This window comes from Pipistrellus hanaki (genome assembly GCF_964339955.1).
Source record: "Pipistrellus hanaki genome assembly, chromosome: 15".
Lineage (NCBI taxonomy): Eukaryota > Metazoa > Chordata > Mammalia > Chiroptera > Vespertilionidae > Pipistrellus > Pipistrellus hanaki.
In genome coordinates, this window is record NC_140517.1 from 14,801,339 (window position 1) to 14,870,046 (window position 68,708).

Sequence of the window (68,708 nt, forward strand, 5' to 3'; positions counted from 1 at the left end):
TGGGATGTGGGAGAAAAACAGCCAACTCTTTCGAGGGCTGCAGAGGAAGCAGTGTCCTCAAAGGAGTCCTAGGTTTCTCTTAGAGCAGAAAGGTGAAGGAAAAAATTCAGACTTTGTAAAAAGAGATTTTGTTGATACTGATAATGAATTCTTGGGGGTTTCAGGAGGTGGAGGAGGGAAATGGGGTCAGAAAAAGGATGTACAGGGCCCTTTGGGATGAAATGCAAGAGATAAGGAACTGACCTAGGATCCTGGGCTACTTATGTAACTCACATAAATCAGGATAAATGGAATAATGATAATGATAATGATGATTTCAAAATAGATGTTGGTGGCTAAACTGTGAATACCTGGGGTTGTGAAGGATTTGCCAGGAAAGTCTAAGGTGCTCCGTCTTTACTCATAGCAGTGACGATGTGGAGGCCAGGGGAGGTATGTTGTCTTATCCAGAGCACCTGAAATTCTGGACTTTGAGAAACCATCCTGGGATGAGTAGTATCACCACTTTGGCTAAGGATGTAAAGCCTTTGGAATCAGCTTGGCCAAAGAAACAGGAGTTTTGACTAAAGGAAGAGTGAAATGGTGGAGCCTGAAACTCTGAAGGGCAGGGTGGTTCTGCAGAGGATTTTACAGGACTTCCTGGATGCTGGCCCAGATGACAAGAAGGCTAGAGGTACTCCGTTGGAGTTGTTGCAGTGACTCAAGGATGCTGTTAGATGCCATCTTTCTGTAGAACTTCAATCTACTATCTGTTGCCCCATGGTCAGAAGAAGGCTGCTGCATATCTAGGACTCACACCCAAATTCCAGGTAGGAAATGGGGGAAAAGTTTATAGGTGAAGGGTATGTACATCGTTTGAAGCAAAGATGCATGAATACTTAAAATCTAAGTTATTAGGTTTTGTGGGTTGATTTGAGAAAAGCACCTCCCATCCTTTATGATTTAGCTAACTACCATCCTCTCTTTCAAGGTTCAGCTCAAGTCAATGTGTGTTAGGCTGAGTTAGGTGCTTTAGGTCTGAGTATTAAGAGCCTGTGATAGAGTGCAGTGACCTTCCCCATTCTCCTGTCTTTATATTCATGCCCTGTGCCATGAGTCTGATTCTGGTCTTAGCCATGAAATGCGCTTTGACCAATAGGACATTTTTAAGCAGAGGCATAAAAATCCCTAGTGCTGTTAGGTGTGCTCTCCCTCTTATGTCTGAGCCACTGCCATGAGGGTGAGAGACACATAAAGCAGAGTTGAATCATCATAATGAGACTATCCTAGATCAGCCCAGCCACCTCCCAACCAAAGGCACCCAACCAAAATCAGCGAACTGTCTAGGCAACCACCCCAGATACCTGAGAAATTAACAGTTACTATATAACACTGATGTTATGTGGTTGGTTGTTTCTTAGCATTACTGTAGCATTAGATAATTAACACATAGCTCTGTCACAAGTGTTAGCCGTGTCTCTCCAATTAATGGTGGGGAGTCCCTTTGGGAAGGGCCTTTTTTCAGGAGGATCCTAAGTGAAAGCTTGTGAAAGGAATGAATGAATGAACCTTTGTTCAGTCTTTAAGAAGGAACTTTAATGCTTTGCTCACAGCAGGTGCAGAGTTCCTCATAACCAAACAGTGTAATCAAATGAACCCACCCACAGAAAATCTGGTTCAACAAGATATGTGAAGCTACAGTATAAATAAATTCTCATCACAGATTAAGGTACTTTTCTTCCTCAAGTACAATGGTCATTTCTTAAACACAGGGTACTCTATTTTATATTCTATTAATACTGTATAGATTAGTTCACAGGTAATCTAAATCCTATAAGTACACTTTAAGGAGTAGAGTGTAAATAAGTGGATATGACGCAGTCTAGATATCCTTCCTATTATCTTCAGTACACAATACCAAATCATTACTGATATTTCCTAATAAAGTCAAGAAACTTGAATTGCTTTTTAAAATATTATTTATATTAACATAAAAAATAAAAAGAGAATTTTTACTGGGATTCTTGCAGAGGAAAATATATCTAGTAGCCTAGCCATGTATGGAGTGGGATGGCGAGAACATCATTCTTATAAAAGGTCATCAATTGGTTCTCTGCTCCTCCTGTTCATCAGCCGCATCTTTGCACAATGCCAGCTGCAAACCTCAGACACGATGGTGAAGATCAGAGTGAACGGATTTGGTCATATTGGGTACCTGGTCACCAGGGCTGCTTTTAACTCTGGCGAAGTGGATATTGTCACCACCAGTGACTCCTTAATTAACCTCAAACACATGGCCTACATGTTGCAGTATGATTCTACTCATGGCAAGTTCAAAGGAACAGTCAAGGCTGAGAACGAGAAGCTTGTCGTCAAAGGAAAGTTCATCTCTATCTTCCAGGAGCAAGATCCTGCCAACATCAAATGAGAGATGCTGGTGCTGAGTGTGTTGTGGAGTCCACCAGTGTCTTCACTACCATGGAGAAGGCTGGGGTTCACTTGAAGGGTGGAGCCAAGAGTGTCATCATCTCCGCCCCTTCTGCAGATGCACCCATGTTTGTGATGGGTGTGAACCATGACAAGTCTGACAAACTCCCTCAAGATTGTCAACACTGCCTCCTGCACCACCAACTGCTTGGCGCCCCGGCCAAGATCATCCATGACAACTTTGGCATCATGGAGGGACTCATGGCCACAGTCCATGCTTTCGCTGCCACCTAGAAGTTTGTGGATGGGCCATGTGGTGTGATAGCCGAAGAGCTGCCCAGAGTATCACCCCTGCTTCTCCTGGCACTGCCAATGCTGTGAGCAAGATTATCTCTGAGGTGAATGGGAAGCTCATTGGGATGGCCTTTGTTGTCCCCAACCCCACTGAGGATCTGATCTGCCACCTGGAGAAAGCTGCCAAGTATGATGATATCAAGAAGCAGGCGTCAAATGGTCCCTTTAAGGGCATTCTGGGCTATACTGAGGACCAGGTTGTCCCCTGCAACTTTAACAGTGACACAGTGAATCCGTCTTCAATGCTGGAGCTGGTATTACCCTCAAGGACCACTTGTCAAACTCATTTTCTGGTATGATAGTGAATTTGGCTACAGCAACAGGGTGGTGGACCTTATGGTCCACATGGCATCCAAGAACTAAAAGCCCCATCAAGAGGAAGAGAAACCCTCAGCTGCTGGAGAGTCCATGCCTCAAATCGGACCTTCAACATACTGAGAATCTCCTGACCTCCACAGTTCCCATCCCAGACCCCCAAGGAAGGGGAGGGGCTTGGGGAGCTCCACCTTTTCATGCACCATCAATAAAGTTCACTGTACTCCCTCCCCCAAAAGTCACTGATCACATGTATAGCATGTTTTGGGGATACTGAGCAAATTAATTTTGCTAAAGAGGGTTTCTACAGAGAAAGAGTAAAAAAAAAAAAAAAAAAAAAAAAAAAAAAAAAAAAAGGCTGGGAGTAACTAATATGTTATGTGCCAATTACATCTGAATTTTCTTAAAAGGCAGGATATGGCAGGGAATTATGAAGCCAAATATATGGAAATCTGAATATAAAATCAGGGGCATTTTAAAATTATATTTTACTCAGCAGGAATGTTATAAATTTTGATCAAGGGAATAACAGTATGGTATGAGAAGGTTTTTTGCAGAAAGATGCTTAATAGTCATATTAAATAATTTAATACCAAAATACTGTTTTGTAGATACTATTCCCATTTATTTCTAAATCACATGTCTCATGAAAGTCTGGATTTATGCTGGATACAAATGACCAAGGAATTATTTTGAGATCATAGGTTTGCTCCTCTCTTCCTGACAGTCATTTAGCATATTGTCCATTCATTGGGAGTCCATGAATTATCCCCCCCCACCCTCCACATCCTGCTGGTCCAGTTCTGTGAAACTGGAACTAATTATAGCCAGAGGTGAATGTCAAGAGTAAGAATGAATGAGACTCCATGTAGCAAAAACCAGAATCAACATTGGGATAAACAGTTCTAAGTTCCTTTTCCAAGAGCCCATCTCACCTGAGTTGTGGTAGCATTTACCTTCTGGGTGTATATATTTCATAACCCATTAATTTTATTTGCCACGTGGGTGTCAGTGTTTGTTCTTATTTGAGTTGAACTTAGGTCAGGAAGTATAAACATCCAAAATTTTATGTCCTGTTAGTGATAGGAAAATGTCTTTTCACACTCCATTCCTCTATACCTGTTTTCTCTAGAATTTTCTCCTCTCCACCTTACCTCTATTCCCCTTTACAAACTTCTGTTTAGCCTTTTAAACCTTTTTCAAACATGCCCACATAAACAAAAACTCTTTGAGACCAAATAGCTTGATAATAAATGTATTGATAATATTTAACTTTCTTCCCAGCTCCAAAATGTAAGGGTTCTCTGCTTGGAAAGCAGGTTAGGTAATATATAACTTTTGGAGGTCAGAGGCTCAGTGGTGAGCATCGACCCATGAACCAGTTCCATTCCCAGTCAGAGCACATGCCCGGGTTGTGGGCTCGATCCCAGTACAGTGCCTGCAGAAGGCAGCCAATCAATGATTCTCTCTCATCATTGATGTTCCTATCGCTCTTTCTCCCTCTCCTTTCCTCTCTTTGAAATCAATAAAAAAATATTTTTTAAAAAGAATAATTTTAAAAAATCTGAACATTCTATAAACTTAGATATACTCGATGTTGTATATACTATACACACTGGAGAAACTTTGTATTTTCTATCCATCTGCTGATGTTTAAATTTGCTAGTGATTTCTTCATGCTCTTGCATTGTTTTCCTGGTATTTTCCCAGTCTGATGCATTTGGAGAAAGGAGGTCAGTGTAGGTTCTATTCTGACCCCGGTCACTTATTTGCTGTCAGATCTTTGGCAAGTCTTTCCCTAGGTCTCCATGACCCACAGCTGTCACAGAATAGTAATGCTTGCTTTGTGGGACAGTGAGGAAGGACACAAGACCCAGACAACAAAGCCTTTTAAAAAGTTAAAAGTCCTCCTTGGGGTCCTAGCTAGTGTGGGTCAGTTGGTTAGAGCATCGTCAACTTCTTTTTATTCATATTACATTCAAACTACCCATAAGGCATGGCCACCCTTGAGACCTTAGATTCACACAACAGTCCTTTGTAGTAAAGAAGACTGTTGGTGCCTGGCCAGCATGGTTCAGTGGTTGAGCATCCACCTGTGAACCAGGTCTCAGTTTGATTCCTGGTCAGTGTATATGCCCGGGGTTGAGGGCTCAATCCCCAGTGTGGGATGTGCAGGAGGCAGCCGATCAATGATTGTCTCCCACCATTGATGTTTCTCTCCCTCTCTCTTTCTCTTCCTCTCTGAAATCAATAAAAATATATTTAAAAAATAAGACTTGGATTTTTATTGATAGATCTCTACCCCAGATGTCTGTAGGTTTACGTGGGGTTATTTGTTGCCTCTCAAGAAGGGTCTTCCAGGGGGCAATGTTAAAATATGTACACAGATAATAACTTAATAAAAAATGTAATTAAAAAAAAGGGTCTTCCAGGCTTCCATGCAGGAGTATAAAGCCTGGTTTGAAAGCGTTTGAGTATAGGTGGGAGAATAGAGCTGGGCAGTGGTGAGGCAGTGTGGTGCTTCTCTGTTCAGTATGCAGACTTTCATTCATCTTGTTTTAAATCCACTGCTTTAATCTGGCCCTTTGCTATTTTCTCCAGAGAATAAACCTCCTGTATTACAGGGCTTGGGAGAAGTCTCTGGGCTGTGCTTGTGGGATGGGATCTGCAAGTCTTAATTGCTCCTTATATCTCTCCCTTGGGCTGTCTCCGCCTTGCAAAGTACTGTATCTAACACCTAGTTCCTGAGCCTTTCCTGGAGGTCTCCCCAAAGTGAGTCCACTTACTTCCGGGTATTAGACTTGAGTCCTAACCACCCACCTCCCTACTCTACTCCCATTCAAGGCTTCCAGTTTTCCCTGGTTACCATATCTCTATCCCTTCGCATCTTCCCAAACGATATTGACATCTCTCATCCGTTTTCATCTTTCTCATGCTCTTATCCTTGTAGATTCTCATCCATTTTGTACTTTCAGTGTCATGTTCCAGAAATTCCTGTGTTCACTTCACCCATATTTAATAAGCAGCTGTTTTTTAAGCCAACCCGAGCGATGCAATGTAATACTCTGCAGTTGTTAACTGGAATAACAGCAACATGTATGGACGTGTGAGTGGGCAATATAGAAAATTAAATGAAGAGAGAAAGCTACAGGTTGGTATATATGATACAATTTTCATTAAAATTTTACATATATTAACACACGTATACATATGTTGTATATGTTATATAAAATATATTCTCTTTAGCATTATCTGAGACAATCTACTAGGTGTACTGGTGAGTAATAGCGGATTTTGTAATAAAGCCATTCCCTCCCTATCCCTGGCGGAGTAGCTCTGTTAATTAGAGCATTGTCCAGATACACCAATGAATGCATAAATAATGTTTACAAATTAATGTAAACAAATTAATGTTTCTCTCCCTTCTTCTCTCTTTCAATCAATAAAATTTTTTAAAATTAATTTTAATTTTTAAATTAATTAATTAATTTTCATTGATTAAGGTATTACATATGTGTCCTTATGTCCCCATAAAGAACCGCAGGCTTGAGTAGGAAGGAGGATGGCCTTTGAGATGGGAGTCCATCATTCTCTCAGGTCCATGGCACCTGAATTAACCTTTTTCATTTTGCACCAGCACCTGTCTCATTAGTTTGGCTTTCCTTGCAGGTGGCAGACAAAGTGATTCCTGGTCAGACCATGTGCCCAGGTTGTGGGCTTAATCCCCAGTCTGGGTGTGTGCAGGAGGCAGCCCATTGGTGTTTATCTCTCACATTGATGTTTCTCTCTCACTCTCCTCTCTTCCTCTCTCTCTAAAATCAATAATAATATATTAAAAATAAAAATAAAAATCTGATGCTGAGGCCGAACCTTTAACAGGGTTGTTAAAGTTGAGTCTTTAACAGGGTTTCTCAACCATGGCCCTACTGACCTTTGAGACTAGACAATCCTTTGCCACAGGGGACTTTCCTCTACATTGTGGGATTTTAGCACCATCCCTGGGTCTAACACACTAAATGCCAGTTGAATCCTCTCCCAATTGTAATAACCAAAAGACATTGCCAAGTGTTTCCTGGTGGGAGGAGCAAATCACCCAATTGAGAATCATTGCTATAGGGGCCAGGATCCAGGCATCATATTTTTAAAATCTTCCCAGGTGATTCCAGTGTGCAGTCAAGTTTGAGAATCAGTGCTCTGATGGAGTTTCCTTTGGGAAGTATATCCTGATGGAAAGTCCTGGGAATTTTAGAGTAGGTTTCTATAAACTATGATTTACTATTAACTCAGCAAGAATGGATCTATTCTGGGCCAGACAAGCAGTTCCACTCATCCTATCTAGTAAGACTATTTCTTTCTCTCAAGGGGACTTTGGGGGGGGGGGGGAAAGAGGCTCTGAACATCTCAAGAAGCTAGCAAAGCCAGCTGAGCTTGAAACACAGAGAACCTTTACTGTAAGCCAATGAAAGAGACCCAAACTAATGAATGGTCTAACCAAGCATGTCAAACTCATGGCTGGTGTAGTTTAACATGCTTGCTAAGCAATATTTGAGGACCCACAGGGTGTACCTTATTGATGCCAAGATAATATTGACTGGAGATACCTTGTAGGCCAGGGTCTTGTGCTAGGGGATCTGTTTACATGCCATCAAATACATCTAAGTTATAAATAATATGTTAATAAATTAATCCTATATAATAAAAGGCTAATATGCAAATAGACCAAAGGGCAGAACAACCATTCACTATGAAACACCACTAGGGGGCAGACACTCAATGCAGGAGCTGCCCCCTGGTGGTCAGTGTGCTCCCACAGGGGAAGTGCCGTTCAGCTAGAAGCCAGCCTCACAGCTGGCGGCAGTGGTGGCAGCACTAAGAATGTCCGACTACTGGCTTAGGCCCTCCCCGCCAGTCAGACATCCCCAAGGGCTCCTGGACTTTGAGAGGGCACAGGTTGGGTTGAATGAGCCCCCCTCCCAAGTGCAGGAATTTTGTGCACTGGGCCTCTAGTATTAATAATAAATTGGTCTAGTTTAAGGAGTAGACATGTCGATACTTCTGAAACACTTTTTAACCCTAACTTGTGTACAAAAACATTTATACATTTTGAGTATGCGCCTCAGTATCATTGTGGCAGAAACTACAGTTGTGCTCTTTCTACACCCTTCCATCCTCTTTTCTAATAAGGACACCAGAAAGCTAAATACTTGCCTTCCAGATTTCCCTGCTGGTGGGAGTAGCCATGTGACATAATTTTGGGCACTAAGAATGCAAGCTCTATGAAGACAGATTTTTGCGTGTGTCTATTTTGTTCTTTGCTGGTTAAAACTCACCAAATCTAACACTTTAAAAAATGTCCACCCCAGGTGGGGGAAAAGACAGATGTTGTTTAAGGTTACAAACTTGTAACCAACAGTAAATAAATCCTAGAGATCTATATTCATAGCATAGTGTTTGTAGAGAACAATATTGTATTACAATCCTTAAACTTGCCAAGAGACCAGAACTTAACTATACCAACACTAAAAAAATTATAATTATGTAATGTGGTAGAGGTGTTAATTATTGTCACAGTGGCAGTCATATTACAATATATAAATGCATCAAATTAACATGCTGTGCACCTTAAATTTACAATGTAAACTATGTTTCAATGAAAAAAAAAAGTCCAGGTTATGTACATCAGGTTTATTTCAAAATTTTTAAAAATAAAAGAGCGATTGTTAATAAATTACAAATTGAAAAACGAAAAAAAAAATTTTTTGACCCCTGAGAAGAAGACAGACACCAAGACCCTGTTTCTCTAAAGTTCAGGTTAAATTGCAGCGCTGAGATTTATCTTGCTAACACTAGATGTCACCATTGTGCTGTGCAAAAGTAGCTGACCCTCAGGAGCGCTTTTTAGTATTTTCAGCGCAGGGTCAGGTTGTTCAAGTTTTTGAAGATTGTTCATCCTCATTCCACCCATGCCAGACTATGATTGCCGTGGCCTTATTAAAACTCACTGAACCTTGATTTTTTTTCTTGGTTATAATTCATTCTACACCCCTGTGCCAGGTACTGCACGGGGCCAAGTTAGAAGCAAAGGAGGGTGCCAGTCTCCATGCTCTGTGCTCCAGATAAAGAGTACCCTGTGCCATGGTTCTCGCCTCCAGGTCTCTGTTTGGGACCCGTGCTTGCATCTCTCTGGAGCCGCTGGGGCTACATTTTAATAATGGACTTATGATTCTGCAGACACCAAACTGATTCAGATAAAGTAACAGTGCAAGTTGCTTGAGTCAAGTTTCATTAGTTCCAGTTGTTGCTTTCTCCACAAGAAATTAGTCTATAATTTTCCATAGCTGTCCTTTAATAAATACTAAGAACCAGTGACATTTTGTGGTGCTTACTTAAAAATTCAAACCCAGGCGCCTGGCTTTGGAGCCCATGCTGTAACCACCATACAATGTAGTCCCCCTTTTTCCACTGCTTTTTTTTTTTTTTTTTTTTCCAGCTTCACTGTGTGATTGACATGCAATCAGCTTGTTGGTTTCTACAAAAGGTGTTGCTGGGATTTTTGACTGGATTGCTTTAAATATATAGGTCAATTTGGGGAGAATTGTTGAGTCAATGAACATAGTATCCATGTATTAGATATTTTTTCATTTAGTTTATTATTTTTTAAAACGTGTTGTGTTTTTAAAAATCCTCACGCAAGGATATGTTTACAGTATTGTTTTTTGGAGAGAGAGGAAGGGAGAAAGAATAAAACATCTATCAGTTGCCTCCTATATATGCCCTGACCTGGAATCAAACCTGAAACCTTTTGGTGTGCTTTTTATTCAATCTCAGAGATTTCCCCGCTTTGCTTTCTCCTGTCTCCCTAATCTACCAATGGATTTCATGTACCGCCTCCCCTCCACCCCCCATGTCTTCTCTTTTGATCCTAATGTATAAAATGAGGTGCAAAACCGCCATTTCTCAATCTATTGAGATTTTGCTTCCCAGCAAACTGTTCTTTTGTTGGTTTGGCTCAAATAAACTCATAGAAATTCTTGCAGGTTTGGACATTTCTTATGTCAACAAAATTATTGATAAGAATAACCCTTAATTTTGAGAGACTGCGTCTATATACACTGTAATGTGATGAAGATATCTGTGATTTTTCTAACAAAAATCACAGGTACTGCTGATACTACTGTGGTTTGTTGCAACACGTAATGGAAGGAAATGCTTTGTCGGTTAGAGATGAGCGAAAACGACCATAAACTTTCTCACCTACTCAGGGTCTCTAAGGATCCCAGGTTAGGAAGCCCTGCGCTGGGAGTAGCGCCAGACAACCACCGAGCTGCGCGCGTTAGCATCCTAGAGAGGAAGCACGTGCGGCGTGGGCGACGCGCTCGGTGTGACGCACTTCCGGTCACGCCGGCCTCTGCCCCTTTCCCGAGGTGAGTGTTGGGGTTTGTCACCTGGGAGTCCCTGCTGGGAGCGCTCCTTTCACCCTCAGAGGAGGCAGTTGCCTTTGCCCTTGCTGCCGGGGCGGAAGGTGTCGGAGGCAGCTTGTGAGCCAGGACCGCTCGCCCCCGGGTGCCTTTGCTCGCTCGGCCGCTTTGGGGAATGGAGGCTGTGAATGGAAGAGACGTGCTGCGTGCCCGGCACAGCCACTGAGTCCCTCTGCGCTATTGCGCGACCTAATTAGTGAGCACCTAATTGCCCTGTAGCTGTTCTAGGTTCCCGGAGTGAGACGGGGTGTGGGTCCCGGCCTCAGAGAGCTTTCAGTTTAGTGGAACAGTTACATATTAATCACATCTGATCATCTCACCCCATCTGGTCCTAACATCGTAGCTGCAGCCGGTTGCTTTTAGGTCGAAGACCAAGTCCTCAACGTGCGCAAAGCCTGTGTGGCTTGGTCTCTTGCAGCTCCTTCCCCTCGTGTTGCAGCACCCACCCACCCACGCGCACACACACACACACACACCCCTCTCAGCTGCAGACTTTCACTTGTAGAACGAGCTTTTGCACTTGTTTTCACTTTTGTAAAGATTTTCCTTTTAAACAAGCTAATTCCTGCTCAGGCTTATAATTTAGGATCGATTCTTCCGGGCTCTAGTCACAATTGAAAGTTAAAGTTATTCATGACATTCTTGGATTAATATGTGTGTGTCCTTTAGCCTGTCCTAGACCAAGCCCAGTGACGAAAGGGATCACACCTTTTTTTTCTCTCCACTGTATCTCACACTTGGGCTGGAATGTATACAATAGATGCTTGTTGAATGAAGAAAGCACACATCAGTGTGTAATCTCAAACGTGGGAGACATAGTATACAGGGAAGGGAATACAGTACTAGTGGAGTGTGTAACGTGGAGACCTGACCTGGCCTGTAGAGGATGACCTGAAGGATGAGTGGGCATTACCTAGCTGAAGAGAGGGTCAGGCTGTTGGAGAGTATTGCAGGTGGACAGAATCAGTTACAAAGGCCCTAAGGTTGCAGAAGAAGGTACATCGGTCCTGAATTAGCATAGCAGAAGAAACGAAGAAGGCTAGAATGGCTAAACTAAGAATAAGGGTGGCACAGATGAGCTGAGCAGGAAATTATACCATGCAATGAGTTTCCTTAGGGAAGGTGCTGGCTTTTTGGTAGAATATGACTACCTAACAAGAATAAAAAATGTTCATAGGATATATAATGAAAGTAACAACCATTACATTCTGGCATGTTGAGTTGGCCCTTCAGGGTCCTTTGAATGGGACGTGAACAAAAAAGATGCCTGCCTCAGATCCAAGAAAAGGAAGACCTACTCAGACTCTTACTCTGCATTTCTTGACTACTCATTCTTTCATATTTACCTTAGAATCACTTTTATCAAGTTCTAAGAGAAAAGCCTGTTGGGATTAGATTGGAAGCAACTGAATGTAGTTATTAAAAAACATGACTTTTGGAATTGGCAGATCTGAGTTTTGCCACCAGCTCATCCATCCACTGACTGAGTGACCTCGGAGAGAAAATTATTCACTTAGCCTTGTTTTCTCATTGGGGAAAAGGAAAAGGTTCAGAAGATTATTGTGGGTATTGAATGAGGGTGTCTATACTTCATCCAAAAAGCATGGTATTTGTTTCTATTTTCTTTAACCTTTTGTGTTTCCCAGTAAAATATTTTTTTTTAAATGAAGATTTGAGTTCTCTCTTGTTAGGTGTTGCTGCTGGTGTTTTTGCTCTGAGTGTACTCAAGTTCCCCCTGTATTGATGTCCTACCTAGGACAGAGCATTGCCTGATGTTGGGAGGACAGGCTTTGATGCCCAAGGACATCGAAATATTTATATACCACTTACCCAGTGGGCATTTAGTAAACGGTTGCTGCTGCTGTTGGCAGGTTTGTTGGTATTAAGGGGAGCCTTTGACTGGGTAAGGCTTACTCTGGTTCTCTTTGCTTCTTCCTTCAGCCCCGCCCCTTGACTGAGAAGGAGCCCAGGTGATGGCAGCCATGCCCCTGAAAGCCTGGCACCAGGTGAGCTGTTAATTCCTCAGGTCAACCTTTGAGAAACCCGACTTGAAGGAAATGATGGGAGGGATGATTCTGGCAAAATTCTCGGAGCCAAAGCAATAGGAAGATCCTCTGTTAATGCTCTCCAACTGGACGCTGGGAGCAAAGCCAATGACGGCAGCAGCTAGGAGCCCACCAAGCAATGGCTGGAGAGAGTGTCCTGGGAAGTGGAACTGGAGCCTCTTCCATACTGGAGGGTCTCCAGTTTTAGAGGGATCTGTGAGAATGAGGGACAGGCTAGTGGTGTAGGTGTCTGGTTGCAAGGTTCTTGGGAAGTGGAAACAGAAGGGTGACAGGAAGAAGGCAAGAATGCAGGAGCTTATATCATTTATCCTAAGGAGTATATCTTCCTTGAGGTTGGTGCTGCTGACTGAGGCAAGGCTGTGGGCTCTGACAGGAAAACTGCACTAGCTGAGGGCACCTGAAGTTAGGAATCCCATTAGGTCTCAGTGGCCTTGACCAGTCACTTAACCTCTTTGCATCCTAACTGACTTCATTTGTAAAATCAACATTCAGGACCTTACATTTGTGGGACAAGGAAATTTTTGTTTTGACTTGTATTTCATCCTTTGAGACTGATGAGTTGCTGGTATTGCTTTATTTACTATGTCTTCCTAGGGACTTATTTACCCAATAACTTAGCATGAGCCATATTCCAAGTGCCAATCCTGGATTTCTGACATCTGGCAGGTGCCTCTGCTGACTGTTTCACTGATATACATGTCTTCCTTGTAGCTCATCCCGCTTTTGATCTTCCGTAAGTACTGGAGAGTCACTGGTATCACCATCTCGAAGTCCTGACCACTCAGTTTTAGATTGCTGCCTGCTTATTGACACTTCTTCCTGGGTACCACTTCCAGAGAGTCAGCAAGTCCGATTGCTTCTGCCTACTACCTCTCCCACTTGTTCCATGTTTCATATTGCCTTCCTTCAAGGTTGGTTCTTCTCTGGGATTTTGTTTGCAGACCTTCCCAGCTAGTGTCTCTGTGTACAGTCTTGTGCCTTTCTGCCACTGTCACTGGTCACCTGGTACATCTTACTTCCTGAGCGTGGGCTTTATCTTCTAGTCCGGGTTTCTCAGATTTTAGTGTGCATCACAATCAGCTGGAGGCCCATTGATGGAACATTTGCTCTCGGTTGAGGCCTGCCAGCGTGCCTTTCCAATAAGTAAGTTATCCGGTGCTGCTGCCTTGGGGCCCACGCTTTGAGAACCACTATTGTAGTTAGTGGTGACTTATTAAATCATTCAGTTGAGTGGGTCAGGCTGTCATTTGAAATAGATCATTGTATGTGCCGGCAGAGGATGGATTCAGTGTGGGACAGCTGGAATTGGAGCTGTTTAAGGTCCCCATCTGTTGAGTTGGTGTACGGATTGTACAATAGTGAAGAGTCGGTTCCAGAAATATTTTGGCAATAAAATTGACAGGATTTGATTACCAACTGTTAGAAGTGAGCAGTGATGGGGGCAAGTTAGTCTAGGATGAATCTTAAGTTTCTGGTGTAGGAAACATGCTGAAATTGCTACTGCCAACTGAGATGGGGAAAGAATTGTCACCGTGTGAATTAGTTTATGTGAGTTAGAGAGGGAACCAGTTTAGGGGGGCGGATGATTAGTGTTAGCTGGTGGGTCAGACATGTTGGGTCAGCAGAGATTGTGAGGCATGGGGATTAGTGGAAGGGGCAGATCTGCAGAATCAGTCAAGGTGTTAGAAAGTGGGAGAATATTCACCACATGTTCAGGTAACCACGTCTGATACTAAAGTCCAAGGTGTGAATAGGGGGCCTAACCAGATGCTGGAGCTTTCTGGGAAGGTAGACTTGGGGCCATCTGGAAGGGGCAATGATGGCTGTTGAAAAAACCCCGAGGCTTGGTTGGCAAGAGCTCTTACAGATTGTGCTGGGTGTATAAAGATATAAGGCTAAAAGGGCTACCAGCAGCAGTTCCATTCCAGAAGCCTATTCTCCTAGGAAGACACATCAGGAAGCAGAATGCTAGGCTGCCAGGCAGCACGGCTCCCTCTGCTGGATGATCTTGAGCACAGACAGCACAGCAGTCTTCAAACGACATATGGGGGTTGGATGCAAAGGGGTCATCGTGGCAAACCATGACTGTTCTTGTTGTGTGGGCTTGAGGTTTGGGGCAGAGTGAGCACTAGGGCAGTGAAGGGGGAGCAGGTAGTCCTGAGATGCCACCTGGGAGTGAGTGTCCGGACATTCTGAAGCTAATTGCCCACTTGTAGGTGTAACAGTGAAGGACTGACAGGATCTACAAAGTCAGAGAGATTTTGCTCTGAGAAGGTGAATAATGGGAGACTCTCCAGGCTTTTTGAAATGTTTTATCATGTTTTATAACAGTGTTCCAAAGGAAGCTCTTCTGATAGAGAAGTTCCAGGTTGTTGGTTGTAGAAATAGTCATTTAATGGCCTAACACCCGTTCTTTCACCTTTTCTCATTAGCCATCTCTTATAGGACTCCTCCCTCAAACTGTCCCGTGTCCCACACTCTGGCTCTGAGTCAGAGGATTGGTTCTGAGACAGCGGGAACCTCTTGTTTCAGGAGGTGGTGACCTTTGAGGATGTGGCTGTGCACTTTACCCAAGCAGAATGGGCTGGCCTCTCTTCCGCACAGAGGGCCCTGTACAGAAGTGTGATGCTGGAGAATTACAGGAACTTGGCATCCCTGGGTAAGGCTACTTTCCTCCTGGGACTCAGATCTATGCTTTCCTGCTTCCTTCTTTTTTCCTTATGGGCTGGTGTGGTGAAGGAGGGAGGGGTTGTTGCTGGTATCCTTACTGCATGGTTCAACCACTGAGCAACACCGGCTGGGCAGTTTTCCTTCTTTTGATATAGCATTTTATCCCCCTTTTCAGGATACACAGTTCCCAAATCTGCCCTCATCTCACTTCTGGAGGCACAGGATGACCCACCTGCAGAGAGGAGCACACACGTCTGTAAAGGTAAAGGAGGCAAGTTTAAAATGGGCAACTGGTGGGCTTTACAGAGCAGTATATTTTAAAATTCACCATGCTGGTGAGCATTGAAATAGATGATTTTCTTAACAGGTAAAATATGAAACCATTCCCACCAATTTTAATTCTTATCAAGATAACTATTTCCTCTTCATGCATCTCTCTCTGGTTCCCTTCTGAGTTTCAGGATTGTCTACCTCGATGGCCCTTCTTCTTTGTACAGGATAGATTTACTTAGGAGCAGTTTTTCAGCACTTGAGTGTGCCAAGTTTTGTTTAATACTCTAGAGCAGCAGTCGCCAACCTTTCTGACTTCATGGATGGTGACTGCTGCTCCAAAGGTTTCCTTAAATCAGTGGTTGCCAACCTTTTGGACCTAACGGACCACTGGTTGGCAGCTGCTGCTCTAGAGGACACAAGTTGTGGAGATGGATGTAAAAGCTTTTTAAAAATGTGTAGATAGGCAGTAGGAGCTCAGCAGGAAACTTAGCGGAATTACCATTTAGAAGTTCAAGTAATGCGTCTTCAGAGGTAGTGCCATTTGTTCTGAATTTGACTGTTTACAGTGGATATCATGTGAAGAAAAAGAAGGTAGACTATCTGGCCCGAGGAAGGGAGAAAAGGATCCAGTAAATCATTGTGAAGAACTTTGCAACATAATGTGCAGGAGAATCACCTGGGAGCATAATTTAAAAGGGTATTTTTTTTCTGGAGCCCACCTACAAGTATGCCTCTGTCTTTTCTAGTAAGTAGTACAAAAGGACTCAGAACCTAAGCAAGACTTCCTAGAATCTGGGGCTGGCACAGAGTCTGCAGTGCATCCTGGCCCCCCCTTTCCTCCGCCGATGGGTTAGGTGAATGTATTTGGTCTGTCTTACCTACCCAGCATTGTGTGGAATATCTAGAATGTAGACTTTGTGGTGGGCCTGAGGGCTCTGTCCTGAATTTACAGCACAGGAATAGGAAATGAGAGAGTAGGCAAAACAGAACATGGAGCAGTAGCAGTGACACTGAGTTTGGCCAGCCTCAATATCACTATTAATCTTTGAACCTGTAGCTTCTTTGGCATTTTGTAGACCCATAAGTACCTAAGGTTAAAAGATACTAGAACATTCTAGGGACAAGCCATTCAAATACAGAGTCTGGAAAAGCTTAGGAAGCAGTCTGTCGTGTCGTGTGTATGTTGACACCCTGTTCTGCCTCGATAGTTCTCTGCCCGTGATATTAGGCACTTTTATTGCTAAAAGACCGAGGTGGAAGTTGAAATAGTAATCTCTAACAGCTCTATGTTATTTAATGTTCTTTTGTTTCTGGTATAATTCTCAGGTGGCACTTGTGCTTTCTGTTTATGTCAGATACTGAAACCAACATTGGCAGTGAGTCCACGTCAGTACAGGGAATTTCTGGAAACAGAGCCGTGGTGGTGTCTTACGGTCTGCAGAAGAGTGCTCCTCAAAGAAGCAACTTCCTAGAAACATGCAAACTGGAGACGCACCAGGAAATCTCCACAAGGAAAAGTGGCAGAAGAACGGTTCCCAGGATCCGCTGTGACGGGAAAGCCCTCCGGTGTGAGGAATGTGGGAAGTGTTTCAGCTATTTTTCTCACTATGTTAGACACCGGAGAATCCACACGGGGGAGAAGCCCTTTCAGTGTAACGAGTGTGGGAAAGCCTTCAATGGCAATTCCTCATTGATTCGGCATCAGAGGATCCACACTGGAGAGAAACCCTACCAGTGTGAGGCGTGTGGGAGAGCCTTCAATGATAACGCCAACCTGATGAGGCATCAGAGAATCCACAGTGGGGACCGACCCTATCACTGCCAGGAGTGTGGGAAAGGCTTCACCAATAGTTCTGAGTTTGTTATACATCGGAGAATCCACACTGGAGAGAGACCTTACGCGTGTAGTGAGTGTGGAAAAGCTTTCGTTGGCAATTCGCCACTACTTCGACATCAGAAAACTCACAGCGGAGAGAAACCCTACGAATGTAATGTATGTGGCAAAAGCTTCGGAAGGACTTACTATCTTATGCAACATCAGCGTATTCACACAGGGGAGAAGCCTTACTCTTGTAAAATATGTGGGCAAGCCTTCAATTTGCATAAAAAACTAAGTCGACACCAGAGAATCCACAGCGATAAGAAACCCTTTGACTGTGTAGCTTGTGGAAAAGCCTTCAGTGCTCAGGAACAACTAAAAAGGCATCTGAAGACCCATATTCAGGAGTCTTCCTATGTATGTGCTGAGTGCGGAAAAGTCTTCACTAGGAAAAGAAGTCTTCTTCAGCATCAAAGAATCCATACCGGAAAGACACCCTACGGGTGTGTCAAGTATGAAAAAGCCTTTAGGACTTCTTCCCAGCTAGGTGATCTTGAGCATGTCCATCCTGGAGAGAAACCTGAACTGGACATTTGTCATTTTGGCCTCCCAGAGTTTTTTACCCCCTTTGACTGGTAGTATATTCACTTTTCTTTGGAACTCCATCTTCTACTCAAGAGTAGAATGTGTGACCCCGATCTGGCTTGGCCATGGTGGTTCTGTCAGTAGGTGACCCAAGATGGTCCAGTTAGAGTTCCATGATGTGGCCAGACTTAACAGGAAGAAATACTGTTCTTTTTCCTTAGTCTTAAAGCTGAGAGGAATTCCTGGATTATTGTGGAAGCTGAGAATAGAGTCAACACAGCAGAAAAGAAATCAGAGTTGGAGATTAATCAGCCTTGACAGTTCCATTTGAACAACTACATTAAACTATGTCTAAAGCTAGAAATACATCTGGGCTTTTAAATTCCAGTAACCAATACAGTTTTGTTTTTCTCAAGTAAGTTTGAGTTAGGTTTTCTTTCCTTGGAATGGTGCCTTATCATTCTAACAAATACATATAAATGAGATGGGCAATATGCAAGTTTTCTGGGACAACGTCACAAATGCTCAGGAGGAGGCTGTGCACACAGGTGGGTGGGAGGGGACTGTATGGAAGATGAAGCAAGCCATGGATGCCGTGGCAGCCTGAGCAGGCCCAGAGTGAAGATGGGGGCCTGCTCACCAGGACACGCCAGCAGTCCCGCCTCTGTGCGTGAGCTACAGAGGAAACACATTTTCTGACCGCTCATTGGCTAAGCTCCCAGTATGCTACTCTCAGTATTCTTGGTAACTTGGGCAATAAGAATGCAAAAAAGTGATCTAGGGTTTTTCCACCTCACTCCTGGAGGGAAAAATGCAGGTCCGCTGCTAGAGGGGCTAAAAAATGTCATATCCTGCCCTAACTGGTTTGGATTAGTGGATAGAGCCTCAGCCTGCGGACTGCAGAGTCTGGGTTTGATTCTGATCAAGGGCATGCACCTAAGTTGCAGACTCCTCCCTGATTGGGGCCCAGGTCAGGACTCATTCAGGAGGCAACCAATCAAAGTGTTTCTCTCACTTTGATGTTTCTCTATGTCTTTCCTTTTTCTCTTCCTCATTCTCTGAAAATCAATGGAAACATATCCTCAGGTGAGGATAAAAAAAAAAAAGAAGAAGAAATGTCATATCTTACGAAAGACACATCTTGAAAATGCCAAAAGAAAGTTGTAATTTTTTCATAGTGAAGGGACTGAAGTCTGTGTTGAAAACACCTTGGCGGCTGTAGTGGCCAGCAGTGGCAGCAGCAGCGGGGAGATGGAGGTAGTGTCTTCCCCTGATCAGCCCAGTTGACACCTGCAGAGGGGGGCTAGACTGTGGCTTAGCGGGACTAAGCCGTCAGTAGGATATCCCCCAAGGGTTCCCAGACTGTGAGAGGGGGCAGGCTGGACTGAGGGACCATCCCCCAACACCACCAGTGCACAAATTCTGTGCACAGGGTCTCTAGTCCTATATAATCAAAGGCTAACATGAAAATCGACCAAATGGTGGAACAACCAACTGCTGTGATGCACACTGACTACCAGGGGACAGGTGCTTAGTGAAGGAGCTGCCCCTGGTGGTCATTGTGCTCCCCCAGGGGGAATGCCATTCCCCACAAGCGGGGCTCACGGCCGGCAAGTGCAGTGGCATTGCTGGGAGCCTCTCCCGCCTCCACGGCAGTTGGACATCCCCTGGAGGCTCCCAGACTTGGGAGAGGGTGCAGGCAGGGCTGAGGGACCCTCTGGAGTGCACAAATCTCGTGCATCAGGCTACTAGATTTTAATAATTGTTATAATCTAATCTTCAGGAGAAATGTTTTGTGAGTATGATGTATGGGAAAGTCTTCAGCTATGGTCCCAGCAGCCCTGGTCATTGTAACAAGAATAGGAAACCCATTGGAACACATGAGGGCCTAGGTTGCATCAGGACACCACCAGTAGATTGAAGTTCTAACAGCTTAAGCTCTGTGACAAACATTTTAGTGAACTCATTCTCAAGAAACGCCTTACCTATGTAACCAAAAGCTATCACTAATACTTCCATTTTGTTTTCTTGGTTTTTATTTGGAATGAATACTGTTCAAGGCACCAGACTGGTTAATGCCAGGCTGTTGTAGCTTTTCCAGCTGTGTGTGGGTCTAGAATTGCATGCCCACCCTTCCCTTTGATCTAGAGAGTTTGTTACTGGATAAGAAGGGAAGAACAGAGGTTGACAAGTGGTCTCTGCTTCTGCATGCCTTCTGTAGATCTTTTGTAACCTGGTGTGTACCTGTTTTAAGAATCGGGGCTATATGATTATTTAGGAGGTCTTATTTTCTTACCTATAAAATTAGGTGACTTTTTTGTGATCCACCATTTGAAATCAGCATTTCTGTGACACTGATATGCTAATTTCTTCCTTAGACCAGCCTTTATTCCTAACTAAAGGTCTATTTTTCTGAGCCTAGGAAGAAGTGGAAACCTTTATTGTCAAGAGCAATATCGTCCCCAGCAATCACTGCCCAATTGTGGGGCCATTTTCCTCTCTGAAAGAGAAGCCATGTAAATTGCTCTGGATCAGGAAAAGGCAGAGAGGAACTCCTAGCAGTGGTCAGAAATCCCAGGTAGAGGACATATCCTCACTCCAGTGCCACAGATATAAAGAAGGGTTCTGCCCTGGAGTTGGAATGGAGTTGGAGCCTTTGGATTATGTCAACGACAAACGTTTATTACATCCCTCCTTCGTGCCAGGCCTTGTACTTGAGCTGAGGATGATGGTGTTGAACAAGGTAACTATAGTCCCTGCTCTCGGGAGTGATCAGAGAAAACATGTTTAAATAAACCGTCACCATTAAATGAGCACAAATGTAGTAAGCACTGAAGTACAGAACGCTGCAATGCCTTATAACTGACCGGCCTCCCTTATACTTGGTGGTCAGGGAAGACTTGCTTTCCAAGGGAAATGGGATTTAGCTGAGACCAAGTAACAGTCAAGACAGAGATGGGAATGGGAAGGGAAGGGCATGGTAGGTACAGACAACAAGATGTTCAGCAAGTGGGGCTGAAGTGGAGAGGGGGAGAACGGGAGTGTGAGGCTGGAGAGTTGAGTGCAGGCCTCCAACCACCTTCCAGTGCAGGAAAGGGAGGGGTCAGAGCTGGAATGAGAGATGCCAACGCGCTCAGACTTGGGAGGGACCCTTATCCAAGGGCTCATTTTTGAGTTTTACGGGGGTGTTTGTGCTAGTGTTTGGTGGTAGCCGGGAGTGCCACAGATCCTGCAATGCACAGGATGGTTCTCCCTACTGAAATTCATAGCCCTAATGAGTTTGGCTCAATAGGTAAGTCTCAGTCTGCAGACCGGAGGATCCTGGGTTCAATTCCAGTCAAGGGCATGTACCTGGGCTGCAGGCTCCATCCTGGGCCCTGGCCCTGGTCAGGTGAGTGTGGAAGATAATGAGTCCACATCTGTCTGTCCCTCCCCTTCCCTTCCACGCAAAAAGAAAAAAAAAATCAATAGAAAAATAACCTCCGGTGAGGATTAACAAAACAAAAAGTTTTTTGTTTTGGCCTTGACATTCATGGAGGTAAAAACTGCTTATTAAATACCTGAATCTAGAACTTGTTTTTAAGGTAAACACAGTGTGGTTTTGCAGTTTTAACATTTGCTGATCCTCCAGGAATATGACCAAGACAAGATTGTACAGTGTTTCGTTTAAACTTCACCAAAAGGGTTCACCAGCTTGGATCCCACCTTGTGAGTTTTGGGACACCAATGTAAGACACAGCAGTGTGGCTGTGGTGTTCAGGCACATCCTAAGTGCAAAGGCAAATATCTGACCACTCCCTTAGGTCTCCTACAGCAGCAGTCATGACCAAACCTTTACATATTGAAATGTGTTTTCAATTACAAAGTATTTTCTTTTATTTCTCCTTCAGTCAAGGCATAACCGTTTTTAAAATGTAAATTGTTTATATTATCTCTGCTTTTCTGAGTATTATCTATGGTTTTCATGACAAGAGAATAAACTGGTCACTAGGAAATAGTCGTTACAAAAAAGAGTGGGCTTGGTTTTGAAACCGTGTAACCCACCGAATCCAGTCCGTAGACTCCCAAATCTGGTTGCACCGCAGCTTTACTAAGATGCAGATCCCCAGCACCACTCCTGGGTTGACTGAGACGGGCTTTGCCCAGCGCACCCCGAAGAGCAAACGCTGCGTGAATGAGCCCCTGGGAAAGGGACAAAGAGCGCCAGACGCCGGGGCGCTGAGGTTTCCAGCGCCGGGGGCGGGGCCAGAGCACCACCGAGAGGGAGCGGCTGTATTCCTAGAGGGGCTCGGCCACAGCCTAGTGACGCACTTCCGGCCTCCCCGGAGCCGCGGGCAGCGGAGGCGAGTCCCAGAGCAGCGTAGGTGAGGATGGCACTTTGGCTGGCGGGGTGGCACCCCGGCTCTGCGCGTTAGGGCTGCCCTTCCGCCAGGGTAGGCGCTGGGTTGCCCACCCCTGGAGGAGGGAGGAGGGAGTAGGGAGCAGGCCGGCGGCCCCTCTCTGACTCCCGCTTTGGACTTGGTGGCCGAATACGTTCCGTCCCCGTGGGAAGCGAAGCCCGAGTTGCTGTCGTAGCCACGAAGCCCCAGGCAGTTGGGGAGAGATGCTGCTGACCTTTGGGAGGGCGTGTCGGAGCAGCCGGTGGGTGGGATATCTGCAGGGGTGAAGCGGCCTGGAGGGATAATCACGAGTGCTCTGACAGGTGGAGGCCATGCAGGGGCTTTCACCGAGGGTGGGTGGTGTGCTCGCTGGCTCCTGACACAGGGCCGTGAAGCCAGGCCCAGGGGAAGAGCAGGAAAGGCAGGGCCCCTCCGCCCACCCGAGAGCAGAAGAAACCGGCTTTTGGAAGGAAGGCGTCGCCTGCTTACTGGAGCGGTGTCAGTTCCAAAAAGGTAACTGCTCCTCCTTACTCCCCACCTGTGGGATGACAGTGACCTGGGGGTGATTGCTGCAATGTACTTAGTGATTTGTTCAGTCCTAGAATACGCTTAAAATAATTCCAGAATTGCTCATTCATACCCTTATGGAAAGCAAGTTTACTAATGTCAACAAGATCTGAGGCCATGAAACATGTTTATTGGGGGGGTCTTAAAGGATTCGAATCCAAGGGGAGCGGATTCTGGTAACAACCCAAACTAAGCTGTGGAGAGAACGAAGAAAGGCGGCAGGGTTTATAAAGGCACAAATCAATTTGGTAATTTTTTCCTGCACGTGAGGTATTGCCGGCCATGTTAATAAGGTTTGGTTCCAATATGGAAAGGAGGGAGGTGCGAACGAAGGAAGGATAAATTCCATCTATTGATATGTCCATGTAGCAGCTGTTCTCAGATGTTTATGGTTTCCACATGTTTATGTCTCTGCCTTGAGCTGAGTTTAGCAACAGGTTTTGTGTTCTGTTTGTTGTAGTGTAACAATAGGGCTGGCAACAGTAAAAAGAGCTCCAAAAACAGGCACAACCTGTGCATAGACCCCACTTCCTTCATAGTCTCCTGACATTTTAGTTTTTCCCATTGTCACAAGAGGGCAGCATTTAAGTACTGGTCTTTATAGCCTTTAGTATCTAGTTAAAATACTGTTTTCCAAAGTTACTTACTTCTTGTCTTTCCCACCATCTCAGTGTGGTGATGCTACTCAATTGCAGGAGAGTTAGGCTCATTTGATGATGTTTGTGTTCCTTTTTTGGGTCATCACCACCATCCCATCCTGGTTGATTTTTATACATATATTTTGGATATGTGAAACATTACTCTGGTTATAAAAGAACCAAAGGCACACTCAGAGACACGACACTCCCTCCTCGTCCCTTCTACCCAGTTTCCTCCCATCCTCCCATTCCAGGGTTCCTTTCACCCACTTCCCACCCACACCTGGTGTAACCACTCTCCTTGGTTTCTGGTTTATCCTTCCGTTTCTTTTTGCATAAATGACCAGACACATATTTTCTTATACTCCTGTTTTTGCACTTTTTAAAAAAAAATTTTATTTAACAATGTACTTTGAAAACCACCCATATCATAGAGATAATTATATATTTTTTAAAATGCCATTCATGTATACACAAGACTGCATCTACTATGATAGCTAAGCATAGTGAAATGAGCAGCCATGGACACACCACCCCATCAAGGAGGAGAACGTGACCAGTACTGCGGCATCTGTCTGTGTGCTCTGCCCCAACCCAACTCCCAGCTTCCCACCCCGAGAAGTAACAGCTGTCTTGAGTTTGGTGTTAATGTAGCCTTACCTGTTTTTAAAAATCATTTTGTCACATATGTGTGTGTATATGTAAATAATGTGTTTGCTTTTGAGCTTTGTGAAAATGACAGCATAAGGTCTGTAGTCATATGTTCATAAATTCATCCATGTTGTGAGTCATTCATTTTTGCTGCTGGGCAATGTTCCATTGTAAAAAACTGTATGATAACTTATTTATGCATTCTCAATGGACATGTGTGTTACTTCCAGTTTTTTACTATTAACATACTGCTGATAATCAGTAATTCTGGACATATCTCCTACATATGAGTTTCTCTAGGGTATACATTTTTTAATTTAAGCATGAATGTAAAATTTTATCAAATGCTATTGAGATGAAGAGTATATTTACCTTTATTTGATTTGTTAATGTGGAAAAGTACACTAACCTGTATCCTAATATTGAAGTTTACTTGTGTTCATGGGATGATGATATGTCACTTTAATGGACTACTGGTGTCTTCTTTCTTTTCTTTTTAAAAAAAATATATTTTATTAGTTTTTTACAGAGAGGAAAGGAGAGAGACAGAGAGCTAGAAACATCGATGAGAGAGTAACATCGACCAGCTGCCTCCTGCACACCCCCCACAGGGGATGTGCCCGCAACCAAGGTACATGCCCTTGACCAGAATCGAACCTGGGACCTTTCAGTCCGCAGACCGACGCTCTACCACTGAGCCAAACCGGCTTCAGCTGGCGTCTTATTTCTTATTATTTACAACCTTTGCATCAATATTCATAAATGAGGCTTGTCTATGGTTTTGTGTCAGTATTGTGTTGACATTACCCAACTCAAGGGCTTCACTGCTTGGGGGGTCTAGTCAAGGAGACATGGTTGTTGTTAGGTAGTTTTATTTACTCGCAACAAGTAAAGGAGACCAGGGTTTCCCTTCCAGATCTGCTTCCTGGAAGAGAGGTTAGCCTTGCTTTATACACTGTTTGGTCAATTACATGTTGATTCCTTCTTTGCAGTTGGCTAAACTTATCTGGATTTGGTTAATTGTGTGTGGAGTTCTTTCTTTATTGGGGGTTGGGGACAGTTGGCAAAACTCTTGGGTTGAGAGGTCAAGCTCATCCTGAGGGGATAAGCTGCATCTGCAAAATACTGTGCTACATTTTCAACTTAACAAGATCTGCCCAGACCTCGAGACTCTTGTCCTAGCTAACATTGGCATGATCAAAAGATTGGGAAACTTATATTGCTTTTCTCTGGTACAGTTTAAATAGTGTTAGAATTACTCATTTCTTCAAGATTTGAAAAGATTTGCCTGTGATATACATGGGCTCAGTGTTTTATGAGTTCACTTTTTACTGGCTATCTCTGTTTAATTAGTAATGGATTACAGAGAAAATCTACATAATAAAATTGGTAGAGTTGATTTATTAAATTCACATAGAATTATATGTTCTTCCACTATATAATGTTTTTAAGCATCTATAGACTATTTTTTAAATGGGCACTTCAGCTATTAACTCTCAAAAATTTGTAAAGCAGAAGTAAGTGTATCGGGCTATTCAAACATCATACTGTAAAGCCAGAAATTATGAACAGAAAGGAAATTAATAATATACTATCCTAAAAATTCTTTGGTCAGAGACTAAACAACCAGCTATCAAATAGTAATTAAAACTGACATAAAACCTCTGGTATGTGGCTAATTGTGTATTCAAAGGAAAATTTATGGCCTTACAGGTTTTAATTGCCAAATAGGAAAGTATGAAAATAGATGAATAAGCTGTGTGCCCCTAAGAAGTTTGGGAAAAAAAACCCTTTATAGTCTAGTTTTCCCCAAAAGTAGGACAAAGGGCAGAGATTTGTGTCAGGTGATTTATTTGGGAACCGAGTCCCGGGGTGGAGTGAAAGACAAGGGCCTGACAGAGAAGGAAGGAGAGCCAGCACAGGGGTGCTTTGTCACCTGGCCCGTCTCCATCTGACTGCTGCTCCGTCTTACAGGGTCTTGGAGGAGCTTTGGAAGCTCATTTGGGGGTCTAACGGGGAAAACATTTATCCATTGACCTCTGCCCCCTGTTGGTCAAGGGTGGCACCACAGGCATTAACTCTCCTGCACTTTAGGGACCAGCAAGTGCCCACAGGTTTCCGCAGGGGCCCCACACAGGGCAGCAGAGAAGCCCGGGGCAGGAGCCAGGCATCGGTGGTGCAGATCCTTGCAGAGGCATTGGTAGGCTGCACAAAGCTGAATTAAGCGTCTGGAACAGGACTAAGTGAGACAAGAGGAATGGAGTGGTGCAGAAGGTGTTTCTTACAGAGCCAAAGAAACAACCTAAGAAAAAGAAATTAATGAGTTAAAATCAATTAGGGGGGACGTAGAGGAAGTAAAAAAAAAAAAGTCATAAACCAGTTTTTTCCACAGCTGTGCTAACGTTGAAATCCTGGAAGACATAAGTGAAATTTTAGGAAAGTGCATTTTCAAGACTGATGTTAGGATCCGGGGGAATCAGAAAATAGCCACTCCATGTGTGTTTGAACATTGTGAGCAAGGGGCTTTGGGTCATGGGGCCCTACATTCACAGCGATCCCCTCTCCCAGGGAGCCGAGGTCTCGGCTTCTTTGAAGGCTGGAAAGGATGAGGTGGCAGCCCGGCCCCTCTCTTCTGGCCCAGCTTCCTTGAGGTAAGCCTGGGCCACGGGGGAGGCTGGCCTCCCAAGCTCTCTATGGAGATGTTAGAGGCTGGAGGACACTCATGTGTGAGGAGACGGGCAGATGTGGGGGAGCAGCTGCCTCCCGCCTGTCCTCTCTTGCAGGGTGACAAGGGTGATACTTGCTTAGAGAGAGAAATAAATAAAAGATCTTGGTATTCTTCTGTCTCTTGAGCTGAAGCACTGCTACTCGAATCTTTGTTTTATTCTCTAGGCTCTGCAAACATTTTTATGTACACTCGTGTGTGTGTGTGTGTGTGTGTGTGTGTGTGTAAAACCCTAGGGTTCCTGGCAGTGAGCATCAGTGTCATGCTGGGAGGAGTCCGGGGTACCGAGTAATTGAACAGATCACCCCCTTCTTCCTATGGCAGCTCCTGCCCACACTCCTATCTGGACACAGGCTGCCTGCATCTTAGATCGATCTTCTCTTCTCGGCAGGGGTGGCTTACCTCACACTGGTCTCCCTCTGTGCTTCTCCTCAGCTCCAGCCCTTCTCTGAGAGGGAGACAAGCAATGGCAGCCGTGCTCCCGCCAGCCTGGCCCCAGGTGAGCGGGAGGTTCTTCGCGTCTTGGTCTGAGCAGTTCCTAATGACCCCTCAGCAGAGGGCTCTGGGGAAGAGGAGGTGTGGGGACTGCCCAGGTAGGATGCTTCGTGTGTGGGTGTGAATGGAGGAGGCAGCAGAGGGCTGGGATCCCCAGGGACCAGGCACAGGCGAAGGGGAATCAAATCAACGTAAAGGAGGGCTGTGCTTCTCGTTCAGGGGAAGAGGAGGGTGGCGGGGGCCAAGGAGGAAGAACACTGGGAGCCTGTGGGCCAGGCTGTCTCCCTGTGTCCTGAGGGGCTGTCAGGGCTTGGGGTGCAGTGGCTCACACTGCAGGTCTCTTGACAAGAGCTCTGGACCCTCTCCCCCAGAAAAAAAATGTATGTGCAAACCAAGTTTTCCATACAATTTCAGGGACTTCATGGATCCCCTGAAGCTCATCCATGGACCCCCATGGACTGCAGGTTGGGAAAGCCATAGTCACAGTAACCGCAGGCACATCGTGTGAGGCTTCCTATGCCGCAGGCACCACACTAAGCACTTTGCGTGGATCGCTCATTCCTGACAACTGACCTCTGAGATAGGTGCTGTGCTGGACTCGTTACACCACAAAAGACCCGAAGGCAAAGGGGAGAGAGGGACTCGCCCAGGGTCTCACAGCCATCGTGCGATTCTTAACTGCCCGGCCTTCTGTGGGGCCAGAGGAGTTAACGTGGTCAGATTTGTGACGGCTGTCTAGGGGACAACTTTCAGGGAGATTCAAAAGCAGGGTGAGCACTTCAGAAAGAAGGCCGCTGGTCCAGGCGACGTGGGCTCCATCGGGAAAGCAGCTGCTGAAGAGGGGGGTCTAATTCTGGTCATGCTTCGCATAAAAACCTTTAGGACCTAGAATCAGAGTAAGGAGATGGGGGTAAGGGAGAGGAAGGAGTCAAGAAAGGATCCCCAGGGTTCTAGCTGAGGTTTCCTGCACAGATAGTGGTGGGTGACGCCAACCGAGGTTTGCATTCAGGAGGCAGCACCCGCTCACCTGGGTGAAGGACAGCGGTGAGAAGTTAAATGTGCAGAGAAGTTATTTGACTTGTCACACAGCGAGTGAGTCCCAGTAACTCCCAGAAGCTGACTAGAGTATTTGCTGGGTGGAGGTTGGCAGAGTCAACCAAGTCAGATCCTGGCAAACAGGAGTTGAGGGCAAATCCCTGCCAGTGTGTCCCCAAGGTGGTTAGAGAAGGCTGGAGGGGGGGGGGGGGAGAGGTTGCAGAGAGCAGCCGGAGCGTGCAGCTGCTCAGGAGGTGGGGGCCGGGCCTGCAGGTATGCAGCGTCAGCCCCGAGTGGTTGCATAGGCTGTTGATGCAAAGAGGAGCAGCCCGCGGGGTGTTTGAGGGGCTGGCCTTGGATGGCGTTGGAAAGGATGAGGCTTGAATGGGAGAGGGTAACAGAATGTCAGGTGTTCAGCAAGACCCATCTGGAAGCAGAACGGCTGCTGCTGCTACCCCCTCGCCCCAAGCCGATCTGGGCAGCACTGCGCGGCCTCTGCTGGAGCCTCTGAAGCAGAGGCTGCACAGCCCCTTGCTGGGAAGCTGGTGACGCGGATCAGGCTGCAGATGGGGCTGGATGAGAGGAAGCGTGGCCATTCTTGGGGAGCAGGATGGAGAAGCCAGAACCTCAAGGAGATGAAGTGGGAATGCTGGTGGGTGGGTCCCGAGCTGTGTCCACCAGTGAGGGAGTGGCTGCCTTCTCTTTTAGAAGTTTAAAAACAGCATGAGGTTTCTCTGCCGGGAGAGAAGTCACATGTACCCGGGGCTTGCTTTCCAGGTATTTTTCTCACATTTTTGCCGTGTTATTACTTTCATGCTCTTCGGAAGCTCCCTCCCCGAGCCCTCATACTGCCCTCTGCCCCCCACTTAGGGCCTGAGCCACGGGATTGGCCCTGGGGCAGCAGGAACCTGTTGTTTCAGAAGTCGGTGACCTTTGAGGATGTGGCTGTGTACTTCACCCCAGCGGAGTGGGACGGCCTGTCCCCTGCCCAGAGGGCCCTGTACAGGGATGTGATGCTGGAGAATTACGGGAATGTGGCCTCCCTGGGTAAGGCCTCTCCCCCTGGACCCAGGCTTGTTGGCTGGGGGTTTCCTGACTTCCCATACATGTTGCAGGGGGGACTCCAGAGCCTGAGATTCCCTAGACCCAGGGATTTCTGGGAAGGGCAAACCCCAAGCCCTTTTTGGGTCAATATAGGACTTTGCTGGGACTAGTGTGCGCTCTCTATGCACCCTATAGAAGCTGTGTTCTAGACAGTGTGGAAAAAGTAACATACAGCGTTATCTTTAGTTCCCCCTCACCTGCATCTTGGGTCTTTCCAAGGATGTCTGTGTACTCTGAATATCTCAGGCCAAGGTCACAAAATGGTGTCCCCTTGGGCAGATTCTGTTTGCTCTGCATGATGTCTCCTGTGCCCACGATCCGGGCCCTTGTCGACTTCTCCCTCACCTCTCCAGCCCTCCCCTCCCCCTCACATGGACAACCTGGGGCTCTTACCTTCCCCCGCCCCCACCCCATTGCCAACACAATCAGAGAAGAGGCTTGGGAATCACCCATGGCAGGCTATTCACCCTTCTCTCCTATTTCCTTTCCCCCAAAACAGGATTTCCACTTGTCAAACCGGCTGTGATCTTACAACTGGAGGGAGCAGGTGAGCTGGGGGGCCCATCTCCACTGGCTGCTGAAACAGGCACAGACCCTCCAGGCCTCTGGACTGGTAAGGGAGGCACATATTATGCTGAAAAGTTTAACTCTTTAGGAAGAAAGAGTTAGCATGTAAGCATGAATTAGCATGTTAGCAACATATAACTGTGCCACGTTTATTGGTCAGCTGTATAAAGTAAAATTTAAATAAGTTTTGATGATCTATTGTATATAGAGATAGATTCAATTAATATCTTTTCTATTTTCACAATTTGCTATTTCTTTGTACTAAGAACAGATCATTTTCAAATGTCTCATTCTAACTCTTTTTAATCCTAATTTTATAATTCCACTTTACTAAAAAGAAATGAAATGATTAAGTAATTTGGATGCAGGGAGGGGGTTCTTGCTAGTTTTCTAAGCATTGTCTATTTCAGTGGTCGGCAAACTCATTAGCCAACAGAGCCAAATATCAACAGCACAACGAGATCCGAAAACCGACTTCTGCACATGGGCCACAAAGTTTCAGTGGCACCGTATGTGCGTGCACGTGGTATTTTGTGGAAGAGCCACACTCAAGGGGCCACAGAGCCGTATGTGGCTTGCGAGCCACTGTTGGCCTACCACTAGTCTATTAACACTTTTTCACAGAACAGGAAAATAGTCTTGTGGTTAGAAGTATAATTTTTGGAGCAGATTTTCTGAGGTCCACTCCTATCTGTGCAACTTCCTAGTTGTGTGACTTTGAGCAAGTCATTTATTTAGTTCTCTGAGAGTCAGTGTTCTCATCCCTGAAAATGGGATAATAACAATAAAAGGTTTTAGTGCTAGTCTTATAGTTTGAGGATGGAATGAGGTAACATGTATCATGTGCCTGGCTAATAGTGTCTGCTCAATGATATATTAGTGGTTATTTTTGATTTTTGGAGGAGACAGCTTTATATAGTAAGCTATAGGAAATAAGGCAGAAGGGAGGAAGTGCTGTAATTCATTGCTTCTCAAACCATATGCAAATGAATTACCTGAGAATCTTACAAATACAAAGATTGTTACTCAGTAAGTGTGGTGTGGGGCCAAGATTCTGCATTTTTGTTAAGTGTCCGGGTGATGCCAATGTTTTCAGCTCCCAGACACACCTGAAGTAGTGAGGCTCTCATTGGCTCAAGCAGATTAGATGCCAGATGACTCCCTATTTCCCATGAGGCCTAGCTTTACCTCCTGCATTTGGGCTCCATAAGATTCTCTTACATCCCTGCAACGAATCCTCTTTTTTTAAAAGAGGGTTTCAGTGGGTTTTTATTCCTTGTCATTCAGCCAGATGATCTCTGACCAACAAAGACATGTTTTAGACACGGAGAGTTTGAAGTGCTTGGCATATAGAGGGGGGAAACGTGATATTGTGGAGACCCTTAATCAAAGGTGTCTGGAAAATTCTATGGACAGTAGGTAGCCCTGAAGTTTTTGAACAACCCATTGTGATCTGAGCTAATAATAGAAACAATGATCTAGTCCTTGTCTATAGGTTTTAAGTAAGTTTTGAACAAGGAGGACTCAAATGGGTTTTAGGCAGGCAGAAGGGGGAGGTACAATGCATAAGACCCATGTCAGCAGAGTTGACTTTCTTTTAAAAATTACTTCCTCATGCGCCAGTTGGTTGGAGTGTCATCCCACACACCAAAAGGTTGTGGGTTCGATTCCCAATCAGGGTACATAATCTAGCTTGCAGGTTTGATAATTGGGCAACCAATTATTGTTTCTCTTTCACGTAGATGTTTCTCACTTTTAACCTTTATGTTATTGGTTATTATTGGTTTAGAGACGGGTAGTCTTTTAAAAATGATTACTTTAAAATTATACTGTTGGTACATGCTCAAAACAGTAAAGAAAGTCTATAAAATGGTGGGGAAATCTATTAAACTTCCTGTTATTTTGTTCAGTTTCTTGTGTCTTCTTCTAGAAGTTTTCTAGGTATAGTACAAATCTATATGTCTATGTCTGCCCTTTTTATTTTCTTTTACACAAATGGAATCTGCATACAATTTCTCAACTTGTTTTTCTATTTAACAGTATATCTTTTATATATTTTCCTACTAGCATATATAGATTTAACATTTTCTGTTTTATGGTTTTTTTTTTTATAATAGATATTGATATCCAGGCTGACAATAATATGACAAAGGAAATGAACAAAGAAAAACATAATACATCATTTATACTTCGGGGGGACCTTTCCCAGGAAACAGACTTCTCAGAAGCCTATATTCTAGAAAAACAGCAGCAGGAGGTCCATCTAGTAGTAAGTGTGAAGAGAGAAAACGGCAGTGTCCTTGGCGGAACAGTGAAAGATGACACAAGCCTCACGGAGGAGTGTTTGTTTAGTCAGAGTCCAAACCTGAATCAGTGTAATACCATCATCACCCCTGGAGAGGAGCCCCCTGAGTGTACTGGATTGGAGAAACCCTTAAGTTTTGACACAAAACGTATCCATCATGAAATAAGCAATTCCAGGGAAACACCATTTGAATGTGAAGAATTAGTGGAAATCTTTAAGTATAACTCTCAACTTAATCATCATCGAGACAGCTACCTTGGGGAGAAGCCCTATCAGTGTAAGGATTGTGGCAAAGCCTTTAGTGTTAATGCAAAATTAATTTGTCATCAAAGAATTCATACTGGGGAGAAACCCTTCAAATGTATGGAGTGTGGGAAAAGCTTCAGTTGCAGTTCCAATTACATTACACATCAGACAGTCCACAGTGGGGAGAAGCCCTTTCAGTGTAAGGTGTGTGGAAAAGCCTTCCGTATTAAAGGGAGTCTAAGCAGGCATCAGCGAATCCATACAGGAGAGAAGCCTTATCAGTGCAAGGAGTGTGGACATGGCTTCATCTGCAGTAATGCATATATCACACATCAGAGAGTCCACACTGGCGAGAAACCTTATGAGTGTAATGACTGTGGTAAAGCTTTCAGTGTTAATGCAAAATTGATTCAACACCGGAGAATCCACACCGGAGAAAAACCTTATAAGTGTAACGAGTGTGGGGAAGGCTTCAGGTGCAGTTACCAGCTCCGGCGGCATCAGAGCATCCACATCGAAGGGAAACCCTGTCAGTGTAAGGAGTGTGGAAAAGCCTTCAGTAATAATAGAAATCTCACTCGGCATCAGAGAATCCACACTGGTGAGAAGCCCTATGAGTGTACTGAATGTGGAAAAGCCTTTCGAGTCAAAGGGAAGTTAATTCAGCACCAAAGAATCCACACCGGTGAGAAGCCCTATAAATGTGATGAATGTGGAAAAGCCTTCATAGGTAACTCGCACCTTCGACGGCATCAGCGGATCCACACCGGAGAGAAGCCCTATGAGTGTAATGAGTGTGGAAAGGCCTTCAACGTCAATGCAAAACTAATGCAGCATCAGAGGATTCACACTGGGGAGAAACCCTTTGAGTGTGACGAGTGTGGGAAATGCTTTGTTTGTAAAAGAAATCTCCTTGATCATCACCGAATACATACCGGAGAGAAACCTTTTCAATGTAAAGAATGTGGGAAAGCCTTCAGCCTCAATGCCAAACTAACCAGGCATCAGAGAATACACACTGGGGAGAAACCTTTCAAATGTATGGAATGTGAGAAAGCATTTAGCATTAGTTCCGAATATATTGTCCATCAGAGAATCCACACTGGAGAAAAACCCTTTCCGTGTAGGGAGTGTGGAAAAGCCTTCCATGTTAAAGCCCTCTTAATTCGGCATCAGAGAAGCCACACTGGGGAGAAGCCCTTCAGATGTGTGGAGTGTGGCAAAGGCTTCAGCAATAGTTCTGACTGTATGATACACCAGACTGTCCACACTTGGAAGAAACCCTATGTGTGTGATGTGTGCGGGAAAGCCTTCAGGTTTAGCTTCCAACTTAGTCAGCATCAGAGTGTCCATAGTGAAGGAAAATCCTCATGAGGATGTAGAAAACTCTCAAGATTAATGTGGAACTGAATTAGGTACCATGAGACTTACCCTGGTGGAAAACCCTGAGAGAGAAATGAATGTGTATCAATCTTTACACGGAAACAAATATTACTCATTACATTTTAAATCAGGAATGAAGACCAGTTAAAAAGTAACGTTCAAAAACAAATAGGTCATTCGGTGGCAGAGAGGAGAGAAGCTTGCCTATGCCTAGCATCCTGGCCATGGACGTCTGGATGGTTGATAGCCTGACACTCAGGGGGGAAAAAAAAAAGTTTTTTTTGTTGTTTTGTTTTTCTTTTTTTTAATAACAACCATTTAGAAAATATAATGGAAGGAAATATCCCATTCCCAACACCATCAAGAAAAGTAGATTTTCTAGGAATAAGTTTTAATTATTAGCAGGACCTATATGGATCACCACTGAGTGCAACAAATGGAAACAAGTGGGGAGAGAGGATCTTGTTCTTGGATAGGAAAACTCAGCTGTTCACGGTACTAAATTATGTCCCTTTCATTTTTGACAAGCATACATCACTTTTGTAAAGAGAAAAAACAGGTATTTCCTTAGGAAAAGAAAAAGTGTGAGTAATTTTTATTTTCATGGAATAGAGATAACTTTTAGAGGCATGAGATGAAGTCATCAGATGAAACCCCACCCATGCTCAGCAAGCCCAGCCTCCAGAAATCAAATATAAGGGGAAATACTGATAAATTGACTTCAAAAGTAAATATCTGTTTTACATCCAAATAAAAGATACGGTACAAAAGTAGAACCCTTGCACAATTTGTTACATGAAAGTAATAATATGCAGCGAGGTCTTATCATAAAGAGAAAAGTCCTATGTAATAAAAGCCTAATGTGCAAATGGACCAAACAGCAGAATGACTGGTGGAATGGCTGTTCACTTTGATATACATTGACCACCAGAGGGCAGATGCTCAACGTAGGAGCTGCCCACAGGTACCAGACCAGCCAAGGAGGGTGCCTGAGGGGGGCCCACAGAGGGAGGTGACCAGCAGCAGTGGGGGTGGGACTGGTGAGTGGGTGGCACCATGCTGGCCAAGGTAAGTGCCAGTGGCACCCCCCCACCACCACCCCTATTGACTCCCAGATCAGCCCTGGTCGCAGGCCAGGCCTAGGGACCCTACCAGGCCTCTAGGAATCTAATAAAACCCAGTAAATCACACCAGCAGGCAGCTTTAAAAAAGATACTAAAATTATTAAGTAAGATGTTCAGTCTTGGTAGTATTCCAAGGAGTGGAAATTAAAACAGGTGCAAACAACCACACACAGGAAGCCTCTGAACCTCTCTCCCACAGACATAAGGTGTACACACAGACCCTCCCATAGATGCACAGGTCCCTGCATACGCAGAGACGGGCTACCTCCCTGCCCCAGACAGACCTCCTGTGCTCTCCAGCTTGAGTGAACCGTGTTGGCTAGAAGTGCTGTCTTGAGTGCTTCAAAGGAACTATTCTGGTCATAAAGCTAATGCCTTTTGCAGTGTCCAGGAGATGCCATTGCGTAAGTTCGCTCCCCTGCCCCCATGCTCCTAGGAGCTGATCTGTGTGGAGGCAGGCACTGGAGCCTCGGAACTGAGGTAGCAGGGCAGCTGGCCTGCTCTGGAAAATTCCAGGCTGAACACGAAGACCCAGAGTGCACTGAGGCATGAGGTCCATTTATCCACAGAGAAACAGACCCAGAGATGGTCACACACAGCAAACCAGTAGTTGATGTGGTCACCCAGACCAGAGGAGAGGTGAAAGGCCACAGTTCTCTCCAACCCTCCTGGCTCATGCACACCCTGTAGATAGTTTCTTGATGTGTGGTCAGCAGAGATGGGGACAGGAAGTCCTGCAATCCTGGTTCCCAGCAGGCCCGACAGTGTCTGCTATGGCAGGAGCTAGGCAGGGACTCTAGGAGGATCGAGTCGCTGAAGACAACCTGATGTCCAGGACCAGCCATCCATGGCACGTATGTCCTGGGTCTTAGGCTCCCGATCCGCTCAGGGGTGCGGCTCAAGGCCCTTCCCACCCAGATGGTGGTCCCTGAGGCCTTCCTCCCTCGCGGTGGGGTTGGTATCGCCCAGGGCAGGACCTTCTGTGTAGATACCAAGCATCCTGGCCATCTTAGAGGCATGAGCTCAGCAAGCCCAGCCTCCAGAAATCAAATATAAGGGGAAATATTGATAAATTGACTTCAAAAGTAAATATCTGTTTTACGTCCAAATAAAGTTAAAAGATGCAGTACAAAAGTAGAACCCTTGCACAATTTGTTCTTCAGCTATCTCCATGGAGAAGGCAGACACCTGCAAGTCCTCATGAAGTACGGTGGCCCCCTAGGCCCAGAACTCCCCCAGGGCCAGCAGAGACCTCCCAGGGACAGAAAGGACTCGGCGCCGGAGACCCCCCGTCCCCTCACAAACACGCGTCTGAGCTGGAGCCACGGGCTCGGAGGAGCTGGATCCAACAGTCTCCCTCAGCCTCGGTCAGCGTGCTCCGCCCAGCAGCACGGGGCACCCTCCGCCCCTGGCAGCCTGTCACCCTGGAAGGGCCCTCAGCGAACACGGGGTCCTGTCCTGGTCCTGGTCAGGAGGGGAAACTGAGGCTCAGAGAAAACATGGTTGCCGCAGGGCACCCAGCAGCTCCGCGAGGAGCCTGGCGAGAGGCCCCAGCAGGCGGGTGGGAGGGCCCCTGCCGGTGCAGGCAGGGCTGGGGTCCTGTCACCTGGGGGGGGGGCGCAGAGGATCCACAGGTCCCCCCCCCCCCCCCCCCCCGGCCAGCAGCTCTCTCCTCCCGGCTTCCGGCTGTCTTCCTCGGAAGCCCCCCTCTCCCACACCCCTTTCTCTGGGGTCCCCTCCTGACGAGGATCTGGGGACACCCCCCCCCCCCAAGACCGAGCATTTGTGGGAGGCAGGCCCCTCCCCAGGCCGGGGCTCGCCAAGGGCGGAGGCCGAGAGGAGCCAGCCTCGGCCTCCCCGAGAGCCCCCCGCCCTACCCACCCCCCCCGCCCCCCGCCGGCGCCATTGCACCGAGACCACGTGGTCGCCGCCCGCCGACAGCTCCCAGGACGCCCCCGCCGTCTGGGCGCGCCCTGGGCTGCCCTCCGCCCGCTCTCCGCCCGCCGGCCCCTCCGCTCCAGCCCCCCGGCCCCCGGGCGGGCCCGCCGGCCCCGAACCCGCACCCGCCAGCCCGGCCTCCGGGGAGCCCGCCCGCTGCACGGCCGCGCCGAGGGCGCCTCGCTGGCCCTGTCAGCCGCGCGCGGTAAGGAGGGAAGGGCGGTCCTCGCGTCAGGCCGCCTCGGGCGGAGCGCCCGCAGCCCACGTGCTGCCGGTGTGGCCGCGACGCCCGGGCCCGCGGGAGGAGGGCGGGAGGCGGGGAGGAGGACTAGCGGGAGGCGGGAAGGAGGACGGGGAGGAGGGTGGAAGGAGAGCGGGCGGGAGGGCGCGCGCCCCGCCGCAGGCCGCCCCTCCTCACCGCGCGCCCTCCCGCCCGGGGCCGCGTTGGCCTCCGTCTGAGGGGCGCGGGGGTCGGGCTGGTGCCCAGGCGCTGGGACCCGCCCGCGGAGCCACGGCGGGCCGGACATTGGGCGGGAGGCCTGCGGGGAGCGGTGCGGGCGGACATTGGGCGGGAGGCCTGCGGGGAGCGGTGCGGGCGGCCGCGGGCGGACATTGGGCGGGAGGCCTGCGGGGAGCGGTGCGGGCGGGCCGGACATTGGGCGGGAGGCCTCCGCGGAGAGGTGCAGGCGGGCCGGACATTGGGCGGGAGGCCTGCGGGGAGCGGTGCAGGCGGCCGCGGGCGGGACGCGCGCTCGGACCCGGAAGTCCCGCGGGGAGGGCGCCCGCGCCGGGGCGGGAGCTCCGAACGGTTAGGCCGGCGCTTTGCAAACTTTCTTCCAAGAAGCAGCGCTGCCCGCCCCGCCGAGGCCGCCCCGGGGCCCCGCCAGCAGGGGGCGGCCTGGGGACGTGGCCGGGCGGGGCCGGGGCTGTGGGCCCTGCGAGCCCAGAGCAGCGGGCTCTGCCTCGAGGTACAATGAGAGGGGCCGGCAGGTGGGACGCAGAGCTCCGGCGCTCCCGGCACCCCCCCACCCCCACGGCTGCCAGGCGGGTAGAGGACACAGATGGGGGCCACTGGGCTCCGCGGGGCGGCCCAGGCGGAGGAAGGGGGGGTGGAGGCGCCCAGGACCGCGGGGAGGAAGAGAGGCAGCACGGGGCGCAGGGGGACACGGAGGAGGGTCCCGGCCACGCCATGCAGCGGCCCTTCTCCCCGGGGCTTCCTGCCCCTCTTCACACGGATCCCTGCCAGAAGCCCTTCCCCCTGGAGGGCCTGCCTCCCTGGTATGGTGGTCGGCGTGGCCTGCCCAGCTGTCAGCTCTCACCTCCGTGCAATGTTCCCCTTCTCTCCCCTGCACCCCTCTCCACCCCACCCCCACCCCCACCCACCCCCATTCTACCTGGAGTTGCTCACTGGCCTGCAGCTCCCTGGCCCGGCAGGGCCTTGCTGGACATCTCTTAGGTGCAGTGGATGGTGCCAGGGAATGGGTCGGGGAAGAAGTGTTTTGTTTGTGTTTCTGTGGTTCATACATTTTCGGCCACAGCCACTCCCAGGTGAATCCCCGGGGGGCCCCAGGGCGGGGTGGTGGGTGGGAGTGGGATGGGGTGCAGTACCCCGAGCGCAACCATCCATCCAGGACACAAGCCCATGAACACAAGGGATAAGCATTGGGCTGCCCTTCTACTGCCCGCGGGAGGGCGCTCCTGCCTCCGAATAAAGATCTGGAAACTGAAGTTTGAGGTCCGGCTCTGAGGATCCAAACTCCAGCCTCAGTGTGCACCCAAGCGCTGGGCTCTATCTCCCCTCCGCCCTCCGCCCCCACCATCACCACCACCGCTGCCTGGAGCTGGTCAGGGTCTCTGGGCCGAGGGACGCGGGCAGCTTCCCGTCTCCTCTCCCAGGGAAGCCACGGTAAGAAAACCACCTGCCAGACTCCGGGGCCAGTGAGAGAGAGGGGAGCTGGAAGGGAAGAGGGTGCTGGGTGGGAGGGCTGGGCCAGGCCGGCGGCAGCGAGGGACGGAGGAAGCGGGACAGAGGCTCCAGTTCACCACCCTCCCCCTCCTGCCAGAAAGGGACCCCCAGGCGGAGGGGACCGGCAGTGCTTCTCACCGGGGTCCCCAGGCCGGTGGTGTCACCTCCTCAGAACTCCTTAGAAATACCAAGGCTTGGGCCCTGCCCCCAGACCCCCAGAATCAGAATCTCTGGGGTTGCCCCCTGCCCCCACTCTGTTCTAAGAAGATCTGGGGGTGGGGGTGGGGTGTTCTGATGAGTGCTCAAATCTAAGAACCCCTGGGCGAGACAGCCACAGAAAAGAATGGCTTCCCTGCTCTCTCTCTCTCTCTCTCTTTTTATTTATAAATAAATAGGACCGCTTCACGAATTTGCATGCACTCTTGCGCAGGGGCCATGCGGATCTTCTCTGTGTTGTTCCGCTTTTAGCAGATGTGCTGCCCCTGCTCTTCACGCTCAGGGACACCCGTGAGAGACCAAAGATCACCGAGCCAGGACAGGGGGAAGGAAGGAAGAGACACGGGGCCCCTCCTTCCTCCCGTAGTCACCCACCTTGGGGCAGCCCCACACCAGCCTTCCTGAGCAAAGGGGACTCACCCCGAGATGAGCATCCGAAGTGGCTCTTGTGTACAACCCCGTCCCCCTGCACATCCCTGAGGACACTCTAGCTCCAGTGGGCGGCCTGAGCACAACCCAAAGACATGTCCCTCTGAACACTCTCCCTCCGTCTTTCCTCCCACCGGGAACGCACTTGGCAGACCCCCATCCTGCCCCTCACCCAGGGACACCGGGGCTCTCGGAAATGGCACCCCGGGGATGGCCTGCGCTCCGAGCGGCTGTGGTTGTGGGCACGCCGGGCAGAGGAGCCCTTCCTGGCAGGGCCTGGTGTGGAGGGGAGGGCCGGGCGGGGGCGGGGTTCCCAGCACTGGCTAGATCACGGTTCTGCTGACTTCCCTGCTGCCATCGGCACTGGGTGAGGGCTTATCCTTTTTTTTTTTTTTAATATATTTTATTGATTTTTTACAGAGAGGAAGAGAGAGGGATAGAGAGTTAGAAACGTCGATGAGAGAGAATCATCGATCAGCTGCCTCTCCCCCTGCATTTGCCAAAGAGCAGGCAGCCTGTTTCCTCTGGGGAATCGGCTGGAGCCGTGGTCGGCAAACTGCGGCTCGCGAGCCACATTGCGGCTCTTTGGCCCCGTGAGTGTGGCTCTTCCACAACATACCATGGCCTGGGTGAGCCTATTTTGAAGAAGTGGCGTTAGAAGACGTTTAAGTTTTAAAAATGTGGCTCTCCAAAGAAATTTCAGTCGTTGTCCTGTTGATATTTGGCTCTGTGGACCAATGAGTTTGCCGACCACTGGGCTGGAGCATGGGAGAGAGTGTTTGAGCCTGGCCCACAGGCATTGGCTCCCGTTAGGAGATGCCCTCCCCAGCCCCACCTTCACTTTGTCCCCGAGGCTTCTCACTGTCCCTGATAACGCACACGGGGCCTCCCGGGGCCGCCTGCGTGCGGGATTCCATTCCGTCTCAGAGTTCTCCCACAGGGGAGGAAGGATCGCCACCAGCAGGCTCCCTCCTCATTGCTCCGCCACCTCGTCCCATCCAAACGGAGCATCATGTTCGCATGACTTCTTCACAGTTCTTCCCCTGCCTCCCCCTCCCCTCTGCTGGCCCCTCCAGGGGGCAAGAGGCCCTGGGACGCGAGTGCAGTTTTTTTGTTACCTTCCGTTTTATTTATCCCTGGGAGGAGCCTCCATTGGTCAGATGAAAGGTGACTGATTTTACGGGCCTGGAAATGCAGTGTGTGTGTGTGTGTGTGTCCAGAAGGAAAAACATGACATCTGGTAACATCTCAAAAGGTCCCTGGGAAACCTGTCACCGGTGCTGCCAACATTTTGTATAAAAAGTTAGCGACCAGCCGAAGCTGGTTTGGCTCAGCGGTAGAGCGTCGGTCGGTCTGCGGACTGAAGGGTCCCAGGTTCGATTCCGGTCAAGGGCATGTACGTTGGTTGCGGGCACATCCCCTGTGGGGGATGTGTAGGAGGCAGCTGGTCGATGTTTCTCTCTCATCGACGTTTCTGGCTCTCTGTCTCTCTCCCTTCCTCTCTGTAAAAAAAATCAATAAAATATATTAAAAAAAAAAAAAAAGTTAGCGACCGGTCTTTTGAACCCTCTCACCATGGGAGGCGTTCTCTGACCTTCTACCCAGACCCCCCACAGCACAGCACGGAGCCTGTCCTCTCTCGCCACAGGGGGGAAGGACACATCGGGAGCCCAGCACCTCCTCGGCCTCAGAACATGAGCGGGAAGAAGGAAGAGGCGGAGTTCAGCATCCTCAGGGTTTACGATGAGCCGGAGCCCAGGAGGTGTGAGCAGGAAAGCTCTCAGCGCAGGCTTCAGGCGCAGCCCCAGCCGGACGGGGCGTGCGGCTCCCCGCAGCGGCCCCCGGGCTCCCCGGAGGAGAGCCCCGTGTACCAGGAGATGAGCCCGCTGACCCCGCAGCAGTGGGCGCTCCGGGCCCTGGACAGGTCGGAGCTCCGGGCCAGCTGGTTCTCCGAGGGGCGGCCCCGAGAAGAAGCAGCGTTTGCCTCCAGGCAGGTCTCCCTTGGTCGGGGGCAGAGGTGGGGGGGGGGGGGCGACAGGAGTGGACCTGAGGGAGGGGTCCTAGCAGGATGCCCTCCATTTCATGTTCTGTCTCCTCTTCCCCTCTACCCCCTCCCCCTTTGTCACTGGCAGGTTACTAGGATTCGACTTTGGTAAGTGCAACCGGGACTGCGGGCAGGGAGGGTGGCAGCTCAAGGTGCTCCGGTGGGGGGTCTGGGGGAGAGGCCCTGGCACAGGAGAGCAGGCTGCCAGCTGCCCCCTCCGCGAGCCATGGGCATCGATTCTTCCCCGCAGGCCTGCCTAGTCCTTCTCCTCGTCCCAGTGACAAAGTCCGGCCCTTCTGCAGAGCGGTTGTAAGTGTCTCCTCCCTGTCCCCCCCAGACAGGAAGTCTACACTCCCTCTCTCTCCCAGAGTGGGGGGGGAGGGGGTCCTGTGGCTCCCCTTCTCCCGCCACCCGTACACAGGGCCTCCGCTGCCAGAGTCACCTCCAGAGCTGCACCCGTGGGGGCTCCGAGCCAGGCTCTGCTCCCGCTGCCGCCACTCGGAATGGCCTCAGACAACGTGGCCCTGCTTATCACGGAGGGCCCCCCGGGCCTGCCCCGGGCTAGCGTAGAGGGTGTCAGCGGGCTGGGGTCCCCAGCGGAGGACAGGCTCCTGCCTGGGGGTGAGAGGGGAGCTGTTGGGTGAACGGCTAGGAATGTAGTGAGGCACCCACGGAGGAGGGGCCCCAGGGCGATGGCCGTTCAAGGCCACCACCCTCTCTTCCTCCCCCAGCCTCCGGTGGGAGACGACACGGTGGTCAGGCCAGGGATCCCACACAAGTCCTGGAAGGTGGGCAAACTCTGCCACGGCAAGAAGGTCTGTGCCATCGCCATCAGCACCTCCACGCACCACGTGTACACGTGCGGCCACGGCTACATCCGGGTGTGGGACGAGGGCGCCCTGCACACCTGGAGCAAGGCCCCGCAGGCCCAGCTCAACCTCCAGGTGAGGCCGCGCCCTGAGGGCTCAGGAGCCGCCCCGCAGCCTGCGCCCGCCTCGCGGTGACTTGAGCGTGTGGCCGTCCCCGCAGGACCGCCACAACTGTGTCCTCAGCTGCAAGCTGTTCCCGGACGAGCAGAGCCTGATCACCGGGGGGGTGTCCCAGACCCTGACGCTGTGGGACCTGGCACCCACCCCCCGCGTCAGGGCCCAGCTGGCCTCCGCCGGCCCCATCTGCTACTCCCTGGCCATCTCCTCCAACGCCCAGATCTGCCTGGCTTGCTTCAAAGGGTTCGTTGAGATCTGGGATCTGCAGCGACAAATCCTGATCAGGTATGACCTGGGGGCGGGACCCCACTCTCCCCTCTGGGCGGCCGGACTGAGTGAGTCAGTGTGGAGAATAGATCTGGGGTCCCTCTAGGGCACATGTGTCAAACACAAGGCCCGCGGGCCAAATCCAGCCCGCCAGGCCTTGCAATGTGGCCCGCACCACGCTGTCATCACTGCACTCCGCTGTCAGTTTATGACATTGTCAGTTTATGACTGTTCAGTAAACCATTCGGCCCGCGATTTAGGCTGGATTTTAGATTTTGGCCCCTTCTCTGATTGAGTTCGACACCCCTACTCTAGGGTAAGGTGACCAGATGGTCCAGGTGTTGGCGGGACAGTCCTGATTTCTAACAAATTTTTCCCGCGTCCCGCGGTGTTTTAAAAAAGTCCCGATTTTTTGGAAAGAATCTTTCCAATGTTTCCAATCTTTCGAAAAACCAGGATTTTTTTTTAAAATGCCGCGGGACGCGGGGAAAAATTGTTAGAAATCAGGACTGTCCCGCCAACACCTGGACGATCTGGTCACCTTACTCTAGGGCCTTCCTGGGCCCCAAACTCCCCGGAGTCCAACCAGACACAAACCCCCGGGTTCTCTCCCGCCAGGAAGCACCGAGTGTCCGAGTTTGGGTCCCGATGTGTGGATCTCACGGGCAATAAGTTCTGGACGGGAGGCGAAGACACCAGCCTGTGTGCCTGGGACCTGCGGAGCTGCCTGAAGCTGCAGCAATACAACGTCCACCACGAGGTGCCGGCTCGCCCCCTGCTGGCTGCGTGCGGCCCCCCGGGAGCCGTGGGTGCCCGCAGGAGCGGGACCCGAGCCTGGAGGTGGGCACGCAGGATGGGGTTGGCAGCCTGCAGCTCTGACCCCCCCCTCCCTCCCCACAGATCCTCAGCATCACCCACGACCCCAGCGAGGAGTGGCTGCTCGTGGGCCTGCGCACCAGCGACATCATCATCTTGCACACTCACCGGAAGGAGGCGTTCAAGGCCGTCATACACAAATACGTCCATCGCCACAACCTCAAGTTCGCCCCCTCCGGTGCGTGAGAAGCCAGGCCACGCCTCGGGGTGTCCTGGCACACTCCGGGGTGTCTGCTAACTTTTATTCATTGATTTATTTTTAAATATACTACTTTTATTGATTCCAGAGAGGAAGGGAGAGAGAGAGAGAGAAACATCAATGATCAGAATCACTGATTGGCTGCCTCCCGCACAACAACCCCTACTGGGGATCGAGCCTGCAGCCTGGGCATGTGCCCTTGGCCGGAATCGAACCCAGGACCCTTCAGTCCATAGGCCGACACTCTATCCACTGAGTCAGACTGGCTAGGGCTAACTTTTAAAGTCTAGGCCCGGCCTATTTCAGACTCTTGATTTCTCCCAACACTGGCCAAACAGAGATCCAGGTGTCTGCTCCCCACTGCTCTCACCTCTGCGTCACCCCCACCCCCACCCCAGAGAGTTTCTCCCTCCGATAGCCCAGCTACCTCTCCTGTCTGCTCTCTCTGCCCATCCCCCTTCCTGTCCTGGCTCTGTCAGAGGCTCGCTTCCCCACACAGCGGCAGCCTGAGACACGGGCAGACGACGGAAGCGGCACGAAGCCCCCGCGGCTGTCCTGTTCAGCGAGGCTCACCGCGATCCTCGGTGGGGTGGAGTGCGGGGGGAGGGAATGGTTCCTGTTGTGTCTCTGATTTTCCGGGGAAACCGAGGCAGAGAAACCTCTTCCCTGGTCCGGCCGGGAACAGAGCTGGACTAAAACGCGGCGTCTGGCCCTCCATCTGTTCTTCCTTCGCAGGGGGCTATTTTGTGGCCACGATGGATGAGTCAGTCCACTGCTTATCTGCACCGTACCTGCAGAAGCTGTTCCAGGTACTGGAAGGAGGGGTGTGAAAACGCGGCCCCCGAAGCTGTGGCCCGGATCCCAGGGGGTCAGGTCCCAGAGGCAGTGTGGGAGAGGACCTCTGAGCCGGCAGCCAGGGCCACCTGATAGAGGGGGGAATGGGGACTTGCGGTCCTGCAAACTCAGGGGCTCCACCTTGAGGCCTGAGGCCTGGCCCTGCCTCCGAACGGACCCTCAGGTCTGCACTGTGCCTTGCGAGAGCCCCAAACGGAACCATCTCTGGCCCGAGCCTGGCCCCTGCATAGAGAACCTTCTTTGGCTCCTCTTTCCCTCCAGGAAGAGGAGTCCACGGAAGTCCTGTGCTGCGATGTGTCCTCCGACAACAAGTATCTGGTCACGGGCTCCAAGAACTGTGCCACGGTTTACCAGCTCCTGTGCTGAAGGTTGGGCGCGGGTCCTGCTGGCCAAGAGCCGGAGGAAGCAGCGTGCTGAGGGGGGCGACCTTGGACGCTGACCAGCTTCCAACACTTCCTGTGCCTCCACCGTCTCCTCCATGGCGGGCCACGTGCCTGTTCCCCTCCCAGAACGCACCCAGCCTGCGCTCCCCGGTTTTTACTGTACTGCTTAGGGGTTTTTCACTTTGTTATTTCTTCCACCACCGACTGCTGGGGTTTGGTGGGGAAACTTGCCTTTGTAACAAATAAAATAGAAAAGCAAAAGCCAGGATGGCCTGCATATGTGGTCAGTTCTTTCCAATGACATATTGATTGTGGTGGATTCCTTATGCCCCAGTCAGCAAATTCCAGCATGGAAAGGACTTAAGTGTTTTTCTTAAAGAAATTTTCTTTATTTTTATGTTTTAAATCCTCACCCGGGGATATTTTTTGATTGGCTTTAGAGAGATGGAAAGGCAGAGAAAAACATTTGATGTGAGAGAAACACATTGATTGGTTGCCTCCTGCATGAGCCCTGACCAGGGCCCAGACTGGGGAGGAGCCTGCAACCAAGGTTGCGCCCTTGACTGGGATCAAACCCGGGACCTTAGGGTCCACAGGCTGACGTTCTATCCACTGAGCCAAACCGGGACTTAGTTTTGTTTGTAACTTTTTTGGGGGGGTTGGGGGGACACGTGTGCACAGGAAATTCTTAGAATTTAAGAAGGCTTAAGAAATGTATATATGTGTACAAATTTTCAAGTTGCATATTGGCGTTGGTAGATCAACAATGCTCAACTCTCTTTGTTAACCCTCACCTGAGGATGAAGGGAGAGAAAGGGAGAGAGTGATGGGAGAGAAATACTGATGGGTTACCTCGCCTACGGGCCCTGACCAGGAACTGAACCGGCAACGATTTGGTGTTCGGGACAATGCTCCAACCTACTGAGCCACCGGCCAAGGCCGAGTGAGGCCCCATGAGCGGGTCTAACCATATCCCGAGAAAGGCTCTCTCCTTTCAGCTTCCTGATTCACAATAGCTCATTTGATCTGAGTCTTCGCAAGTCCTGACACCCTAATTCTGGCATTTGGTGCCAGTCGAAAGCTGCAGTTTTGTGTCGGCTTCCTCATGTTTGAGGATGTGATGATGTAATAGTTTTTGGCCTTCCCCAAGTTGAAAAAGCCCCAGCTCCCCAAAACAAGCCAGATAGGCCTGCCTTCTAGCCCCCTCCCATCCTGCCTCCTCTCTGCTTGGTGTTGGCATGGCCACGAGATCGCTGCCACTCAAGTTTGTAGCTTAGAGTTGTCACTGGGAGGAGACTGCAGAGCCATGGACCCAGTGTGCCATGCGTTGCATTGAGATGTTGGGCAGCTAATTCTTGCTGACTGATCATGAGAGAGGAAGGGGTCCCCTTTCTGGGCCAAGGCTAAAGGAGTAGGGGTGTCCCTCCAGGTTCTCTGTCCTCTTCTACCAACGCTGGGGGAATGGCATGGAAGCCCCAGAGCAGTGGTCGGCTCTTTGGCCCCTTGAGCATTCTAACGCCACATCTTCAAAATAGACTCCCCCAGAGAGCCCGGATAGCTCAATTGGTAGAGCATCAAAATAGACTCGCCCAGACCAAAAATCAACTTCTGCATATGGGCCATGAAGTTTCAATCGCTCTGTATGTGCACACCCGCACATGGTATTTTGTGGAAGAGCCACACTCAAGGGGCCAAAGAGCCGCCTGTGGCTCACGAGCCGCGGTTTGCCGACCACTGACCTAGAGGATCGTAAAGCCATGAGGTGGAAGGATCCTGTTTCCACAAATCAAATATGGAGAAAAGCTGCCCACTTTGGATTGTTACGTGGATGAGGAATAAACGTATTAGGGCTGTTATAAATTTTGGAGTCTATTTGTTACCGTAGCTCTGGAAACAACTTAAAGGGCCAGGTAATATTTTAGTTTGCCATTTGGTCTTTGCCCCAAATACTCAGCTCTTCTGCTGTAGAGTGAAGGCAGCCATAGACAATACATAAAGGAACGTGTGGGGCTGTGTTCCAATAAAACTTTATGTATAAAAACAAGCAGTGGCCAGATTGATCTACTGACTATAGCTTGCCTACCCTGCTGTCGCCAGTGTGCCCCTAAATAATATAATTAGCATCCATGTAAAGATATGATTCAGAGGATAGAAGCCAATAATATATCTATCCTACTGGGCAATAGGAACAAATAGACTCCAAAATGTATAATGTCCATCCAGGTTTAAGTCCAAAGATACGGGTAATTATGGTGAATGTAAATAGAGTAAATATTTCTATCCTGTTGATCTATGGCTGGATTTTAAAAATTCTCAGATGTTACATGTTTAAGAGAGATTAAAACATAAGGATACAAAAATGTTTTATATTTGAGCCAGGTGAGATATTTTGTGTGCACACAATCCACGCAAGCTGATACATGAATTTTAGATTACATATGCTCTAAAACAAAGAGCAATATCTGAGATAAAAGTGAACACTTCATAAATCCAGCAGGAAGATACAAAAATTATGTTTTACCCATTTATTAATGTAGTTTCAAATTTATAAAGAAAAATTGACAAAAATAGACAAATCTCTCAGTAACCAATAGTTTAAACAGACAAAATAAAAATATAGAAGAGTTTAATAACATGAGTAAATATTAGTTTTAGTTCATACATTCACTACAGAGGATATTTTTTCCCCACATATACAAAGCATTTATAACACTGGACCATAAACTCAGTCATACATTTCAGAGGATTTAACTCTTACACAATATATTTCATGACCACAATGCAATTAAGACAAATGAATAATGAAAACTAGAAACATTCAATATTTATGAAATGAAATAACAGAGATTAGATGACAAAGTAATTGGAAGCTACTGTAAAACAGAATAATCGAAAGTTGGAAGATTCAGGGAACATTCAGATCTAGCTCCCTGGCATATGTTGTCAATTTGGCTTAAATATAACCTTACTGAAAACAAACACCTGAGTTGAGTTCAGCTAAAACTGGTTAGAGCTTGGCCATTCCGGGTCAGCGATGTCCCGCCCCACCTCGCTGTCCTGGGCCCCGTGAGGGACCCCCGCACTGGCGGCCTTGCTAGGTCTTTGGCCGCCACAGCAAAACAGCTGTGTCCTCTCTGAGGCTCGAACTCAGGACCCTCAGATTATGAGACGCGCTGCCCACTGCGCCAAGCGGGCCCCCGTCGAGCGCGTCTTCTCTGTTCCTGAAGAGGAAACGTCCCAGCCCCGTCCCCGCCGAGCCGGCCCCAGTGTCAGGCTCCCCGGCCCGACCCGGCCTCCGCGGGCACCTGGAGCTGCCGGAGCGGCCCGTGGGGAGGAGGCGGGCCCGGCGGAGAGCGTGCCCGCGCCCGGCGTCCCCGTGCGGGCCGGGCCGGGCCGGGCCGGACCGGGGCCGCTGCCGCCGCGCGCCGGGTCGGACTGGGTTCGGAGGGCGCGGAGGGCCGGGCCGCCCCGGGGGCGGGGGCGCGGGGACGGGACGCGCGGCGGCGGCAGCGCGAGGTGCGCTCGGCCCGCGCTGCTGACCGACGGCGGGTGTCCCGGAGACGGAGGCTGTCGGGGGGGGGGGACACCGGCTGCGGTGGGCATCAGGGGCGCCCCTGAGCGAGGTGCGTAAGGCCCACCGGGAGCCCCTGGGCTTGGGCCGGATGGCGGGATGGAGAGCAGAGAGGGGCGGGAGGAGTTTGGGGTGTGAAACCTCCTTGCCGGGTTCTGGCTTTCAGCCTGGAAGTTAGGGGTGTCCAGAGATGGTGGGGCTGTCAGGACACGGGAGCTAACTCCCAGGCGCTCCCAAAGGCCGGGCCTGGGTCCTTAGGGCAAATAAACAAACTAAATAAATAGATAGTAATGGATTATAACTCATAGAATACAACAAGTATCCATGAGTCCATCCTGGTAGGAATAATTGGTCATGTATACATACATGTATGTGGATATTATGTATAGAGTGTATATATATATATATATATATATAGAGAGAGAGAGAGAGAGAGAGAGAGAATATTATGTATAGAGTATATATATATATAGAGTGTATATATATATATACTCTCTCTATATATACTCTATACATAATAGAGTATGTATAGAGTATATATATGTTGAGAGGTTGGGGAGTCGCCTGGCATAATAATGACAGGGAAGAATGGCCAAGGGGGGAAATTTGTAATTCTTCAGTGGCCACACCTGCCAGATACCACCTCTTCCACGTCACCGCAGTTCAAACCAGCAGTAGGGATCCGTGCTGCTGTGACGTGCCGAGGACAGGGCATCCTTCCGGCGTTATTCCTGCCCCCGATGCATCCTCTGGATTTGTTCCCCGGAAGAGAGTAGACAAGCCCACACAGAGGGACAGTGGACAGAAGTGCTGGCCAGGACTCCCCCAGAATGTCCGGGTCGGGTCGGAGGAGCAGTTGGCCTGTTGGAATGTGGGGGCCGTGAGCGATCCGAGGCAGTTGGAGGCAGTTCGGAGCAGAGAGGACGGTGGGGGGCGGGGGAGAGGTGGTGATGGAAGGCTGCTGGAGAAGGATGGTCCCCGGCTGACCGAAGTCTCGGCGGCACTTAGGGGATCAGAGGGCAATAGCACTGGGAGCTGAATAGGGCTGCTGGGAGGGGAAACTGGGGGCCCAGAGCTGGGTGAGTCCTCTGTTCACTGTGTGGCTTGGCTCTGTGAGAGCCCCTGAGGACGGATTCCTGCTTGCCAGGATTCCTCTGCCAGGGGCAGGAGGCCGGCGTGGCCATGCTGAGCTAGACGTCTGGACAGAATGAGCTTAGTGCTGTAATGGAGATGGATAGGCAGGGGGGTGGGTGGGGAGAACTACGGAGGCTCAAGCTAGAGGAAGGGGCTGGGCGCTCAGGGCTGGCTGGGTTTCAGGGAAAGACATCCATGTGGGTCAGTCCCACTGGCCTTTGAAATGTGGGCCTGTCCATCAAAGGAGAGGGTCAAGGCTCACAACACAGACCTAGAGATTGGCCCACAGCGGCCAGAGGAGACGGTATCGAGGGGGAAAGTGTGGCTTCAGGGTCATGGAGGAGCCAAGAGAACGTCCCGGGCAGTCTCCCCTGGAGGCCTCGGAGACAGTGTGCGTGTGGCCAGGAGAGGGGGTGCTTGAGCCAATAACCGGGTTGAAACCCCTGTCATGTGCATGTGGGAGCTCTGTCCTTGAGTTTCCTCACCTTTATTTATTTTTATTGACTTCAGAGAGGAAGGGAGACGGGGAGAGAGATAGAAGCATCAATGACGAGAGAGAAGCATTGAATAGCTGCCTCCTGCACACGCCCCCTACTGGGGATCGAGCCCACAACCTGGGTATGTGCCCTTGACTGGAATTGAACAGTGGACCCTTCAGTCTGCAGGCCGATGCCTCTATCCACTGAGCCAAACCGGCTAGGGCTTGAGTTTCTTCACCTTTAAATCGGGGTATGCAGAGAAGCTATCTTAAAGCATTATTGTAGGGTTAAATGAGCTCATATAAACTGCTCTAAGATACGAACAGTGCTAAACGAATGTTACCCTTCGTTAGGGGGCAAGAAGAGATGGAAGGAGCAACTCGAGGGGCCGCAGAAGACGCCGAAGCGTGCAGGCCCCGGGGCCCCGGGAAGAGCAGGCTTTGAGCAGAACGGAGCCGTCATGATGCTGAGCGGCAGCTAGATGGCAGGTACGAAACACGTTATCACAGACAGTTCCCACTGTGGCCTTACAGGGGGGCATCTATTCCATCCCCACTCTGTGATATCACCACGATTCCTGGCCTCACCTGGACCTCAAGTAGCCAACGGCCCTCGGACGGAGGCACCTGAGTCAGGGATGGCACCTTAGCCATTTCTGGGACCCCCACAGTCCACATCCTGAGAGCTGTGGGCAAGTTCGACCCCCACCCCCACCCCCCAAAACGCTGGGCGGGAAGAGCAGGTGCCGTGGACGGCGATCGGGGTCTTGAGGTCTGTGCCAGCCCACCCAGTGCGTGGCCAATGATGACCTTGAGCAAATGGGTTCTGCCCTCGGGGCTTCGACCTCTGCACCCACACACGGTAGGCACCTCGTTGGACCGGAAATGCCCCACGGGCCCTTCTGGGCACCAGGACCATGGTTCCTCAGAGTCTCATCTGCCCGGATTCCTGGAGATCTCATGAAAAGGCAGATTCTGACTCAGTAGGTGTGGTCGGGCCCCGAGACTTTGCGTTTCCAACGAGCTCCGGGTGCCGGGGGTGCTGGTGGTGCCGGTGGCTCGGGGGCCCCTGCTCGGAGCCACGGAGGTCTAGCCCAGGGGTCCTCCACCCTCGCCGGAAAGCAGGGTGGCCTCAGAGGGTGCTTCTCCTCTAATTCTTTCTCCTCCGGGGAGAGGAGTGTGGTGCTAAGCTGCACCCCAGGCCAGCTTAGCTCATTGGTGGAGCTGGGGACCCGGCATCAGTGTCGTTTGAAGCTCCTCGGGTGAATCTGTTGTGCAGCCAGGGCTGGGGACCGCTGTTCTGCAGGGGGTGGGGCAGAGAATTTAGACAAATGAGCAGTTTCCAGTGAAAGCTGTCGCTGTCTGCTGCCCCCTGGTGGCCATCTTGTTCCTGCACATTCAAACGCACGCTGATCAGAAAGAGGATGCTGTTTGTTGCCCAGGGTGAATGGGCTGCCCGCTGCCCCAGGACCCACTCTGCCAGGAGCGGGCTCCTCCCTTGCCCTGACGCTGCAGAGAATTCCGTAAACAGTAGCGTCCCGCCCCGGGGGCAGCCAGGATTTGTTGAAAAATTGCGGGGTGGTCTGGGGACAGGGAGGACCCCGGAAAGGAGGGAGGCTTGGAGGAGCAGGTGAGACAGCGGGCGGAGGGCGCGCCTGGATCCCGCCGTCAGTGCTGGCCGAGTGGCTGGGCGCTCAGAGAGGGTGTGATCGGGGCCGTGGCCCGGCTGTGCTTCAGTGCCCAGTGTCTTACTCCAAAGCCCATAGGGGAGCCGTCGGAGTCAGCGGTCTCTTGTTGACCCTGAGCATCCAGGGCGGCCGGCAGAAGGCCCTGGAGGCTGAGAAGAAGGGTTTTTAAAGGCGACTTGGTGGTTCGGGGGCAGATTCCAGAAGAAGGCCAGGCCGCCTGGGCCTGCGTTGTGCTCTGTCCTCGTTCAGCATCGCTCTCTCCCCCCTTCTTCCCTCCCCCTCCCCCCGCAGGAGGACTTCTGACCAGGGAAACGGAGGCAGCAGGGAGGGGCCTAGGGCTGGACCCAGGGGCTCACACAGGCCCACCCTCCCGGGCTGGCACGCAGGGTGACCACAGCCGATGCGGCGGCGGCGTGGAGGCAGCCTTTGTCCTGGGAATTTTGATAAATGCGCTTTTTATGACGTCCCTTTCTTGCTTCCAAACTTGAGTGGCCCCAACTGCCGGCTGCTGTCCCACAGACTCATCCTGAGCCTTCCTCCTGCCAACCTTTGCTCCTAACCCCTCCCTCCCTCTCTCTCTCTCTCTCTCTCTCTCTCTCTCTCTCTCTCTCACACACACACACACACACACACACACACACGCGTGTCCTGGCGCCATTGCTCACGGGGTTCCCATCCCTTCTTGCTCACCTCCTCCTGCTGCAGCAGCCCGGAGTGAGGAGTGCAGGGAGACTCCTCACGGCGAGACTCCTCTGCCCCTTTGTTTTCTCCTCCCGAGGGAAGGCTTCTCTTTCTTGGGAGCAGAGGATGGGTCAGGCCGGCGGTCGCCAACCTTTGGGACCTCACCGGCCACTAGCGGTCCGCGGACCACCGGCTGGCGACGGCTGGCTTCGGCTTTCCTGGGTCCCCTGTGTGAGAGCTACTTCCCACGTGTCGTGGATTGCGGACGGCGCGGGAAGCAGGTGTTGGTTGTCAGGGTGAAGGTGTGAGGCTGGGAGAGTCACAGGAGCCCTACCAGACACCGACCTGCTGCGAAGAGGAAGCAGCTGGGACGAGGGACACGGAGCGGCGTTGGCTGTGCCTGCTCCCTCCCCCAGGAATGCTTTTCCTCACTCTTTTTATAAAAAAATTTTTTATTGATTTTTTTACAGAGAGGAAGGGAGAGGGATAGAGAGTTAGAAACATCGTGCCTCCTGCACACCCCCTACTGGGGATGTGCCTGCAACCAAGGTATATGCCCTTGACCGAAATCGAACCTGGGACCCTTCAGTCCGCAGGCCGATGCTCTAGCCTAGGGGTGTCGAACGCAATCAGAGAAGGGGCCAAAATCTAAAATCCAGCCTAAATCGCGGGCCGAATGGTTTACTGAACAGTCATAAACTGACAATGTCATAAACTGACAGCGGAGTGCAGTGATGACAGCGCGGTGCGGGCCACATTGCAAGGCCTGGCGGGCTGGATTTGGCCCACGGGCCTTGTGTTTGACACATGTGCTCTAGCCACTGAGCCAAACCGGTTTCGGCCTTTCCTCACTCTTGACACCCGTGCGCCTGCTTCCCTCTCAGAGCTCACCGCGCCAGCCATTGGAGCCCTCTGACCCCCTGGTACTTGGCTCCGCTGCCAGGTCTTCGCCTAACCAGGCTTCCTCGGCTGTGGCCTCTCTCCAGACACCCCAGGGGGGCTGGGACAGTGACCTGTCACTCCCAGCCCCCAAAGTATCAGAGCCAGAGGCTGGCCTGCGGGAAGCCATCCGTAGACGGTGCTGAGTGGGCTCATTCAGGGAGGCAGCAGGAGAGAGAAGGTGCCTGTTACAAGGTGGGTGTGGTTTCTCCACCCACAGGCGCCCCGGGGCTGGTGGAGAGAAAAGGGATGAACCCCCAGGAGGGGGATGCCCTGAACCCCACCCTCAGCCTTCCTGGGCAGGGGCAAGGATCTGAGGCCCACCTGTTTGGGTTGTTTAGCAATTGGACAGATTCCTACTGCTGGCGCTTTCATATTCCCTCTCTCTCTCTCCCTCTCTCCCTCTCTCCCTCTCTCCCTCTCTCCCTCTCTCCCTCTCTCCCTCTCCCTCTCCCTCTCTCTCTCAATGGAAAAATGCAGCTGCTCGAAGCCTGGGGCAGCTGGCTGTTCCTGTCCGGGTCGGGTGGGGGTGGTGTGAGGGCGTGGGGCGGGGAGAAGGGAGACCAGTCTTCCCAGCCAGCCCCTGCGGGGAGGCGTGGGAAGGTTCTGGTGACGCCCCCAGGGGCAGGTGCGCCTCGTCCCCTCCTCCCCGTGGTCCGGAGACATTCGCTCACCCTCTCTGGGCCTGTTCCCCGTTTCTCCTCCACCACGTGGCAGGTGCAGTGTGTGTCCCATCGCTCTGGGCTGTGGTGCGCCGAGCCAAGCTGACCAGCCGTGCTTTGTCCTTCCCGCGTTGTCCTTAGCCGGCCTTCTCCCGCTGTGGGGACCATCATCAGCTGGGCGCTCCCCATCCCATCCCCCCCGCCCCCCCTCGTGCACAGGGGGGACGGGAGACCCAGCCGAGGAAAGGAGCGGGGCCCCGTAAGGGATGAGCCCGGGTAGGGGCCAGGAGCGGGCAGTGGATGCCTTTTTCTGTAAGAGGTCAGAATGCCCCAAGCAGGAGGACATGCCCCCCCTGGCTCCAGGGCGGTCCGTTCCGGGAGGAAATGCCGGGCGAGGGGGTGTTCTGACTCAGCTTGCCCCGGAGAGGGTGCTGACGGGCAGGAACAGCAGGCGGTGGGTCGGGAGCTGAGCGCTGACCCGTCTGCAGAGCCCTGGGGCATGTAGGAAAATGGGCAGCCTTGGTGAAACCTGGTTGTTGTCTGGGACAGAAACTGTTGTCTTTGTGTCCGTGTGTCCGCGGACTAAGAGGAACGCGCCTCTGGACGCACTCGGCTTGAACGCCATTTCTCGGTCATCACAGGCCTCCAGGGACGCGCAGGCCCCGTGCCGGTGGCTTCGGCGGCGGCGGGAGCCCCGCCATCGGACGGAAGGAAGGGGGCCGCCCGGACGGACGTGAGGACGGAGGACGAGCCCCACGGGGCCTGGGCGGCCGGGCCCCGGGCAGCCTCTGGCGAGGACACAGCAGGAGGCGACGGGGGAGAGGCCGAGCGGAGGACGCACAGGGAAACCTCGAGGACGCGCCGTCTCTCACTGGCTTCCAGACGTTGGTTGGCAGCTGGCCTCTGAGGGGCACAGAGGGGGCGCCCCCCCCCCCCCGGGGGCAGGCCGGATGCACAGGTGCCGCCATGCTCACTCCGTGAAGCAGCTGCTGGTGGGGCTGGCCGTGTCCGCAGGTGAGCGTGGCTGGAGATGAAGAGGAGCCGATGAGACTGTGAGGCTTCCCGCCGGGAGCCCGGAGCCCGGAGCCCACCAGAAAGGGGGGGTCGGGGCAGGGTCCCTCCCCCCGGAAGTCTGGGGCCCACGAAGGCAGTGAGTGGCCTGTGCCTCACGCCAGGTGTCCGTGTCCGCACGTCCGCCCGGGTGAGGGCCGGGGAGGGGCTGGCCTGCTGACTTCATCTCCCGGAGCGGGAGGGGCCCCAGGAGGAGGGTGTGGCCCAGACGGGCACTGGAGCGCCTCGGGCAGCTGCCCGGCCTGCTGTGTCGCCGGCAGAGTCTCCTCTGCCGCACGGTGACCCTGACAGTCCCGACCCGCTTGCAAGCCGCGAGGTTTGGATGCGGTCAGATGTGCCAAAGGTCCTTTTGAGAGGGGGCTCTTTTCTTTACGAGGATAGATGCTCTGTCTAAACAGAGCACCTGACCTGGCTGTCCCCGGGCGCCTGGCGTTGGGGGTGCAGGGGCGTTCACGAGTGGGCGCCAGGAATTAACGACCCACCCCCGCGCCCCACACTGCAGAGCTCTGTGCCTGCATATGTGTGTGTGTGTGTGTGTCAGTGCTTCCCCCGGGGGAAGCCGGCAGGCTGGCTGAGATGGCCCGAGGGGTCGTGACGGGGTCGTGACGGGCGTGGGGGTTGAGTTTCTCAGCTTTAGCACTATTGACATTTGGGGTCGGATGATGCTTGGTCTTGGGGGGTGCTTCTGGCTCTCCGGGCTGTAACAGTAAAAAGTATCTCGCGTGTCCCCGGGCGGCGGAGAAGGGACGGATGTGCCTCTGGTTGAGAACTGCAGCTTCGCGGTGGCCCCTCTCCAGCAGCACCCGGGGGCACGGCGCCCCCTGCCGTGACCGTTAGGGTCGGGGAGTATGTGCGCCCCACGGCGCATGCGTGCGTGCGTGCGTATATACGTGCGTGCGTGCGTGCGTGCGCGCGCCGGTTGTTTTAAAGCAGAGGCGGTTCTCGCAGAGCCGGTGCCGCTGTTGTTTGGGCTTCTCACAGGCCCTGGGGTGGCGAGGGCTGCGAAGGTCATGGCCGGGCGGGCGGCGCTGGAGGCTCTCGTTCCTCCCACGGGCGTGGTAGCTGTGGGGCTCGGGCACCGGCTGTGGAGTTGACGGCAGAGCGGCACCTCGGACCTTGGAGCAGCTGTCAGAACCCCGCGGGGTCTTCTCGTCTGCTCTGCGGACGGCGGGGGCCGAGCCGGAGCGGGGCCGGGCCCCCCGGGGGGTTGGGGGGGGGGGAGGGTGATGATGGGGGCGGGGAGGCCGGGCCGGCTCCTCCCTGACGCGGTGACACGGTGGCCCTCCTGCGTGTCCCTGCACAAGGAAGGGGTTTCGGCAGAGCACAGGCGGGGCCGTGGGTGAGCTGGACGGAAGGGTGGGGCCCGGTCCTGGTGGACCCCCTCCCGGGAGGGCCGCGGGGGACTCACAGACGGGCTCCTCGGTGGTGGTGGTGGTGGTGGTGGTGGGCAGAGGCCGTGGGCAGCATCTCGATGAAACCCACGCGCAGGCCGCTGTCCGTGGGCTCCGCTGCCGTGTGCGCCCTCCTGGGAAGAGCGAGATCCGTTCTTTGGGGGACCGTTGGGCGGAGGGACAGGGCGGCGGCCTCCCCGTGGGCTGGGCATCTCGGTGTGACCACAGGCGTCACGGAAAGGAGCGGTGGCCTGTGGCGTCCGGCTCTTTAGAAGGGAAGGGTTTCTTGCATCTGTTGGGGGGACCCCGGTTGTACCAGCTGGGTGACAGGCGTTGCACTCGAGGCCAGTGGTGACCCCTGGATCCAGCGTTGGGGCTTCCCGTCCAGGCCGGGCTGCCTTGGCAGGAAGAGGGCGACGCCACGGGCTGGCTGGCTGGCTGGCTTCCGGGGGCGAGGTGCCGCCTCTCCCTGGCGGGCGGGCCGGGGGCACAGGCCGGCGGCTGCGGGCGGCGTCCGGGAAGCCTCCCGGGACCGTTGGCTCCTCAGAGCCGAGCTGAGGAGTCCCTCTCGGCGTGTGTGTCCCGAGAGGTGTCTCAGGTGGGCCGCTCCCTGCTCCGGGCGGAGTGCGGGGGGGAGGGGGGGTGTTTGCTGCCCTAAACCCCCACCCAACTCCTCGGCCTGGTTCTAATCGCCAAGGAAATAACCTCAGAACTGCCTTTCTGGGGCACGGCTCTGCTGTTACAGAACACGCGTACGTTTTGTAGGCCCTTCCGGTTTTTCTCATTTGTTTTCTCGGGGTCTCGGGTTTTCCAGGCGCTCGTTTTCACATCCTCAAGCTGCTTCTGCTCTCCCTCCTCCCCGAGGGGCTGCCAGGCTGTGACCCACACGCCCGCTGCCTGCGGTCCTCAGCGGCCCGCCCGGCTCTGCCGTTTGTTTCCCGGTGAGCGCTGGCCACATGCAGGGAGCACTGCCTCCCTCCTTGCCTTGCTTAAAAAATAAAATATTTTTTTATTGATATTTGAGAGAGAGGGAGAGAGAAAGAGAGAGAAAGAGAGAGAGAAACATTGCTGAGCGAGATCCATAGACTGGCTGCCTCTTGCATGTCCACCGATCCGGAATCGAACCGGCAACCTTTTGGTGCATAGGACAACACCCAACCAACTGGGCCGCCCGGAGGGAGGGAGGGAGGGAGGGAGGGACGGATGGACGGACGGACGGACGGACGGACGGACGGACGCGAGGTGCCCCTGGGACTGGAGGCTCTGCCGCCGTTTTCAGCCGGCTCTTTTTCTTCCTGACTTCATCTGTGCTGCGGAGCCCCGCTGGCTGCTGGCTGCTGGCGACCTTCCGGGTGCCTGGAGAGGGGGGTCCCTCTTGCTCTTCTCAGCAGAGCACAGGGTGTGCGCCTTTCCGGTGCCCCCAGTGGCGGCAGAGCGAGGCCTGTCCGGGCAGAGGCGGCGGCCACCTCCCGGTACCACCGCGGACAACGTGTGTCTGGGCCTCGGCTCCGTGCTTCCGGCTCGGCATATTCTGTGTTTTCCTTCCCGTTCTCCCGGCCTCTGCGCTTCCGTCCGGTCTGGGCTTTTCGCGTGTCTGCCGGGCTCCTGCCCGGCCCCTCAGGGTCCTCCCCGTGGCCCTTCAGCTTGTGCTTTGTGAAAGTGTCCACTTAGGAGGACGACAGGCGGTCCCTCTGTCTTCCTCCGTTCGGTGCGATCCCTCCCGCCCTCCTCCCCGCGGCGGGACCAGCCCTTGGCGGCACGCGTGGTCCGTTCACCGTGCGGCCGCTCCGGTGCTGTCCTGGCCGCGGCTCCCGAGGCCGCGTCCCCCTGCCCCTGCCCCCGACTCCTCCAGCGCACGGACGGGAGGACATGGGACCCGTGGGGGGGCGGTCCCGGGCGGCTGCCGCTGGGTTGGGGGGCAGGGGGTACCCTCTGATGCAGAGGGTGCAGTGGAGCCCACGCCTCGGCTCAGGGCAGATGGCCGTCCCCGCGTCCTATTGCTGTTTCACGGGGAAGAGTCGCCCCGGCCCTCGGCCGGCCGCCGGGACCTCGCTCTGCTCAGCGGTGTCTTCTTTGCCGTCTGGTCCGTTTCACCCAAACTGTGGGTGCCGCCTTCACTTCTCTTCGCTTCCTTCGTTGGCAGGCCGTGGCCGCCCCTCTCCGGGAGAGGAAGGCGGCGGGCCCGGCCTGCTCAGTCCTTTTCGGAATGGATCCCTGTCGTCGGCAGCGGCGGTGTGTGTCTTCTGTCCTCCTCCCATCAGCGGACAGACGGACCCGCTCTCTGGACGGACGGGGAGCTTTGGCGAAGGGCACAGGGCACAGGGCTGGGGGGCAGAGGGGGGCGTTGTTATATCGTTTCTTATCCCGTCCCTTTATACACTATTTAAAACATATCTTAGAGGGTGCTTACTAACGCCGGGTCAGTGACCGGGGAAGGGCCTAGGACAGAAGAAGTGGCGGGGAGAGACGAGGCGGGGACGTGAGCACGGCGGGCGGCGCTGGCTCGCTAAGAAATCGGACCGAAGGGGCCGTGGGGACCTGTTCGGGAGGGCTGGGGGGCCCTGGCCGGGCCAAGCTGCCGATGCCCGCTGCCCCGGCTGCGAGCCCCGTGGGCTCCCTTAGCGTGGAGGGGACGCATCCTGTGGGGGAGGAAGAGGCGGGCGGGGAAGGCGGGGGAGGGGGGGGGGTGAGCTCAGAAGGGGACCCTGCCCACACCGTGTATTTAAGTGTGATCTTCCTCCCCTACGCTCTTAAAACTGGCCCAGATTACCCAAAGAGCTTTTGTTTATGTGGGTTAAAACTATTGCTGTTCGCCTCACTAGCCATTGAAACAGAGAGGGTAAAAAAAAAAAAAAAAATGCATGCCATAGGTTTGAAAATTGTATTTGGACGTAAGTAACGTGTCAGCGTTATCAGGAAAGCAGTTTTGACCCTGCAGACTGCCCTTCAGCAACGTGTCAGTGTGCTCTCCGGTGGGAGGGCGCCTGGAGGCCGAGGCCCAGGGAGGGAACTCTGTCCCTGTTATTGATACGCCTGCCCCTGGACAGAAGCCCTGAGAGGGGTTATGTTTGAAATGTGCTGTATTCGCTCAGGTCCTTGGTTTACTGATCGATGCCATTGCCTATAATTTGGAAGATTAGTCTGGATTCTGTGTCTCTCCAGAAAAGCCATGCTTCTGCTGCTTATGTTAACCCTTTCATGAGCCAAGCCTGCGTACGTTTTTTAAAAAAAGGAAATTAAGGTACTTATGTTCCTTTTCAGAGAATTAGGTCAGGGGCTTTTGGGCTATCCGTTGGTTGTGCAGCTGCTGGCACTGTCTCATTCTACCCGATTCCAGAACGTTTTCCAAACGAAACCCCGAACTCACTAGCAGGCACCCCCCGTTGCTCTCTCCCCGCCCGCAGCCCCTGGCAACCGTCAGTCCACTGCCAGCATCCGTGGTCTGCCTGTTCTGGACAATTCGTGTAAATGGAATTATACAATGTGTGGCCTTTTGTGGGCTTTTTTTTTTTGCTTAGCCCGATGTTTTTGAGGCTTATCCACGTTGTAGTGTGGATCAGTGCTTCACTGCATTTTATGGGTGAATAATATTCCATTGTTCGGATATACCGATTTTTTTTAAAATTAATGACTGCCATTTGGTCTCGTAGCTGCAAGAAGCTGTTCAGTTGTATCTGCAGGAGACGGGCCTCCTTAGATGCCACAGCAGGACTGATACTTGCTCAGTCAGCCAAACACGAGCTCGACCCCTCGGCCTGTCCGGCGTCCCGCAGCCGCCCCCCGGGGGGGGCGTTTGGCTGAGGCGGCGCCTGCTTCTTGCTCAGGTATGCGTGAGAGCCGCTCCGTGGAGCGGAGGACCCGCCTTCCTCTTCCTCGTGTGTGCACCTGGCACAGGACTGGGGGCTCCGGGAGCAAGGAGTCCGTGCCCCCCGAGTCCTGAAGCCTCCAGAAAAGGGGACGCGGACGGGCCGTGCTTCTCCAGGAGGCTGTGTCCTAGCTCCAAAAGGCTCACTCTCATGGCCGACTCCGGGAAGCAGCCTTCCCTCACCGCCACGCCCGGCGTCATCGCGGCAAAGGGGGCCAGGAGCCTAACCTGCGGGGTGAGCGCCCGGCCCATCGCCCCCGGGGACGTGTCCCTCGGTTCTGACCGTCTGCGGCGTGTAACCACCCCGTCCCCTTCGCTGCGACCGGGAGTGGCTGTGCTCTCGGATCCAGGGGTGTGTCCTGGTCAACGGCTGGAGGGGCGGCCCTGCCAGAGGGTCGGGAACATGGCATTGATCGCTTCTTTATCTGCCCAAGCGGACCTTGCCGTGGTTTCCTTACAGGATGGTACACAAGCGAGAGGGCGGATCTGACAGTTCCATTCCGTGTGTCATCTGGTACGGTGGCCCCTTAGGGGCCCCTGGGGCCACTTTGTCCTGAGCATCTGGAGGGCTCCGATCAGGTTTCACGAGGTTTTGAATCCTGGGGGCCCCTGGTTTAGTTGAGGGCAAACAGCAAGGAGAGCGGAGAGCGTGACAGCTGTTGCCCCGCTGTTCTCAGTTCCCGAGTGACCAGGGTGGCTGTCACTGGGTTGGGTGTCAGCTCCACGTAACTCGAGTGTGGGCGACACCGTGACCCGCCACAGTCTGTGCCTCCATTCACGAGCTGACGGATGGTTGGGCTGGCTCCGCTCTTTGGCTGTTAGGAATTGTGCTGCTGTGAACATTGGTGTGTACGCTTGTATGCGGCCGTAGCTCTTCAATAGTCTTGGGTCTGTTTACCTTTAAATGTCATCACTTAATGACGCGGGAGAGCAAGGCTGGTTTGCCAGGCACCGATGCTCATGTGTTAATCAAGAGTCTGAATCTCTTCCGACAGTTCTTTAGGGTTTGCCTTCCCAGATATTTTAATAAATACAGTGGTGGTGGGGGGGAAACACGGAAGGGAACCTTCAGGGTATCTGACCCCGCCGATGATCTTTGAGGTTTCCGGGGAGCCCTGGAAATCACAGGGATTTGTGTTTGCACCTCAGTGACAGATGCCGGGGACGATTCGGGGTGTGTGACGAGTTACTGTGGTAAGATTTGCACGAGGAGAGTTGTCAGATCAGAAGACCTGCTCGGCTTCCCGAGGTTAAGCTTACATGGAAGACACGTTAACGTGTTTTACGGGGAGTCCCTGGCGATTTGTCAGTCTCGCCCCCCCCCCCCCCCAATGTGTTCTTACCCTCGGGGGGAACACCCATAAGGTCTTATGGAGCAGTTCTGTCCTGTGTCCTGATAGAGAAGTCTCCGTCCCCCGCGCTGACGTTACTGTTAGAGTGACAGCTTAATCCTGGCCACGGGGTCTCTGCCACCGGTGCTAGTTTTCTGTGCTGTTTGCCTGGAGGCTCAGCTCTGAGATGCAGGCTGCAGCTAGAGTCTTTGGCGAGAAAAGGACCGTCTTCGGGCTCAGAGGAAGTGATGCACCCGGTACTTCACACCGTCCAGACCGGAAAGGACGGACTCGGGTGCAGGCCTCTGAGCTGCCACGACTGGAGCGGCTCTGCCTCCCCCGCCACCGAGCCAGGGCTCCCGGGGCCCGCCTGGGTCCAGAGCAGCCGGCTTGGTGAGAGCGGACTGCTCACCCAGGTCCCGCAGGAGGAGGGGGGCTGCGTGGGCGTGCAGGAGGAGGGTGGGGTGTGGGGTTCCCTGTGGTTAAACCCTTGTCCTGTTGATGTAACGCTGGGTCTTCTGGCTCCATGAGAAAGCCTTGTCTCTTTCCCAGCTCCCTGAAACCCACACCACTTTTGTAGACTCTGCTCTTGTAAATGGAAATAAAACTTTTCAAAATTTGTTTTTTTATTGGTGTGCAGTGCCATCTCATTGTGGGTGTGCGTGTTTGTTTAAAACATATTTGTATTGATTTCAGAGAGGAAGGTTGAGGAAGAGAGAGTTCATAACATCAACGATGAGAGGGAATCATTGATCAGCTGCCTCCTGCACACCCCACAAGGGGGATCGAGCCGCGACCCAAGCATGTGTCCTGACTGGGAATCGAACCATGATCTCCTGGTTCATAGGTCGATGCTCAGCCACTGAGCTGTGCCTGCTGGGCTGGGTGTGGTTTTGCATTTCCCTAAAGGCTAATGATGTCAGTCACCCTGTACGCACGTGTTTGCTATTGATAACACGCTCCTCAGGGAAACGTCAGGAGGTAAGATGTTGAGGTGCTTGCACCCCATTCCTTCCAAGCTTCCCATTCCACAGATGGGAAACTTGAGACCCAAAGGGGGGGCATGTCTGGCCAAGCTCTCCCAGCAGACTGTGGTGCCTGAATGAAGCCAAAGACGGGTGTAAGGAAGGACAAGCTCCCTGAACCAGGCTTCTGGGCAGCCTTTTCAGCACCTCGATCTCCATCGGCTGCCCAGCCCCTGCCATAGGGTCCGTGTGTGCAGGTGAGCCCCTGGGCCGGGGCAGATAGAATGGTTCCCTTGGGGTGTCAGCCACGTTTGGGGGCTCACGTGCCCAAAGCAGGAGGCGGTGGTCCAGGTGGCGTCTTCTCTGAGGGGGGGCAGGGGTGTAGGATTTCACAGATTTGGAACCAGCCGCGTCCTTGTGAGCCTTGGGCGGTCCCAGGAAACGTCCCCACGGCTGCCACGTGGCCACACTGTGTGCCGGGCACCGTGTGTGCCACACTGTGTGCCGGGCACCGTGTGTGCCATACTGTGTGCCGGGCACCATGTTCCGTGCGCGTGTGTGCCCACCTCAGATCGCCTCAATCCTCACAGAGACACTGAGGTGGACTCGTCCTGCCCCACACTTCATACTGTGACGGGAAGGTGGGGGGCCAGACCGTGTCTTTTGCCTGTGTATTTCCTTCCTGGGGCTGCTGTATTTACTTCCTGTGGCCACCAATAGGCTCTCGCTGGCCAGATGTCCACGCTCGCCCCAGGCGGCTGTGGGCAGGTGGACGGAGGTCAGACGGTGGCCCCCGCCATCCGGGCTGTGAACAGGATGGCTTCTCGGAAAGCAGCGGGGCTGAGATCGGACCCAGCCATGCCCGCCCCGCGGTGGCCCATTGCCCCAACGGGCTCCTGGCGGTCAGAGGACAGCGCCCGGGGGGCCTCGGGATCAGACCGGCCTGTAGTCGAGCCCCAGCTCTGCCACCTGGGAGTTGTATCCCCTCGAACAAGTTACCTAATGCCTTTGAACTTCTAATCTATTCATCTGAAAACAGTACCCACCTCATGGGATTGTCATGGGATTAGATGAGAAATGTCAAGTGCGACTTGCAGGCAGGCAATAAATGAGAGCTTTAAAAACCACCAGTTCTCTGTGCCAGCATCTCAGAGAGCTCACCCCATCCCCAGGGGCGCCTGGTGGGTGGCTGTGGGGTGAAGCGCACCCCGAGGAGGAGACGCTGGGTCTGTGGAGGTCCCGCACTCCCGGCTGATTGGTGGGGGTCACTCAGCCCCCCTGTGCCACAGCCCAGGGGTCTCCCTGCGGTAAGAACGTGGCTCTGGCTCTGATGGGCAGGCGGCGTGCCCTGGCTCTGGCCCCAGTGGCCCTTGGGGCTCGTTATTATCTGCAGTTTCCCTGTCTGTACGGAGGAGACAGTCCCGGCACCTCTCCAACGGGCTCAGAGAACCCCCTCAGAGACACTGTTCAGCACGGTCCCCGAGATGGAGGGACGAAGGAGGAGCAAGGAAGTGGCGGGGGGATGGAGAGGCAGGCAGAGCTCTGGGGTCCTGGGCCCCGTTTCTAGTGGTGACGCCCCAGTTGGGGGTCCTGACGCCCCTCCCCACCCATGTGAGTGCAGGCTCCCGCCCTTGTCAGGAAGCTAGGCTATGAGAGGGAGAGAGAAAGAGCCAGACAGAGAGAGAGAGACAGAGAGAGAGAGAGAGAGAGAGAGAGACGCTGAGTGCTAGACCAGCAGATGTTTCCACTTTATTTATTGTCTGTAAACTCCTCTTTGGTAAACGAGAAGACAAGAAGCCCAGAGAGAGGGGGAGCATGCTGAGTGGGGAAGACGAGGACCGGGCGGTGCCTCCACGAACAGGAACTCGGAGAGGACGGCTACACCATTAGCACATGGCGGACGGGACGGGGACGCTGCGAGGGCCGGGCGTGGCCCGGGGGCGAGGCCGGGAGCGGGAGGGAAGGTGCACCAGCGGGACACGGGAGCCTAGATCAGATCACACAGCAAACGAGCTCATGCATCACAGCAAGAGAGTCGGGGAGCCCCCCACCGCGCCCTGCCCGCCTCCCGCGCCGGCCTGGTCCCCACGGCAGGCAGAGCCGGGGCTCCGGAGGCCTGTCAGCTGCCGTCTGCCCTCGTCTCTCCTCTCCTCTGCAGGTGGCAGGGGCGTGGGGAGGGGGTCGGGGCAGCGGGGGCGGGTTCAGGGACGGGGAGAGGCCGCCTCCGTCCCCCTCTACAGGGGCGCCTCGCCGCAGAGGACGATCTCCAGGTCCTTGCGGTAGAGCTTGCCCGCCTCGGCCAAGGACATGACGCTCTTCCTGTAGTTGGTGAGCTCCTGGATGTTCATCTCCTGGGAGACACGGGGCGGGAGGGGGCTGGCTGGGTGGGCGGAGGCCCCGCACTCGCGGAGGGGGCACCGCACAGACAGCCCGTCCCCGCGTTGGCGACACACGGGCAGGCCCTGCCGGCCGAGAGGCACACCGAGCACGGGCTCCGGGGGCAGGAAGGCCTGGGCTGGAGCCCCTCCCGCTCCCGGGGCATTGCTTGGGGGAGAGGATTCCACTCGGGCCTCGCTGCCCCCCCTCTGTGTCCCGGGCACAGGGACGGCACTCGCCGTCTGAGCCGTGGGGTGACGAGATGTGGGCGTGGATGTCAACCCCGTTCGGCTCCAGACCTGACGCGGAGCACGGCTTCCAAAAGGGCGGCTGCGGCGGGCGGTGTCAGCCCCATCGGTGTGCACACCCCCCCCACCCCCCGTGTCCCCGCCGGCGAGGAGAGGGGGCCCGGACCACACTCCCTGAGCCCGCCGCTCACCTTCTTGTTCTTCTCGTACAGGTCCTTCAGCAGGGCGTCCAGCTCGTTCTCGTCGATGTAGCCGCTGCCGTCCTGGGGCGGGCGCAGGGGGTGAGTGCGGGGCCCGCGGTCAGCCCCGTGGCCGCAGACCTGGCCCCGTTCCGTCTGGCCCCCCCTCCCCTCCCCCGCCTTCCCAGGCCGTCCAGGAGCGGGCGCCCCAGGGCACACTCTGGGCAGCTCTTCATTGGGGTATTTCTCCTTGGCACTGGAGTGGAAGCAAGGCTCAGGGAGCATTCAGCTGACTGAGTGTCATCTCCCGTAATAAGGTGCCAGGAGGGCCCTGACCGGTGTGGCTCAGTGGATAGAGCTTCGGCCTGTGGACCAAAGGGTCCCAGGTTTGATTCCAATCAAGGGCATGTGCCTTGGTTGCGGGCACATCCCCAGTGGGAGGTGTGCTGGAGGCAGCTGGTCCATATTTCTCTCTCATTGATGTTTCTGACTCTATTTCTCTCCTTTCCTCTCTGTAAAAAAAAAAAAATCAATTATATATATATATATATATATATATATATATATATATATATATATATGAATGACAGGGTCTTACCCCCAACCCCTCTGTTATAAGGTTATAAGGGAGACCCTGGGAGTCTCCTGGGCAGGGGACAGCTGAGGGAGGGGGGTGGGTGGCACCCTGTCATTCTCGACGTGACCTGACAGCAGGAGAGCGGTCCTGGCACTCCTGCCCTTGGCCCCCAACACCCTGTCACCCCCAGCTCTGAACAGAGCCCTCTGTCAGAACGATTCTCTCAGAGCCTCGGGTTCCACAGGCCGTGGACCGGGTGACAGGTACCTGCTCACACAGCAGGGGGTGCCCGGGGACGGGGACGGGGCCTCCCGGTTTCCACCCCACACCGCCCCCCTCCCCCCTCGTACCTTGTCGTAAAATGTGAAGATGGCGTTGAACTCCTCTGAGGTCAGCTTCATGCCCTGGAAGGTGCAAGGTGTTAGAGAGAGAAGCAGACCCCATGTGAGTGTGTGTGTGCGTGTGCATGCATGTGAGTGTGTGTATGTGAGCGTGCGTGTGCATGTGTGTGTGTGCGCGCGCGTGTTTGTATGTGAGTGTGTGTGTGTGTGTTTGTATGTGAGAGAAAGAGAGAGTGTGTGTATTTTGGGGCAGGAGGGTGGAAGGGGGAGCTCAGAGGGATGAGAGGAAGGGAGGGACCAAGCAAAGCAGAGCGGCCCTTTTACCTGAAACTTCAGCAGGAAGTTCTCCTGTACGGGCAAGAGCCTGAAAGGAAATGTAAGAGCAGAGGTTAGAGGCCGCGCAGAGGCGAGAGCGGCTCGCACCCGGGCGGGCGCAGGAGCCGGGCCTGCAGGCACGGAGAAGGTCGCTGAGCTCCTAATGGCCTGGAGTTAGTGGCAGGTTCTGGAAAGAGGCAGACAGACAGACACACTGAGGCGGGGCCTTCGCGGTTCTGTCTGGCTTTGCGTGGAGCTCCGTGAGGCCCGGCCTGTCCCCCGCCCCAGCAGCGGCCCTGAGGGCGGGGCCGGTGGCACCGGGCGCTGGGGGGGTGCGGGGAGGGCAGGCACCTACCGGGACATCTCCGAGAGGCCCAGCTTGCCGTCGCCGTTCAGGTCAAACATCCGCAGCTGTCGGGGACAGAGAGAGACGCTCGGGTCACTGAGGCTGACCTTCCCCCTCTGGAGAGGGAGGACGAGGGGGGCAGCGGGCTCAGGCCGCCTCCGAGGTCACCGGGGGGCCAGGGGCCGGCCTGGTCTCCATCGGTCACCGGGGGGAGAGTCAGGTCCCCTCTCCCCTCCTCGGGAAGGAGGCCGCCGAGGACAGCCGGCCGGCCCCCGCCGGCCCTCCCCCTCCACGTTCATCCTCTCCAGGGAAACACACGCCCCGGCCTCAGGGAGCACCTCAGAGAGTCCCTCCTCCTGCGGCCGCTGGTGTCCCTTCCCCGGGGCCCCGAGAATCAGCCCACAGAACCCTGCAGGCCCCAGTCTCAGCGCCGAGCCCCCGTCCTGCGCCCCCCGGGGCCGCTGCCCACTCACGATGGTCTGGGTGTACTCCTGGAGCTTGGGCTCGTCGTACGGCCGGTTGGCCTTCTTCAGCAGGTCGGACAGGAACCCCTGGGATGCAAAAGGCCCCTTCAGAGCTCCCGACTCAGTCCGTCCCTCCGTCCCTCCATCCCTCCTCACTCGGTCGTCCGTGCCACTTCTTACACAGCTACATCCCGCAAAGCCCCGAGCCCTCTCGTGTCTGTGGGGTGAGCATGGGGGCCTGGAGGTGACTCCTGGGCGCAGAGAAGGCTCAGAAGCTGGCTCTGGCTCCTCAGAGAGCCCGGGATCGCCGGTCCCCGAGGAGAAGGGGGGGGGGGGGCCGTGCCAGCCGGAAGGCCCGTCTGCGGGGGTGGCCTCAGGGGGCCTGTCCGGGCTCCGTGTGCGGGGCCGTGGGGTTTGGTCGGCCTCTGCGCCCCGTAGCTCCGTGTTCCCGATCCCACTCGGCTGCCCCGGGCGACCCGAGTCTCACTTGACCAAACCCGTGTTCCTCACCCGATGTCTCCCCTTCCCCGAGTTCCTCGAACCGCCCCTGGCCCTGCCCGGCCCCCATTCTCTGCTCCCTCATGCCTCCTCGAGGCCCACCCTACCTTGAGCTCGTTGGCTTCGATGTAGCCACTTCTGTCCGTGTCGTACTTCCGCCAGGCCTGCAAGGAACGCCAGCCTGCTTGCCGGGCCCTGCGGACACCCGCACGCCCCCGAGTCCCCGCTCCCCGCTGATGGCCCC

General features: G+C 52.6%; 4 protein-coding genes and 1 pseudogene across 13 annotated transcripts in view; 4 read left to right on the forward strand and 1 right to left on the reverse strand.

Moving 5' to 3' along the window:
- The first annotated feature begins 538 nt into the window (after positions 1–538).
- LOC311633123 (glyceraldehyde-3-phosphate dehydrogenase-like) lies at positions 539–3,272 on the forward strand (annotated as a pseudogene). The gene is made up of 3 exons (XR_014797088.1): positions 539–809; positions 1,593–1,708; positions 2,113–3,272. The product of XR_014797088.1 is annotated as a glyceraldehyde-3-phosphate dehydrogenase-like (transcript).
- A 2,827-nt stretch (positions 3,273–6,099) lies between these two features.
- On the forward strand, positions 6,100–19,221 carry ZNF19 (zinc finger protein 19). 9 transcript variants are annotated; one of them, XM_084905360.1, is made up of 6 exons: positions 6,100–6,226; positions 10,338–10,499; positions 12,495–12,559; positions 15,152–15,278; positions 15,465–15,551; positions 16,918–19,221. In XM_084905360.1, the coding sequence occupies exons 3-6, from the start codon at positions 12,527–12,529 to the stop codon at positions 18,018–18,020; spliced, it is 1,350 nt and encodes a 449-aa protein (XP_084761486.1). In that variant the 5' UTR covers positions 6,100–6,226; positions 10,338–10,499; positions 12,495–12,526; the 3' UTR covers positions 18,021–19,221. The 9 variants fall into 9 exon arrangements, with proteins under 9 accessions (XP_084761486.1, XP_084761487.1, XP_084761489.1 ...); XM_084905361.1 differs by lacking the exons at positions 6,100–6,226; positions 10,338–10,499 and having other exon boundaries at positions 12,239–12,559; XM_084905363.1 differs by lacking the exons at positions 6,100–6,226; positions 10,338–10,499 and having other exon boundaries at positions 12,477–12,559; positions 15,052–15,278; positions 16,918–19,220.
- Positions 19,222–22,266: 3,045 nt separating this feature from the next.
- Positions 22,267–36,319, forward strand: ZNF23 (zinc finger protein 23). The gene is made up of 5 exons (XM_084906806.1): positions 22,267–22,330; positions 27,362–27,425; positions 29,377–29,503; positions 30,060–30,173; positions 32,245–36,319. The coding sequence occupies exons 2-5, from the start codon at positions 27,393–27,395 to the stop codon at positions 34,050–34,052; spliced, it is 2,082 nt and encodes a 693-aa protein (XP_084762932.1). The 5' UTR covers positions 22,267–22,330; positions 27,362–27,392; the 3' UTR covers positions 34,053–36,319.
- A 5,109-nt stretch (positions 36,320–41,428) lies between these two features.
- On the forward strand, positions 41,429–45,418 carry TLE7 (TLE family member 7; the record flags this gene model as incomplete). The annotated part of the gene is made up of 9 exons (XM_084906860.1): positions 41,429–41,724; positions 41,867–41,886; positions 42,029–42,087; positions 42,510–42,722; positions 42,808–43,049; positions 43,650–43,791; positions 43,932–44,085; positions 44,842–44,915; positions 45,223–45,418. The coding sequence occupies 9 exons, from the start codon at positions 41,429–41,431 to the stop codon at positions 45,325–45,327; spliced, it is 1,305 nt and encodes a 434-aa protein (XP_084762986.1). The 3' UTR covers positions 45,328–45,418.
- A 19,441-nt stretch (positions 45,419–64,859) lies between these two features.
- CALB2 (calbindin 2) overlaps positions 64,860–68,708 on the reverse strand; it is a 22,789-nt gene continuing 18,940 nt past the window's right edge. The window contains exons 5-11 of the mRNA XM_084906773.1: positions 68,572–68,628; positions 67,976–68,053; positions 67,512–67,567; positions 67,166–67,205; positions 66,851–66,904; positions 65,936–66,007; positions 64,860–65,471 (exon numbers count right to left, since the gene is read on the reverse strand). Coding sequence (XP_084762899.1) covers positions 65,355–65,471; positions 65,936–66,007; positions 66,851–66,904; positions 67,166–67,205; positions 67,512–67,567; positions 67,976–68,053; positions 68,572–68,628 — 474 coding nt within the window. The 3' untranslated portion in view covers positions 64,860–65,354. The remainder of the gene's footprint in view (positions 65,472–65,935; positions 66,008–66,850; positions 66,905–67,165; positions 67,206–67,511; positions 67,568–67,975; positions 68,054–68,571; positions 68,629–68,708) is intronic.

Coding starts and splice junctions, on each gene's coding strand:
- ZNF19 (XM_084905360.1), top strand. CDS start 12,527: ATGGCAGCCATGCCCCTGAAAGCCTGGCACCAG. Junction 12,560..15,151: donor CCCTGAAAGCCTGGCACCAG/GTGAGCTGTTAA, acceptor CTCTTGTTTCAG/GAGGTGGTGACCTTTGAGGA. Junction 15,552..16,917: donor GAGCACACACGTCTGTAAAG/GTAAAGGAGGCA, acceptor TGTTTATGTCAG/ATACTGAAACCAACATTGGC.
- ZNF23 (XM_084906806.1), top strand. CDS start 27,393: ATGGCAGCCGTGCTCCCGCCAGCCTGGCCCCAG. Junction 27,426..29,376: donor TCCCGCCAGCCTGGCCCCAG/GTGAGCGGGAGG, acceptor CTGTTGTTTCAG/AAGTCGGTGACCTTTGAGGA. Junction 30,174..32,244: donor CCCTCCAGGCCTCTGGACTG/GTAAGGGAGGCA, acceptor TTTTTATAATAG/ATATTGATATCCAGGCTGAC.